Here is a 52,422-nt window from a genome sequence, read left to right as displayed (position 1 = left end):
CATCTTCAGCTTCACTATCACTACAGCTAGCACTAGCTACTCCTTCTTTTCCTGGCAGCCATTCATCCTCACTGTCACTAGCATCATCCTCACTTGACTCAGATGGTATGTGCTCCACTATCTCGTAGGTCTTCCTATCCCGCTCTGCTCTTGACCACTACAAAATGTAATGATATACCAAAAAAACAGCTAATTGCATTCTAATAACATAAACACATTTATTTACATCCAAAAAAGTTACTGCAGATGAAGTATTTTCAGTCACGGTAAAATTATTAATTGTAGTTGAAATATAGCTAGCGATGCATGATGTCCACTGTAGTGGACAGATGATTATCTAGAATCAATTCTTGGAAAATTTAACAATAACATGTTATTTTTACAACATTTTTTCTACCTGCAAGGTTCTCCTAGAATAGAAGGAACTTGGCATTTCTGGCTGACCGTCGGCCATTTTGTTTTGGAGGGACAAAAAATAGCATGCACAATGGCTTTTCACTCAGTGTCAGTGTAAGATGATGCAATAGAGTCCACTATAGTGGCTTATGTGCATCTATGCCATCAAAACCCATGCATATGCAAGAAAATGGCTTTTAAATAGCTGTCCACTGTAGTCACCTCTATGCATGAAAGGGTTAATGACAACTGCTGTTATTACACGGACGAACAATACAATCAGACCCTTAAAACTGACAACAAACTATCCATAATCCATTTCAACAGCAGAAGCATGTATGCAAACTTCAATAACATCAAGGACTACTTAAGTCAGTTTACTAAACCATTCAAAATTATTGCCATATCAGAAACCTGGATTAACGCTGATAAGGGAATGGATTTTGAGATGGATGGATATGAACTCAACTATATAAACAGAAAGAACAAAAGCGGAGGAGGTGTGGCTGTATATGTGGGCAAAAATTTGAATTACAGGGTATTGCAAAATATGTCAACTGCAATTGACAATCTGTTAGAATGTATAACTATTGAAATTTACAAAGAAAGAAACAAAAATGTAATAATTAGCTGTATATATAGGGCGCCAGGTTCTAGTGTTGAATTATTCAGGGATTGGATCGAAGCATCTTTTTCATGTATGAATCAAAAAGTTATTTTCATCTGTGGTGATCTTAACATTGATCTTTTAAATCCAAATAAGCACAAAATGATTGACGAATTCATTAATACAATGTACAGTATGAGTCTTTATCCAAAAATCACTAGACCTAGCAGAATCACACCCCACAGTTCCACATTAATTGACAACATATTTACTAATGACACTGAAAACAATACCGTGAGTGGATTACTAATCATTGACATTAGTGACCACCTACCAGTTTTTACAGTTTATGACAGCAACTTTAAAAGAAATCACCCAGATGTAAGACTAACATACAGACGATTGAGGACAGATGAAACTATGAATGCATTTAAAAATGACTTGCTAGCGCAAAACTGGGATGTTATATACAAGGAAAATAATATTGACAATGCGTATGAAACATTTTTAAGGATATTCACATCACTATATGACAAAAATTGTCCAATAAAACAATATAGTAGAAAACATAAATATACGGATTGACCATGGATCACAAAGGGGTTACAAAATGCCTGTAAAAAGAAAAATACACTTTATAGAGAATTCATAAAACAAAGATCTAAAGAGGCAGAGAATAAATATAAAAAATATAAAAATAAGTTAACCAATATTCTAAGAGTTAGCAGAAAGGAATATTATAGTGAAATATTAAATAATAACAAAAACAATATTAAAGGAATATGGGATATATTAAATAATATAATCAAAAATGGCTCTAGACAATGTTACCCTCAATATTTTATAGATAACAACATTAAAAAAAGACAATATGGATGATATAGTTAATAGTTTTAATCATTTTTTTGTAAGTGTTGGACCAAACCTGGCAGAAAAAATCCCTGATCCATTGTCATCTCAGGATTGGAATGATCTTATAGAGAGAAACCAAAGTTCAATGTTCCTCACAGCAGATGAAGAAAAAAGAAATAATTGATATTGTAAATAATTGTAAAGATAAAATATCTACTGATTGTAATAATATTGATATGAAAATTGTAAAAAGGGTCATTGAGGGGATTTCAAAACCACTAACTTTTATCTGTAACTTATCATTCCAAACCGGTCAATTTCCAAACAAAATGAAAATAGCTAAAGTTGTGCCGCTGTATAAAACTGGGGATAGACACCACTTCACAAATCACAGGCCTGTTTCCTTACTACCACAATTCTCAAAAATTCTAGAAAAAATATTCAACAACAGATTGGACAAATTCTTGGATAAACATAAATTACTCTCTGACAGTCAATATGGATTCAGATCAAACAGTTCAACATCACTGGCATTAATGGAATCAATTGAAGAAATCACCAACGCCATAGATAATAAACAGTATGCAATTGGAATATTCATCAACATCAAGAAAGCTTTCAACACAATCAATCATGACATATTAATCAATAAACTGGAACGGTATGGGATCAGAGGGGTTTTTCTGCTCTGGGTTAAGAGTTATTTAAGGGACAGGAGACAATTTGTGAGGTTGGGAGATTGTGTTTCCTCATGCTTGGACATTACCTGTGGTGTCCCCCAGGGGTCAGTGCTGGGTCCAAAACTGTTTATTCTTTAGATAAATGATATCTGTAAAGTCTCTGAGGTATTAAAATTAGTTTTATTTGCAGATGACACAAATATTTTTTGTTCAGGGGGGAATTTACACGAGCTTCTGGGGATGATTACTGCAGAACTGTGTAAGTTAAAGAAGTGGTTTGACAGAAACAAACTATCATTAAATCTAAACAAAACTAAATTCATGTTATTTGGGAATTGTAAAAGCACTAAAGCACTAATACAGGTAGACGGGGTTGACATTGTAAGGGTTCATGAAAATAAATTTCTTGGTGTAACTGTGGATGAAAAAATAACATGGAAATCTCACATAAAACATGTACAAAACAAACTGTCACGCAGCATCTCAGTACTAAGTAAAGCAAAACACTTTCTGGACCACAAATCACTCCACATTCTTTACAGTTCAATCATACTACCATAGTTAAATTACTGTGCAGAGATTTGGGGCAATACTTACAAATGTACATTACAACCACTGTTTACACTGCAAAAAAGAGCCATAAGGATAATTCACAACACTGGTTACAGACAACACACAAATCCTTTATTCTTAAAATCAAAAACACTGAAACTCACAGATCTGGTTCATTTTCAAACAGCACAAATAATGTACAGAGTAATAAACAACCTACTCCCAGGAAATATTCAAAAATTGTTTTATCAAAGGGAAGGGGGATATAATTTAAGGGGGGAAATGAATTTAAAACACCTTTGTGCTCGCAAAACTTTTTGTATCTCTATATGTAGAGTGAAACTGTGGAACAGATTGTCGGGGGAGCTAAGGCGATGTCCAAGCATGAGCATGTTCAAACAGTGGTACAAACATATGGTATTCACGAGGTACAGGGAAGAAGAAGGGTATGATGATCATTCGGGTTCTCACATATTTACATGTTTATTTATTTTATTTATTTGCTATTGTTGGCATTGCTTATTTATTTTATTTATTTGCTATTGTTGGCATAGGCAAATATGCTTAGTTACTGTATTTGAAGTAGGTGATTAAAAAAAAAAACGGGTTACACAGGAAGTATACGGTATGATCACTAAGTGGAGAAGGGGTAGGATTAAATAAGCTAATGCTTCTTCCTAGTCCTTTTCAACCATGTTATGTTAATATTGTTCCAATGGCTCTCAATTTTTGCTAATTTTTTTGTACTACTCTCACATGTTTGAAATAAAGCCTTCATTCATTTTGCAATGCCATGCCATGCCATGCCATACCCTGTGGACAGCACTTGATTGGAGCCATTTCCTCATTTCCACAGGACAATGACCCAAAGCACACCTCCAAACTATGCAAAAACTATTTAGGAAAGAAGCAGTCAGCTAGTATTCTGTCTGTAATGGAGTGGCCAGCGCAGTCACCAGATCTCAACCCTATTGAGCTGTTGTGGGAGCAGCTTGACTGTGTGGTACATGAGAAGTGGCCATCGAGCCAATCCAACTTGTGGGAAATGCTTCAGGAAGTGTCAGGTGATCCCCTTCAGATCCCCTCAACAAATTGACAGCTAGAATGCCAAAGGTCTGCAAGGCTGTAATTGCTGCAAATGGAAAATTCTTTGACGAAAGCAAAGTTTGAAGGACAACATTATTATTTCAAATAAAAATTATCATTTCTAACCTTGTCAATGTCTTGACTATATTTTCTATTCATTTTGCCACTAATTTGGTGAATAAAAGTGTGAGTTTTTATGGAAAACATGAAATTGTCTGGGTGACCCTGTTATGATCCTGCCTTCCTGTCTCTCCCAGTGTGTCTCCTCTCCCTTTTTCCCTGTGTGTGTGTCTGTCTGTCTACCCCTGGAGTTGTTTTTCTTTCGTTTCAGTGTCTGCCTGCCGCTTCCGTGCGTGCCTTGTGTCATACCCGCTCCGTCAGTGCTCCTTCTGTTCATCCACTCCGTTTGAGTGCGCCTTTTGTTTGTTTGTTCATCTGCTCGTTGAGCGCGTTTTTTGTTCTTCGTTTTGTTAATAAATTCTCCTTGGTTTTACACAATCCCTGCCTCTGGTTTCTGCATCTCTGGGTCCTAATACTCGGTGGCTGCTAAGCCATAACAGAATAATCCAGCCAGTATGGACCCAGCAGATCCAGTGCGCAAAGCAGTTACCATGCAAGGCACTTTGCTGGGCAAGCATGAGAAGCTGCTTCAGGCATTGTGTGAATTCTCGCAGCATATGGCGGCACAGGTTGCTGATTTGTCTCGCCACATGTCCAACCTTTCCAGTTTCTTTTCCGTTCCATCACAGCCCACTGTTAACCCCTCCGAACCTGCGCTCGCAGATTCCCTGGCCACGAACCCCGAACCGTTTGACGGCACTCAGGGTAAGTGTCGAGGGTTTTTGTTGCAGTGCAACATCGTTTTTCGTCAGCGTCCCCGAGCGTTTCCGTCTGATCGCTCGCGAGTTCATTACGCTTTCGGGTTACTGCGAGGCATGGCGTTGACGTGGGCAGAGGCACTGAACTCGTCCGTGGACATTAGCTCGTTGACTTTTCCTGACTTCAAGAGGAGGCTGAGATTAGTCTTCGACCATCCAGACCACGCGGGTAATGCCTCCAGCCGTTTACTTCAGCTTACTCAGGGCTCTCAAGCCGCCGCTGATAATGCCCGTAGATTTCCTCACCATTGCTGCTGACTCCGGGTGCAATGACACCGCTCTTCAGGTTGTGTTTTTTCATCTCTCCGAGTTTTTGCAGGAGGAACTCGCCACCAGGGAGAAACCCGCAGATCTACACGCTCTCATCGACATGGCAGTCCAGATGGACAACCGTAGGAGGGAACAGTCTCGGCGCCGCTCTTCCCGTCCCCCTGCACAGCCGCCACTCTGTTGGCAGAGATCAGCGGCCGTCTCTCCGGAGCCCAGGACAGTCCAACCCCTCGCTTCTCCGCCTCCGCCTGCCGACAGGGAGGAACCCATGCAGCTAGGCAGAGCACGGCTTTCTGCCGCGAATGAGTGTGTGTATTGTGGACAAACTGGCCATATCCTCCCTGCCTGTCCCATTCGGCCAAAAGGCAGGGCTCGTCAGTAGGTTTGGGGGTACTGACGAGCCCAATCAACCCCAACTTTGAACTCCCCAAATCTCGCAAGCTGCAAGCTCGAGCCTCTCTGGGTGTGGGAGAGGAGGTTTTTTCCTGTCTGGCTCTCATAGACTCTGGCGCGGAGGAGAACCTCCTGGACGCGCACTTGGCCGCCGACCTGGGCTACGTTCTGGAGAAGCTGGAGGAGCCGATCAAGGCCTACGCACTCAATGGTGAGGTTATGGCCAAGGTAACGCACCGCACCACACCCATAAGACTAACTATCTCTGGGAATCACCATGAGGAGATTTCCCTTTTTGTTGTCCGCTCACCACACTCACCCCTTGTCCTTGGGCATCCCTGGCTAAAGAAACACAATCCGCAGATTGACTGGAGCCAGGGAAAGATCGTGGGCTGGAGTGCTCTGTGTCATACTAACTGTCTCCGTTCAGCTATTCCTCCCACAGGGGAGAGAATGGAGTCTTCACCACACCTCCTGAGCCACTGGACCTTTCCCTGGTCCCCGCTGCCTACCATCATCTGAGGGAGGTGTTCAGCAAGGAGAGGGCACTGTCTCTTCCTCCTCACCGTCCCTACGATTGCGCCATCAACCTCCTTCCTGGCGCTTCTCTTCCCTCCAGTTGACTCTAGGGAGGCCATGGAAAAGTACATTCAGGAATCCCTAGCCGCGGGGATTATCAGGCCCTCCACTTCCCCACTCGGCGCAGGGTTTTTCTTCGTGGCCAAGAGGGATAAATCCCTCCATCCTTGCATAGACTATCGGGGCCTGAACGAGATCACTGTGCGTAATAAGTATCCCTTACCACTCATTAACTCCGCTTTTGACTCCCTCCAACAGGCCACTGTCTTCTCCAAGCTGGACCTGCGCAATGCATATCACCTGGTGCGCATCAGGGAGGGGGACGAGTGGAAGACTGCATTCAACACACCCTTGGGACACTTTGAATACTTAGTTATGCCATTCGGGCTTACCAACGCCCCTGCAGTTTTCCAGGCCTTGATTAATGATGTTCTCCACGCCTTTCTGAATCGCTTTGTTTTTGTCTATCTGGATGATATTCTGATCTTTTCCCAGTCCCTGGAAGAGCACGAGTCGCACGTGCAACAGGTTCTCTCCCGACTGTTGGAGAATCGTCTTTTTGTGAAGGCCGAGAAGTGTGAGTTTCACGCCGACACTGTCTCCTTTCTCGGCTTCATTATCCAGAAAGGCAACCTGAAGGCTGATCCCAAGAAGATCCGGGCTGTCACAGAGTGACCAGTCCCGGAGACCCGGAAGGAGTTACAGCGCTTCCTTGGCTTCGCTAACTTCTACCGCAGGTTTGTCCGGGACTATAGTAAAATAGCCTTACCCCTGACCAAGTTAACTTCCTCCAAAGTGAAGTTTGACTGGTCAGCAGAGGCTGACAATGCGTTCCTGAGACTTAAAGCACTGTTCACTTCCACTCCCGTGTTAGTCCAACCCGACTCCTCCAGACCATTCGTGGTCGAGGTTGATGCTTCTGACACGGGTGTCGGGGCTGTTCTCTCCCAGTACGCTCAGTCTGACAAAAGTCTACACCCCTGTGCTTTCTTCTCCTGTCGTCTCTCTCCTGCAGAGCGTAACTATGATGTCGGCAACCGCGAGCTATTAGCCGTGAAGCTTGCACTGGAGGAGTGGAGACACTGGCTGGAGGGAGCGGAACAACCATTCGTGGTCTGGACAGATCACAAGAACCTTTCATACATCAAGTCAGCCGAACGCCTGAACTCCCGACAGGCCCGCTGGGCACTGTTTTTCAGTCGGTTCAACTTCACCCTAACCTACAGACCAGGCTCCCGCAACACCAAGCCAGATGCTCTCTCCAGACAGTTTTCCCCCTCCGAGGACTCTGGAGAGCCTGATAGCATTCTCCCTCAGGAACGCATCATCGCTGCCCTCTCCTGGGAGATCGAGGGAGTGGTCAGAGAGGCACAACGTCAGCATCCCGACCCAGGTCATGGCCCTCCCAATAAACTGTTTGTCCCTCAGTCTGTCTGCTCTCAGGTGCTCCAATGGACTAACACTCATCGCCTCTCCTGCCATCCTGGTGCCAACCGCCAATCTCCTTGCTGCATCGCCATTTCTGGTGGCCATCCTTGGAGGCCGACGCTCGGGAGTACGTGGCTGCCTGTTCCACCTGTGCCCACGGCAAAGCCTCTCACAAGGCTCCTGCTGGTCTTCTCCTTCCGCTCCCTGTCCCCAGCAGGCCATGGTCTGACATCGCCGTGGACTTCGTCACCGGACTTCCTCCCTCCCGAGGTAACACCACCATCCTCACGGTCGTTGACTGACTCCAAAGCTGCTCATTTCATCGCTCTCCCTAAGCTTCCCTCCGCTCTAGAGACCGCCCATCTCCTGGTCACACACGTCTTTCGCCTACATGGCATCCCCGCTGACATCGTCTCTGATTGTGGCCCTCAATTCTCCTCTCAAGTATGGAAGGCGTTCGCCAAGGCTCTGGGGGCCACGGTCAGCCTGACGTCCGGATTCCACCCAGAATCAAATGGCCAGACCGAGAGGGCCAACCAGGACCTGGAAACAGCCCTCCGGTGTATCTACACAGACAACCCCACTGACTGGAGCTCCCTTCTTTCCTGGGTGGAGTACGCCCGCAACTCCCTCACCTCTTCGGCCAGCGGTCTTTCCCCTTTTGAGGTCTCCCTGGGCTATCAGCCACCTCTCTTTTCTGCACAGGAGGCCGAGAATGCTGTTCCTTCAGTTGCTGAGCACATGAGGAGGGACAAGAAGATGTGGCAGTTGGCTACCAGAGCCCTCGAACGCAATCAGGAGGTGAAACAGTGCACTGCTGACCACCACAGGGCTCCAGCTCCTGCATATCAACCAGGTCAGTTAGTTTGGCTCTCCACTAAAAACATACCATTAAAAACTGAATCCCGGAAGTTGTCCCCCAGGTTCATCGGCCCATTCCCCATAGTCAAGGTCATCAACCCTCAAGCCGTCCCCCTGAAGCTCCCTGATTCCATGAGGATCCATCCCACCTACCACGTGTATCAGCTTAAGCCGGTCTCCTCTCGCCCTCTGTGGAGTAGGCAGAGTATTTAAGACAAGGACCTTCTCCTCCTCGTTGCCAGATTATTCCTCTGTCCATGGTCGATGTCTGGTTGTTGGTCCGTAAGTACGAGTCTCTTTGTCTTCCCCTCCTTGTTAGGAAAAGTCATTTTTTGTCCTTCGTTTTTCCAGCCTCTTATTGTGCTGTTTTCCTTTCGTTTCAGTGTCTGCCTGCCGCTTCCACGCATGCCTCGTGTCATACCTGCTCTGTCGGTGCTCCTTCTGTTCATCCACTCCATTTGAGTGCGTCTTTTGTTTGTTCCATCTCCCATTCGGCGGCTGCTAAGCCATAACAGACCCCAAACTTTTGAACATTAGTGTAAATCATCCCAAACATTTCCAACAATGTTTAAAACCAGAGCAATCTGTAATTTCATTCAAGGCAACGGTGTGCTTCATTTGTTTGCCTGTTGCTATAACTTCGGTGTAAACACCAGATCTCTGCAAATTTGACTAAACATACAACTTTAAAACATTACCTTTAAACATTACCGCATTGCCACAGTCACATCAGATTGATTCAAGGAGAAATTGAGGTTGTTTCCGATGCTATGCCATTGGTGTGTGAGTGTGTGTGAATGGATAACGCTCATGATGAGCAGGAGTCCTCCAAGCAGTTTTAGTTAATACGGACGCTGTGATTGGGCTGCTAACTTATGACAAAGACATATGATATGAGGAGTTCTTATTTCTGTTTTTCACCTCACCTTGATTGACAGGTCTTCTCCACCAAGAGTGACCATGACTTTGATGGGTGGGAGGGGCCTGCTGGCCTCGTGGGTTTCAATGGCTGTTCCCATGGCGTTCTACAGAGAGGACACAAGGAAGTCTATCAGCCGTTTAAAATTGAACACATTTGGTGCAATATTTAGATCCTTAACACACGGTTTCTTCTCCATACTAACAACTGTTGAGGTTCATAGGTAGTATTTGGGTGGGTGGGGACTGTTTGTTAGAGGAGCATTTTTAGGTTTGGAAATGATTTACTCATTATGGTTAGCACTGCACAGCCTGTGAAGACAGCCGTAAAATCCATCATAATAACATCATGGCGATCTTGACTTAAGAGACTACAAATTTTTAACTGACAGCCTGTGTTACAATCTTTGAAAGATGTGGTTATTTACCAGATTGACACATGGATGTTGTCAAGTTGCAGTGAAGGATCCAGTGGTTTTGGAGTTTGACCAGTGCTCTGTGGTCTGCAGTGGTCTGGCTTCGGGAAACACCACCACCCACAGTGACGAGCCCCAACACGAATGCACAGCACTCCGCTGCATAAAAAAATCCCCTTCAAAATGAAAGCACAGGACTTTTTCTTTTATTGTCCAAGCAAAGGCCCATGACCCACTGAAAACAGGTGCACGACCCACTTTTGGTTTTTGACCCACCAGTTAAGAGTCACTGCTATAGACTAAAAGTCAGCATATCTCTGCCTTTGTTGCCTGAATTTTAACCATTTGGCTTTTAAAAGAATCTGTCAGTCCAGAGTTCACATACTTTATGGAACTGCAAGAGTAAACCACTGGAGTGGCCCTGGAAGTTATCAAGGAGGTACCCATACTATTGTATATAGTATAACATTGTGTTTTTGTTTTGTTGGCAGAGGCAGTATTAATTATTACCTTGAAGAGTTCAAAGAGCATATGATACAGGTGAGATGGGATGTATGAGATATGGATGGGCTCTCTGATGCTGTTACTGAATGTAAAATTAAGGCAACATTCTCTTTTTTTTTCTTTTACAATAACACTTTAAATTCAACATAAATGCTAAAACAAATAGGAAAAAAGGGTGGCAGCAAAACTTGTCTTAACCCCTTTCTGTGGCAGGACAAAGGTTTCAGCTATCAAACAACAGTTAACAAGAGTTAATCCTGTCTAAGCAGGGTGTGCCAGAGGTGTTGATGCCAATGAATGGGCTGTTCTGGGCGGATCTTTGATGTTAAGGGTTTGTGTAATCTCTCTGAGCAGCTGAAAAGAGGTGAGTCAGGGTAAGAAGAACAATGGGGCAATAAGAAAAAACATGTCATTCCAGTAAATTCATAAGCCCCATGGCTTTGGAGTAAATCTTTTCATTGAGATGGATATTCAGGTCTCCATTCAGGATTACTCTGTGATATTTAGTTAAAATTAGTGCAATCAGCTCAGAGAATTCCTGCATAAACACTGATGAATATTTTGGTGGTCGATACAATGTAATGATGGGCACTGATAATTTTGTTTTGAGCACAAGAGCAAGATATTCAAATGATGTAAATCCACCCAGATCAATGTCATTACACACAAACTGTAGAAAAAGCCCTGCAATGCCTCCTCCTTTCCTGTGTTGCCTGACTGGCTAATTAAAAGCAGAAAAATCTTGTAACATTCCTTTTTACAGAGTGGATGCAGCTGTTTGCTGCTGAAGGTGCTGCTTAGGGCCTCCACCGTCTCATGCAGGTGGTGGGATGGGATGTCAATAATTGATTTCAGCTTGGCTAACATCCTCCTCTCACCCACTTCTTTTTCTGTCCCTCTCAGAGTTTTTACAGCCCCAGCAGACCACTGTGTAGAATAAAATGCCACCACAGAGTAACAAGAAGTTTTTAACTGTGTCCTACATACTCCAAGACACATCAGTCTTCTTAGCAGGTGGAGATGACTTTGGTCCTTCCTGTACATGACATCTGTGTTGTTAGTCCAGTCCAGTTTGCTGTTGAGATGAACACCCAGGTATTTATAATTCTCCACAATGTTAATGTCCAAGCCCTGGATGTTTACTGGTGTAGTCTGTGGTAACTTCCTTTGGAAATCAATCACAATCTCCTTTGTCTTGCTAGCATTTATGTGCAGGTGCCAAAGTTGATGTCGAACAATGGCTGTATCGTCAGAGAACATCTGGATGTGACAGCTATCGGTGTTGTGTCTGAAGTCTGATGTGTAAAGGGTAAAGACAAAAGGAGAGAGCACTGTACCCTGCAGAGTCCAATGGCTGCAAACTATCACATTGGACATGCAGTCACGAAGCCTCACATACTGTAGTCTGTTAGAGAGGTAGTTGATGGTCCGCGCAGCAAGTTGGCAGTCCACTCCAGCTCCTTCTAGCTTCTCCCTGAGCAGTGATGGTTGGATTGTGTTGGAAGCACGAGAGAAGTCAAAAAACATGACCCTCACCATGCTCCCAGTGTTTCCCAGGTGAGAAGGAGATCAGTGGAGCAGGTTGATGACTGCATCCTCCACATCAATGCCTGGTTAATTTGCAAAGTGTATAGGGGGTCCAGCTCACTACTCACCAGGTGACAGAATTCATTCATAGCTGTTCTGTGCAGTCCCTGACCAGTCTGGAGCTCATGCCGTCTGGGCCTATAGCCTTTCTCACCTTCATGCTCCTGAGCTCCTTCCTCACCTGATCTGCTGTTACAGAGAGGCTGGGGTGGGGACATGGCGGGTGGCTCCTGTAGAGTGATGTGGGGGGAGTGTAACATTCTGGATTTGTGTCATGTTGTTTCCTGTTTTATTTTGTAGTGTTAACCTCTTGTGTCATTTCAGTTTCCTGTGTTTTCCCGCCTTTCATCATCCACACCTGTAGCCACTCACTCACCTGCCCCTGATTATTGCCTTCCCTGTGTATATATGTCCACCAGCTCCTCATGGCTTTGCCAGATTGTCTTTGTTCTCTGTGACCTAAGATCTAGCATTAGCTGTGCGCTTCCTAGTGTTATCTAACCTTGCCTGTTCATTTTCTTATTTCAAGGATTGGCTTTTTCCCTGTCTGTTTTTGTTAGCCTTTTTTGGATTCACATAAAGACAGTGATTTTTGTTCAACCCCACTCTGTCTCCAGAGTTCTTTTTTTTGTTTCTCTGCATCTGAGTCCCAGTTTCTCCAGTGTTGTTACAGTACAATCTGGCCATGTCAGACTCAGCAGAGAACGATGCCCTCCGTTCTGCTCTACACTCTCAAGAGCAGTGGCTGCAAGACCATGATCAGACGTTGAAGAGGTTGGTCGGAGGTGTTCGAGAGCTTCATGAGCGCCAAGATTCCTTCCAAAATGTCATGAAGGAGCAGCTACATGCTCTTACAGCCCAGACTCAGCGGTGTTTGATGCTCCTTGACAACCAAGCTCCGGTGGTGGCTGCCTCAACCCCTCTTGCCCAGGCAGCAACATCTGATACCCAGCCTGCACTCCGCCACGAGCCGCGTGCACCGCCCATTGAGAGGTATGATGGGGATCCTGAGACTTGCCGTTCTTTTCTGACTCTCTGCACCCTAACCTTTGGCCTCCAGCCATCCTCATTTCTCACAGAACATTCCCGTGTTGCCTTTATCATCACTAACCTCACTGGGAGGGCACGAGAGTGGGCTACAGCTGAGTGGGATAGACAGTCGCCAGTATGCCATTCTGAGAAGGCTTTTTCTGATGCCTTAAGAAAAGTTTTTGGACGTTGTACCCCTAGTCGGGAGGCAGCCCGGGGTTTGTTGGCGCTTAAACAGGGAAACAGCCGTGTGGCTGATCATGCCATTCGTTTTCGGACTCTGGCTGCGGACAGTGAATGGAACCCTCAGTCCCTGTCCGATACATTCCTGCATAGCCTTTCTGATGATATTAAAGATCATCTTGCTCCTCTTGATTTACCCTCTGACTTTGATGCTCTGGTTGCATTAGCTATCAAGGTTGATAATCACCTTTTTGAAAGAAGGAAGGAGAAGAGTCGAGCTGAGAGGAGAACTCCAGCCCACTGGGGGCAGTCTACTTCCTGGTCTCCAACTAAACGTCATCCCAGCTGTCCTGGGGGGCTCCAATGGGGAGATTACAGCACCCCTTGGAGAGAAGGAGGAACCTATGCAGGTGGGCCGAACTCAGCTCTCTCCAGAGGAGCGACAGCGCCGCCTTAGGGAGGGAAGGTGCATCTACTGTGGTCTCCTAGGCCATTTCCTGGGCGCATGCCCAGTAAAAGGCCGTGCTCATCAGTGAATGGAGGGTTACTGGTGAGCAGAACTTGTTCTACAAGACCCTCCCGTGCACTCACCCAGGCTCACATTTCCTCTCCTTTGGCTTCCTTGGACTTGGCTGCTTTTGTGGACTCTGGAGCTGATGAAAACTCTGCTGGAGCAGACGAGCGAGGCCTCACTCGTCTGCTCCAGCTGCAACTCGAGCCTCTCCCTTCTCCTCTGGTGGCCCATGCCTTAGATGGTCGTCTCCTCTGCCATGTGTCTCTCCGGACCCCTGCTCTCACTCTCCTCATGTCAGGTAACCATTCAGAGACTATTTCCTTCTACATTATTGACTCTCCTGAACTTCCTCTCATTCTTGGTTTCCCCTGGCTAACTAAGCATAACCCATATTTTGACTGGGCTACTGGCACTATCTTGGGCTGGAGTAACCAATGTCGTTCATCTTGTCTCCTGTCTGCTGATTCCCCCAAGCCTGTTTACTCCTCCTCAGAGTTCCCTGATCTGTCTGGCATTCCCTCTGCTTACATGGATTTGAAGGAGGTTTTCAACAAGGCCCGTGCTACATCTCTGCCACCTCACAGACCATTTGACTGTGCCATTGATCTCCTCCCTGGGACTTTCCCCCCTAAAGGCCGCCTCTATTTTTTTTTTTGTGGATAAGAAGGACAAGACTCTGCGACCGTGCATCGACTACAGGGGCCTGAACAACATCACCATTAAGAACAGGTACCCCCTCCCTCTTATGTCATCTGCCTTTGAGCTGTTGCAGGGAGCCACCATTTTCACTAAACTGGATCTCAGAAATGCATACCATCTTGTTTGTATTAGGGAGGGGGATGAGTGGAAGACGGCCTTCAACACCCCTAGTGGCCATTATGAGTACCTGGTGATTCCTTTTGGACTTTGTAATGCCCCAGCAGTTTTTCAGTCCCTGGTCAATGAGGTTCTTCGTGATATGCTTAACCACTTTGTCTTTGTCTACCTGGACGATATTCAGATTTTTTCTAAAAGTGAAGATGAGCATGTGCAGCATGTCCGGCAGGTACTTCAGCGGCTGTTGGAGAACCAGATTTTCGTCAAGGCGGAGAAGTGTGAATTTCACCAGCAGTCATTCTCTTTCCTGGGGTTCATTGTGTCACCTGAAAGCATTCAAGTGGATCCTGTCAAGGTTAGTGCAGTTGTTGACTGGCCAATACCCTCTGACTGCAAGCAGTTGCAGAGATTTTTGGGGTTCGCTAACTTTTACAGACGTTTTATCAGGAACTATAGCTCCATAGCAGCCCCCTTACATGCTTCCACTTCTCCTGGTTCTAAGTTTCTGTGGAACACTCAAGCAGAGGAGGCCTTCAGTACCCTGAAGCACCGGTTCACCTCCTCACCCATCCTCTCCATGCCAGACCCCAAACTTCAATTCATCATTGAGGTTGATGCCTCAGATGTGGGGGTGGGGGCAGTGCTTTCTCAACGCTCTCTCAAAGACAATAAGGTTCACCCATGTGCTTTCTTTTCCAGAAAGTTGTCCAAAGCAGAGAGAAACTATGATGTGGGTAACCGGGAGTTGTTGGCTGTTAAGCTGGCTTTGGAGGAGTGGAGACACTGGCTGGAGGGAGCTGAACTGCCATTCCTAGTGTGGACGGACCATAAAAATCTAGAATACATCAGAACAGCCAGGAGGTTGAACTCACGTCAAGCCAGGTGGGCTCTATTTTTTTTTTAACCGTTTCAACTTCACCCTGTCTTATCGTCCTGGCTCCAGGAACACCAAACCAGATGCACTCTCCCACCAGTTTGAACCCGATGACTTTCTGAGAGCCCCCTCAACCATCTTGCCTGCTGCTCGTGTGATTGGAGCTGTGACTTGGGACATTGAGAGTGAGGTGAGACAAGCACTTGGGGGGGCTCAAATTCCCGATGGGTGTCCTCAGAACCTTCTCTTCGTCCCGATCCCGCTTCGTCCACGGGTGCTGCAGTGGGGTCATACCTCCAGGGTGAGCTGCCATCCAGGAGTAAGGCGGACAGTGAGTTTGCTGAAGCAGCGGTTTTGGTGGCCTTCTTTAGCGGAAGATGTGGGGGAATTTGTGTCTGCCTGTCCTGTTTGTGCTCAGAATAAGACATCTCGACAACGACCGCAGGGCCTGCTTCATCCTCTCCCTGTACCACGATGACCCTGGTCCCACATATCTGTGGACTTTGTCACGGGGTTACCCTCTTCTGAAGATAACACTGTTATACTCACCATTATCGACCGCTTTTCTAAGATGGCACACTTTGTTCCTTTGGCCAAACTTCCCTCTGCCAAGGAGACGGCAGAGGCCATGTTGTCTCATGTTTTTCGTCTGCATGGCCTGCCACAGGATGTCGTTTCTGATAGGGGGCCTCAGTTTGTTTCCCGGTTCTGGAAGGAGTTCTGCCGATTGATTGGTGCCTCTGTCAGCCTCTCCTCTGGCTTCCACCCCCAGTCCAACGGCCAGACAGAACGTTATAATCAGGAACTGGAGACAGGTCTAAGGTGCCTAGTCGCCCAGAATCCATCCCGGTGGAATGAACAGTTGGTATGGATTGAATATGCACACAACTCACTTCCCGTCTCTACCACTGGTCTGTCTCCCTTTCATTGTGTTTATGGGTACCAGCCACCACTGTTTCCTGAGGTTGCTGTGCCATCTGCTCAGGCCCTGGTTCGTCGTTGTCGGGTCACCTGGAGTAGGGCTCGGGCAGCCCTTCTTCGGGCCTCCCGACGCTGCAAGAGGGAGGCTGACAAACGACGCACTCCAGCGCCTCGTTACCGTGTGGGACAGAAGGTTTGGCTTTCTACTCAGGATCTGCCTCTCCGTGTGGAGAGTCGGAAGCTGGCTCCCAGGTTTGTTGGACCCTTCCCCATCTCCAAAATCATTAATCCTGTGGCTGTGCAATTACGTCTTCCCAGGACCATGAAGGTTCATCCCACCTTTCACATCTCCAAGATCAAACCGGTGAAGATGAGTCCATTGGTTCCTGCCTCCAAGCCCCCTCCACCCGCCCGGGTCATCGATGGAGGGCCTGCCTTTACTGTGAAGCGCCTGCTGGCTGTCCGATGCAGAGGTAGAGGACGCCAATACCTGGTGGATTGGGAGGGATATGGTCCTGAGGAGAGGTCCTGGGTTCCCTCAAGGGACATCCTGGATAAATCCCTCATAAGGGATTTTCATCAGTGTCTTACAGACCAGTCTGGGACGTCTGGAGCCTGGGGGGGGGGGGGGGATTGTCTTTGTTCTCTGTGACCTAAGATCTAGCATTAGCTGTGCGCTTCCTAGTGTTATCTAACCTTGCCTGTTCATTTTCTTATTTCAAGGATTGGCTTTTTCCCTGTCTGTTTTTGTTAGCCTTTTTTGGATTCACATAAAGACAGTGATTTTTGTTTAACCCCACTCTGTCTCCAGAGTTCTTGTTTTTTGTTTCTCTGTATCTGAGTCCCAGTTTCTCCAGTGTTGTTACAGGGAGGTGAATACAGTCTGTGAGAGATGTCTGTGGAGACGTAACACTGACAGGTTTAAACTCTGGGGGGTGGGGCAAGGAATGGGGGTAGAACTAAATCTTTTAACAAACAGATTCAGTTCATGTGCCCCATTTCAGCTCTCTCTGCACCATCCTCAGCTCATCTTTGTCCCCTGATATAAATACCCTCTTCTTCTCATTCAATAGGGCTTTCAGTTCTGGGGACACTCAGCGTTTGTTGTTGTACATCTACGTCACAGAAGTTGATGTAGTCCATGATGCAGATTGTTAAACTGTCAATGTCCTCCCCATATGGACTGCACAACACTTCCCAGTCAGTGGTTTCAAAGCAGTCCCTCAGTACCATACTGAACCCCTCTGTCCATCTTCTCACATACCTGATGGTTGGTGGTTGTTTATTCACCAATGGTATGTATGCAGGAAGCAGATGAACCAGAGTGTGATCAGAAAGGCCCAGTGGGAAGAGGGGTGATCCTTAGTATTTAGACACAGCAAATCCAGTGTTGTCTGTGGTGTGGTATTTAACATACTGAGTGAGGGTGGATAGAGTGGAGGACAGGGAAGCATGATTAAAGTCATCAGAGATGAGGAGGAGGGCCTGGGGGTGTAATGTCTGTGAGACCACAGTGTGCAGCAGCTCGCATGCTGCTGCTGTTGCTGCTGCATCAGTCAGCTGACAACCCCAGCCACTTCCACCTCGTGCTGAGGGATCCTGAGATGTTCCCAGGCTTGCCAAGAGACATGCCCGAACCACCTCAACTGGCTCCTCTCAATGCAGAGGAGCAGTGGCTTTACTCCGAGCCCCTCCCAGATGTCCGGGCTCCTCACTCTATCTAGGCAGAGCCAAGACACCCTGCAGAGGTCATTACCCATAGTTCATGACCATAGGTGAGGATTGGAATGTAGATCGAATGGTAAATTGAGAGTTTTGCCTTCCGGCTTAACTCCCTCTTCACCACGACAGACTGTTAGAGTGCCTGTATCACTGCAACTGCCACCCCAATCCACCTATCGACCTCCCGTTCCTTCCTACCCACCCAAGATACTTAAAGGTCCCATATTATGAGGCTTTTTCAATGAGTTACATAGGTCTATGACCATAAAACATGTTTTTGAAGCTGTTTGCTGGAAATAGCTTTTATGGAAAGATTATAGCCTCCCTCTATTTCCCTATTTCAGTCCCTCTCAGAATGCGCTGTTTCTGGTGTCTGTCGCTTTAAATGCAAAAGAGCTGCTGCTCATGCCTACGCCCCACCCATAAACTGTTACCATGGTAACGGGAGAGCCTAGACTCACGTAGCACTACCTGTGTGTAAGTAGCGGACATGGCAGCAATGAACAGAATGCTTCCATAGTTCAAATGCACATGTTCGAACCTGAAACGGATCATGAAGTAGGCGAGGCACCGACAGAACCTCAGACTCAGAGAATTCAGCAGGACAATTGGACAATTGGAGTGGTTAGTCAAAAAATGTGACCAGCCACGAGAAAACAAGCAACAAGTCGGCCCGGCACAAGTTGTGTAATCAAAGAAAAAACTATTTTTTTTCTAATTAGTGATTTTCCCTTTTTTGCAGAATATGTAAGTTGAAATTATGAAGAAGCCACTCCATGTTTCAAATAACAGTATTGGGGGCCTTAAAACCATAAACTTTGTATTTGAATTTGGGTTCTTTTAGGGGAAATTCCAGCTGGTAGCTTGGTCCTAGTTGGGGGTGTGGCAATTCAACAGTAAATTAGCATACTGGCTTTCTTTGGCTATTCATGTGCTTCTGTTCTTTTTTCGGCCAATCAGCTGCACGATAAAAGCTAACCACATGGCTACTTATGCAGCCGCTCCTGCATATAAAGTAGGAAGCTGCATGTGTTTTCATCATTGAATGAAGATGGACATGGAAAAACTCATTGCAGAAGAGCTAAATTGTTGCAGCGCAAATCTTTTGCAGTACTTCTTCAACAAGACAGATGCTTCTGGTTGTGCCGATGCCGATCTCACTTCTGATTCTGAACCCGAACTAGAAGATGAAATTGAAGAAATCGACAAGAGCGACTGCATTACACTGGAGAACATCCCTAATCTACAGTTGACCTTAGCTGAAGACGAAGATGACGAAGAATCCCTCGGCCTCACAGAGGGGGAGCTGGAGCATAAGCTATCAGAAGCTATATCTACTGTAACATTTGAAGGTGATACAGACAGAGAAATGGAGAAGATCCGTGACTTTGACTGCAAATGCTACAGAAGAAGAAAGGAGAATTCTCTCCTTGGGACACAGTTGTGTTGCCACAAACTTTCTCCAGAGCTTATGTACAAAATGCGGATGGATTCTTTAGCTGCCGGAAGAGAGTGGCAGGACATGAGAATAATTGGACACTTTAAGGCGAACAGACGTACAGTAGTTACTTCTGAGATGACTACATCCACCAAGAAGCCCCCGATGGAAAAAAAAAAAAGCACCCCCAAACCTTTTATTTGATTGGTGCCAATGAAGTCTGCAGGAATACTTTTCAGTTTCTTATGGGGTGAGTTTTCATTAACGTCCAAGTCATTTACATTACGTTAGTGTTCATTCCAAGTCACATACAGGGATTACAAACTGTTTTTTCTTGCTAGATGCTATGGCTATACCTTACATTGTTTTTAGCTAGCTCAGTATTGTCCTTTTAAAATGCAAATGATATGCACATCGAAACTTATGTTAGATTAGATGATCATATTGTAAGATGTAATGAGAGGTTTAGATATGGTAATGTGAGCATCTGCTATTAATTTTAATAACACACCAGCCTAAAGATGTGCTTGAATAATGTCTGAATAAAACACCTGTTGGTGAATAACACACCTTTGGGTGCATGAATAAAGTACTGATGCACCCAACTGTGATGCTAATGTGCCTGTTAGCATGACCCATGATCTGAAACAAGGGTTTTCTTTGTTTTCCTTTTTCAGAATTGGCAAAGACGCTCTGACTGACATAATCAAACACTTTGATGAAAATGGGGCAAGACCATGGTTAAGGAAGAGGGGCTCACAGCCACGGCCAGCCATGTTCATCAGCCATGAACAAATCGACAGAGCTGTGGAATTTATAAAAAAAAAACTACGCAGAAGACAATGCCGTCATGCTGCCTGGCTGACATCCTGGGCATAGGGATTGGCATGTGAAGTTGCTGCCAACCCATGTGTCTAAGGCCTCATTGTGGCATCTCTACATGAAGTCTGCTAAGGAGCTTGGTATGTGTAAAAATTGATTTCCATATAAGAGTCGAATGTTTCTAATGACCACTAATGTGAAGCACTATTAGCAATTAAAGTACACTTAAACATGAGTAATATCTGTTTTTTCAGGGGGATGTGCAGTTTGTAAATCAGGCTTCAAAGCACTGTGGAACCAGCTTCTCCCACACATCAGAAGCTGCAGGCCACGTACAGATCTCTGCTGGCAGTGCTAACAGAATAACAAGCAGCTGTTGCGAAGAGCAAACCTCCCAGAGGATAGAAAGTCTGAAGCGGTCAAGAAGCAACAAAATCATCTTGCCCTTGTAAGATAAGATAAAGAGATAAGATAAATCTTTATTGTCTCCCTTGGGAGAAATTCATCCTGGACAAACAAGAGACTCAAGGCGCCACAGCCACACAGCCAACCCAGATCCATGCCCCACATGTACAATGAAATCACAATTGTTATACAACACACAGCCCTCTCTTGTGCAAAAAGAGAGGGCTATATACAAAAACAACAGACAATGGGATGCCCTATGGAACAGGTGGAGGAGGTGGGGGAAAGGAGGATGACAGCCAAGCTGTCCTCCATGACAGACAATGACTCCCACCCCTTTCAACACACACTCACTGCACTGAGGAGCTCCATCAGTGACAGGATGCTACATCCAAAGTGTGTGAAGGAGCGGTATCGCAGGTCTTTCCTTCCTGCAGCCATCAGACTTTACAATAGAAACTGCTCCAAGTAGGCAGTACAATAATCTGCATAACATTCTGTGCAATAACTGAACTGAACAATTTTTGGGAAAAAATCTGTGCAATAACCTGGGCAATAATCTGTGCAATATTTCAGTACATAAAAGCCTGTAATCTGTGCAATATTTCTCTGTAAACTGTGCAATATTTTAGGACATAAAAGTCTGTAAATACTATTCCCGGTACACCCTTATACCTATATACTTTGTGTTAACTGCATGCACTTTGTCTTTTAATATTCTATTCTGTTATTGATGCTGCTGTGAAATTCAGAATTTCCCCTTGCGGGACGAATAAAGAAATATTGAATTGAATTGAATTGAACAACAGCAACAGCAGACTGTTGGTTTCTAGAAATCTAATGTCATGCCAATTACAAATATTGGGGCTGGGTAGATTTTCATGACACTAGATTACGCAAACAGAATTCCGAATGAATCAGTGTAGCTGATTACAAGATATGAACTTTTTGCATTCATGGTACCCTCTAGTTGCTGACTGGTACCATATTTTACCTGAGTCACTTCCTGTTTTGACTGTAACAGGAAGTTGTTCTTTTATAACGTAGAAACTATGCGCAAAGTTTTGTGCAGCTCACTCTCAGAGCCCAGCAGGAGTTTGAAAAAGTAGGTTTATCATATTTCACAATTTCGAGGGGGAAAAAATAATAATATTAGTGGACATGGTCATGACCCATGTATATCAGAAGATTCAGATAAATTCAAGGAAGGCATGCATGTAAAGTTTTCGAATGTGTGATGTACAGTTACTGGCCAAAATGCACTTACCTTGATATAGTGCCAGCTGCTGGTGGATGTGTGAAATTTTTGGTGTTTGCTGTATGTGTACAATCCTATACCACTCCTGAAATGTGAACTTACTTGACTTTTACAGTGTATGCTGTAGTACCACTTTCATTAAGGGAAGAAAAATCTCATTGATTACAGTAGAGGCCCAAGCCCGAGGGTGCTGGGGGCCATGTATTCAAAGCAGCAGCACCCCTAATACTTGGACCCTGAATGAAAACCAAAAATTTAAAGTAACACAGTATCAATAGAAATAAACGCCAACACAGGACAAATCTAAAAATCAGGAAATAAGCAGCAATAACTAAAAAGAACGTGATGCACACCAATTATTTATTTATTTATTTATTTATTTATTTATTTATTTATTTATTATTTGTAACTCTCTGAAGGACAATCTACTCTTGATGTTGGTGGGGAGCATATTCCATGCAGAAGACTCTATAAAGAACGGATTGCGTTATGTATTTGTGGACATCACCCCCAGATGACCAGTGCTCACTTGACATGTATTATACCTCTAACAACAGGTTATGGCAGTTTTTCACAAAATATTCATGCTGTATTATCCCAAATTACATTTGCATGAATAATAGAAGACTAGATTTTTAGTCTACGCAGTTATCCAAAATATCCATTTATATAACTCAGACACTTTAGTATGGAGAGAACAATGAAATAATCTGGCTGCTCTGTTATATATAGAGGTAAATGCATAATGTAAGTACATTTCTGAAAAAATGCACCCCATAAATAGTATCACAAACTGGGTCTGATAAAAATCTTGAGGATTAAAACTTTAACAGGTTGTAACTAACATTTTACATAGCTTCTTAAATCCATGAAAAAGCAGAGGAGCTTTAGAGGAAGGACCACTTTCACAGAAGTGTGCAAAGCAGTTGGGGGTGGGAGCTTCAGCATCCTGTTCACTGACTGCGCCTCATTTTTAATGTAACAAGAAGAGACAGTGGGGACTTTCAGCATTTGTAAGAGAATTCAGCTCCTGCTACAGCTCCAGCTGAGATAAGTTGACACTAAGCAAACTAAGTATAAAGAAGAATCCACCAGAGAATCGGAAAGCAAATGATACACACTGCATTCCAGCATAGATGGAGATCTCTGATGTCCATCTGGAGCTGTGGCTGAGAGGGGGTGTGTGTCCAGAAAAAGTTTGAATGTATGGAGAGTACAAGGCCAGGATCAAGGTCTAAACAACGATTTATAAAGCCTAAGTGGGAACAATGTGTGTGTCTTTGTGTGGAGGAGAGCCTTCCTGAATGTGTGTTAATTTGAACAAGATGTGCAAGATCCATGGGTCCATACAAGTGTGTAACAACTGCGTGTTCTATGTGTGTATGTGTTTACAACTAGAGCAGAGCAGTTATCCACCCAGCAGTCAGTTAACATTCCCAAATGTGTGTGTGTGTGTGTGTGTGTGTGTGTGTGTGTGTGTGTGTGTGTGTGTGTGTACGTGCTGAACAGAGAGTTTACAGCCCTCTTAATAAAAAACATGAATCACATTCTAACAGAGTGGAATGAAATAACAAGGGAGTGCCGAAGCGCAGGTCGAGGCAAAGCACAAACACGTATGAGACAGGAAGGCACTAAAACAAAAAGTATGGTGTTAGATAGCTGTCAAAAAGATGTGTCCATATTTTAATGTTCATATTTGTAAAGTTGTATGTCATAAAAGTTGTTTTACACAAAATTCTGCTGTCACATAGGTGAGTCTGTGAAATTGGGTTCGGGTTATGATTGTTTTTATATGAGTATGAGTCTAAAAGTTGTGAGTGCAAAGTCTTATGAATGCAACTAATTTTTCTACGACTACAAAGTCTTCACTGTGAATTCGAATTCAAGTTTATGGGTACAAGTCGAAAAGTGCTGAAATTACGTCACTGAGGTCACAGTCAAGTCGCAGGGGAAAGTAATCGATCCGCGATTCCTCCAACTGCACATGCGCATGCCCCAGATGCAAACATGCAAGGCAACGCCGCAAGCCCCGGAGAGACTTCACAGGTAACGTCAATAATAATGTGCATAGCTATTATTGATTTCATAAAATAGAACCATTTTATACAATGTACATTTCTTGGACTCACATACTTATTGCTTTAGCTTGCAAGTAAAGAACATTAAAATATGGATGTCATGTTCTTTGTGTGTTTTCTCTCCCTTGTGGTCATTTGGGAGCAATTCATTATTCTCCTCTTTAGGTTCTGCTAATGTTTCATTGGTTGTTTTAGTCATGTGACACAGCCAGGTCAAAGGCTGTGTCCCAATTCAGGGGCTGCATCCTTCGGAGGACACAGCCTACACAGCCCACGGAGGCCACGGCCTCGGAGGCTCCTCCGTCGGCCGCATCAATTATCGGTAAATGGGACAGTCTAGCCTTCAGAGCATTTCCTGATTGCGTCACAACGTCATAAGTTCTTCCCTCCTAACCCGGGAAAAACACACGTACAGAGACAAAAATTTAACAGACAACGGAAACATAACAGACAGATGACAGACGACAATGGAGCCAGAGGTTTTGTGACACCGGCAGCTGGTTTATCTCTGGCTGGGAGAGCGCCGTGGGGAGGTAACATTAACCAGCTATTTTAACCCATATTAATGTTCATACATAGCTACCATAGTCTGTGGTAATTAATATACCCGTTAATAAATGATACCGTTTAGTGACAAACGCTTGCCATATAAACTATGGACTGACATATATGTCATTTAACCATGAGTCTTGATACTTCTGTATGCTGTAATTTTAATGCTATGTTTTCAAGATCTGAAAGTGCTTGAATTGAATAGTTAAATGTGTATGAACCCTGTAAATAACCCTGACTTAATTCAATAGCCTATTAAAATGTTGTGTTATTAAACATCAGAACCATATTGAGGAGCCAAAGTGTAACAGATGGAGAAATGAAGCATTATTGGTCTAAGCTTTAACATTCACTAGAGTTGTCGTATCAACTAAAATTCAGTTGCTTGGTCTTTTTAATCCTCCTGTTCTTACCCTCCTTTCTCCATCCAGGCAAGGACGATGTACTGCTGCATAAACATCAGTGTTCCTGTTCTGCCATTATTTTTCAGCGATCATTACGCCAGACGAGATTTTAGGCTGAGCAGAGAGTCCCTGGCGGTGCTGCTGGAGCTTCTCCACCAGGAAAGGCGACACGGATGGGGTGCCACAATAGAGACCTTGGTCTGTCTCTTCTGGCTGGCGAGTGGGACATCCTCCAGTTGTGGTGGCAAGGGTGTTTGGGATGCCTCGCTCGCTCCACTGTTCACCGCATCGTCCATTGAGTTACTGAGGAGGTGGTGGCCATTCGCCACAGGGTCATCTACCTCCCCAAGACCACAGAAGACCTGGCAGCAGTAACTCAGGGGTTTGCAGAGCTGGCAAGACACAGAGTTTTTCGAAAAGCTGCTGGAGCAATCGACGGCTGCCATGTGAGGATCAAGCCTCCAAGCGGTCCTGATGGTCACTGTTATCGGAACAGGAAACTGTTTGCTTCAATAATCTTGCAGCACCACCAGGGACTCCTGCCTCAACTGTATATATGTTCTCTGTAAATCTGCAAATCTCTGTAAATAGTCATTTCTGCTGATCTTTTGTAAATAGTTGTACATTTTAAGAATGCCCACTTGTAAATAGAAATATTTATATTGTATCTTTGTAAATATCTGTAAATATCACAGAAAAAAATAAAAAAGAAATGGAATAGATAATGTAACAAGGTTATAAGAATTCAATTTAGAACACAATATTTTTAATTAACAATTTAAATCTAACAACACAGAACATAATCAAACAGAAAAAAAACATAAAAAAAATCAGCACCTGTCAATCATTTTTTGTCAATCCCATTTTTTGCAGAATTGTTCTAAACATGAGTGAAGCATGACAAAAGGTAAACACACAAGATCACATTATCACAGATATGTACAGATTCATAAAAAGTGACATCAGGACAGAAATAAAATTCCCACCCCCATCCAAAAACAACATTCATTTGATGTGATCCAAAGATTATATTTATACTTTGGTCTTTGTACAGGATTTGGGTTCCTTTATGTAACTTTCACATACAAATACAGTATGTATAGAGAACAAATGGGCTATTCATTTATGCTTCAACAGTTACCTCCATCCGAGTGTGGCCGTGTTTTTGGCGCCTGTAAACAGGTGGTCATTTTGACCACGGAGTTTAATAAATTCCTCCGTCTGCTCCTTTCTCACAAAATGACATCCATCCATTTTCTACAAAATGACATGTAAAGCATATTTTCTGTTATGTCAACAGGACCTTTCAAATTGGGACGAATTGGGACAGCCTTCGCACAGCGCTATGACATAATCGGCCTTCAAATGCATCCTCCGAAGGATGCAGCCCCTGAATTGGGACACAGCCATAGTTCAGGGATTCTAATCAGGAAGTTGTTACATGTGGTCAGCTTACAGCTGCAGCTTCTTTATCTTTTCGTTCCTCTGTTTGTGCCTTGGAAAGCATCGCTTGTAAGTTGTGCTTGCATTTACAGTTGATAATAGTATACAAGTGTCATGTAATTCATCCAGTTATATTACATTTAAAAGTTTGATTTACTTGCATGTGAACACAGTGTTGCAGTGTTGGGCTAGCTATGAGTGTTTCCTATTGTAATTGATGGATTTCCTGCTGCAAGTATGCCAGTGCTGTTTCTAGTGATATTTTGAGCTGGTGAACTTTATGTACATCGTTTGCAAGTTGTTTACAAGTTATGTACAACTATTTACAGGCCACTTGAATGTGGTGTTTTGTGCTGTAGCTTTGTAGCTGTTTAGATAATTTACATATGTCTATGTCTGTGGACTTATAATTGTTTAATTAATAATAACTGTTTATATAGCATCCAGTAATTGGTGCTCCTTCTGTATCATTTCAGTTTTACAAAATCCTTTCATGAGAATGACGACAACAGTAAAGAGCATTCAGCTTTACTCCAGCCTCTGACTTTCTCTTGAAGCCTGTTAGCTATCTGTGTATTTGTGTACAGACACACACACTGTGGACAGAATAACGGACACATCTTTTTGACAGCTATCTTACACCATAAAAAAGCACATAGTAAGTGGCAGACCATAAAAAGGAAATCCAACATTTACTTCTGAAGAAGGCTAACAAAAGCACACGAGAAAGGAAGATGCCAGAACACTACTTCTCACACTGGAAACGACCTTGGAAGCCACAAAGGAATCAGTACAATCTGGCAACAGGTATCACTGAGAACCTTAAACTGCGTCTTAATCAGGCTTATGTGTGCCAGGTGGAAAGCTCATTTATTACACCTATCTTGCTATAAGGACGTTAAATATGGGTCCATTTTTCACTGTTTGACTTTATCAGTCCCAGAAGAGTCAGTAAGTAATTTAAAAGGGATTTGGAAGTCTCCATCAGGAATGCTTATTGGAAAAGGCTGGGAGATTTTAGCTCTGTGTAAGTAGATACGATTAACAGAAAATGTAGCTGAACAGTTATTATATAGTGAAATTTGAAAGTGAAATTTTGTCATTTCTTAATTGTTTACAAAATCAAACAATTCATTTGACAGCATCTCTGCTTGGGTAGTTTGGACCCCTGGCTATGATCACAGAAAGTGTATTTAGTGTAGAAAATGATATATGTGGAGCTTCTGACATGTATGACTTTGGACAGTCGGGTTGATAAACTCAATATTAACATAACACCAAAATCCCCCCACACATCAATGGCCTCCTCCTGTTTATACTACAACACTTAGTTTGGGAATAAGTGCTTTTACATATTTTTGGGGAATTTTTATTGGGAATAATATTCAATAACTTCATGTTAATAATGTGTAGTGCCACCAAAATCCCCTCACACATCAATGGCCTCCTGGTTACTACAACACTTCGAAATATTATTCCCTTGAAAAATTCCCCAAAATTATGTAGAAGCACCTTTTCCCAAACTAAGTGTTGTAGTACAACCAAGAAGAGGCCATTGATGTGTAGGCCAATTTTTGTGGCACTACACATCATAGAAGTGAAATTATTTAATATTATTCCCTTGAAAAATTCCCCCAAATTATGCAAAAGCACAATTCTTCAAACTAAGTATTGTAGTATAAACAGGAGGAGGCCATTGATATGTGAGGGGATTTTGGTGGCACTACACATTATTAACATGAAGTTATTGAATATTTTTCCCTTGACAAATTCCCCAAAATTATGTTAAAGCACATTTTCCCAAACTAAGTGTTGTAGTATAACCAGGAGGAGGCCATTGATGTGAAGGGTGATTTTGGGGTCACTACAATTCACAGAAGCAAAGTTATTGAATATTATTCCCTTTAAAAATTCCCAAAAAGTATGAAATAGCACATTTCTCCAAACTATATGTTGTCGTATAACCAGCAGGAGGTCATTGATGTGTGAGGGGATTTTGGTGGCACTACATGTTATTAACATGAAGTTATTGAATATTATTCCCAATAAAAATTCCCCAAAATTATGTAAAAGCACCTTTTCCCAAACTAAGTGTTGTAGTATCAACAGGAGGTGGCCATTGATTTATGTGGGGATTTTGGTGCCACTACACTTGACAGAAGTAAAGTTATTGAATAATCTTTTATTGTTTCTTATCGGTATAGACATTTGTAGACGGTCCCTGCGCTCCGGTCTCGCTTCTGGCCGCTCGTAGAGACCAATGTAATTCATACTGCACGGAGGACGGCTTATTTTGATTAAAAAATAAGTAGGTCGTAGCTCGTTGTCTGTGTTACCACGGTTGGAAAGAGATATCGTTTGCTGTCTAACAAATTTTCGCGTGGGAGTTATTGATCCCGGAAGTTCGAATCTGTGAATATATTTCTAACTTTACCTACTTTTAAAAAAAAAAAAAAAATCCATGTGGAGAGGGTTGGGAAACAGCAGAATTTAGGGCACGCCCGTCCTTAACAAAACGGTCAGACAGCCTTGGTCAGACTAGAACTTATTCCTCTCCGCCTTTTCTCCAAAAGCCGTGCGCAATGGCAGAGAGGAGAATGAACCCTCTAGTGAAATGGGCGCTGATCCTCCTTGTCATCGTCTCCATCATCCTCAACATCGTCCTGATCGGTATCTACTCCAGCAGGACGCCCAAATGTACCACTCAGCGTGTCCACCCGCTGCGGGGCAAACATGAGGAGCGCAGCCTCGTGTTCGCTGACCTCACCCGGGAGGAGTACCTGCGCGTCCAGCAGTACATGATTAAGCAGAAGGGCTTGGACATATCCACCAACCAGATCACCAAGCCATCGGAAAATTTCTTGTTTTTAATAGACCTATCTCTGCCCAAGAAAGCGGACGTGCTGGCTTACTTGGACGCGAAAGGTGCCAAGCCGGTCAGAGAGGCGACAGTGGTGGTCTTCTACGGCGCGCAAGGCTACATTAAGGAATACATAGTGGGGCCGCTTCCCAACCCAACATACCACAGAGATGTCACAAAGGAGAGGTATAATATGGATCTGCCTATCAATGCGCGCACTGTCACCATCGGGGAATACGTCTTGCTTCACCATTTTTTTGAGGTTGAAATCTTCTCCAAACTGAAGAAGCTCATGAAAGAGAGCTTCGACATGGGTGAGGACAAGAAGCTGCATGGTTTCGAGCAGATGCCCCGCGGATTCCGATCCGGGGACAGGAAGACCTGGGTGTCTTTCTTGAGGAATATGGATGGCATTTATATCCACCCCGTGGGCTTTGAGGTGCTGGTTAACCATGAGAGCGTAAACGCGGCCGACTGGAGAGTGGAGCGGCTGTTTTATAACGGCCAATACTTCGACACCGCAGAAGAACTTAAACAGAAATATGACGCGGGATCTGTCAAGAAGATAGTTTACAAAGAGTCGCCTGACTACGGTTCACTGAAACCCAGACAGAAGCCTCTGCAGATCGGCCCGCAGCTGTTTAACGCCGAGGGAAAGCGCTTTAGCGTCAGCAACAACCACGTCCTGTACCTGGACTGGAGCTTCGCCTTCGGACTCAGCTCTCTCACGGGCATGAGGGTTTTTGATGTGCGTTTCAAGGGCGAGAGGATAGTCTACGAGCTGAGCGTGCAGGAGGCCATAGCGGTGTACGGTTCAGTCACTCCAGGGATGATGCTGACCAAGTTTGTGGAATCAGGCGTCGGGGTGGGGCGCTTCGCGAACGAACTGGCCCGTGGCGTGGATTGTCCCTACGAAGCCACCTACGTGGATACATACCGCTACATTGATGCCCCAGCCCCGGCCAGATTTAGGAACTCGATATGTCTCTTTGAGCACAACATGGGTCAGCCCCTGCGGAGGCACTTCGATGACTTTTACCACCATAATTACGGCGGGATGGTGAACAGCGCCCTGGTGCTCAGGACCATCACAGCTATAGGAAACTATGACTACGTGTGGGATTTCATCTTCTACCAGAGCGGATCAGTGGAGGCCAAGGTGCACGCCACCGGCTACATCAGCTCTTCTTACATGGTGGACGGTAGCCTGAAATACGGACACCAGGTGGCGGATAAGGTGCTGGGGAACATCCACACTCACTTCATCAACTTTAAAGTGGACCTGGATGTGTTGGGTGAGTGGCAGCGCACAGAACACTAAAGAGCAGAGCAATACTGGGAAAAAACGTTGTCAAGAGTTAAAAGCCCTATTAGCACAAAGAGAAGAATCTGATTTCATATTCATTGTCGTAAATTTGGTTTTATATTAGACATTCGCTTGTTTTTCTGTTTCTAACTTTAATAGCGTCATGAAAATCGCACCAATTTCGTCCAGGTCGGTATTATTTTGTAGAGATAACTAAGCCAGACATTTCACAGGTCTCATCAACTCACCAACCTCAGTGGTTGTGGCGAAAACTCAAACGAACGACGATGAATATCCTTCCGAGTACCAATCTACTTGGTCTCATCTGTTTGGAAGGTCGGTATTTATCTTTCACAACCATTTTTCTCCCAGAAAATCATGTAAAAATATCTTACAAACAGTTAGTACTACTTGAGAATTTTTCATTGATATTTCTCCGTTTTATTTTGAAATAGCTCTCTGGAATTTCAACCTATCAACACCAATCTACTTCTCATCTGTTTGGATCTGTTGATCTGTGACTTAAGTACACCATATGCAACTCTGTCCATGGATACTGGACAAAAAATAAAAGTGAGTGTCTGCCTTAACACTGTACTGTGATTTCATTTCCATTTCAGAGAGCTGTTTCAAAATAAAACCGAGAAATATTCATAAAATATGCTCAATGAATACTAATAGTTTCTGGGATATATTTAATTGTTTTTCAGGAGAATATGGTCGTGAAAGATCAGTACCGACCTTCCAAACAGATGAGAAGTAGATTGGTGTTGGTAGGTGGGAAAATAGAGAGCTATTTCAAAATAAAACCCTGAAAAATTCATAAATAATGTTCAATGAATAATAACGTTTTCTGGGACATCTTTTTAATGTTTTTCTGGGAGAAGATGGTTGTGAAAGATCAGTACCAACCTTCCAAACAGATGAGAAGTAGATTGGTGTTGGTAGGTTGAAATTTCAGAGAGCTATTTCAAAATAAAACCGAGAAATATTCCTAAAATATGCTCAATGCATACTAATAGTTTCTGGGATATATTTAATTGTTTTCCTGGGAGAATATGGTTGTGCAAGATCAGTACCGACCTTCCAAACAGATGAGAAGTAGATTGGTGTTGGTAGGTTGAAATTCCAGAGAGCTATTTCAAAATAAAACGGAGAAATATCAATGAATAATTCTCAATTAGTACTAACTGTTTGTAAGATATTTTTACATGATTTTCTGGGAGAAAAATGGTTGTGAAAGATAAATACCGACCTTCCAAACAGATGAGACCAAGTAGATTGGTACTCGGAAGGATATTCAGCGTCGTTCGTTTGGATTTTCGCCACAACCACTGAGGTTGGTGAGTTGATGAGACCTGTGAAATGTCTGGCTTAGTTATCTCTACAAAATAATACCGACCTGGACGAAATTGGTGCGATTTTCATGACGCTATTAAAGTTAGAAACAGAAAAACAAGTGAATGTCTAATATAAAACCAAATTTACCACAATTTCATATTAAACGTTTAGTTATGAAAAAACCATTGATGCATCCATGTCCAAGGGACTTCATGACTACAACCATACCCAGGATGAATTCAAGGTCCCCACATCACCCACAGAAATTTTGAGCTGACACTATGGTAAGAATTTGTGGGGTGCCAGTAGCAGCTCAACAGCAAAGTTTTACCTTGGGCCCTGCAGCAGGTTTAACCAATGGCGATGGTAGTGTTGCAGCAGTGCACACATATTGTGGACTATAAAGCATATGTCATAATTAGTGAAACAAGGCAACTTTGATTTAACTAAGGGACATTCGTCATAGAATAAATTTTGACATTGGCTTCTGACCAGTGATGAGAAATTCGTCAAAAGGATTTTTTGTCCCTGCTTGTCCAAAATAAGCACCCAAAGTACAGCGGATTGCCAGAGAGCTGATTCTATCCATTTGATTTCCCATGCAGGTCCGAAGCTCTTTGGACGCTATAGAGTCAAAACTATATGTTTCTTTGCTTGTTATCGGCTGCTGTGACCTCATGGACCACAAATAGATGTGAAAAAGTAATGCCTTTGATGTCCAGGCTTTACAAAGGAACAGGGATGAACCATTATTAATCACAGAACTTGGTTGTGTGTCTGTTGTGGATTGAGCTAAATTCAATGTGGGAATAAATATGCAAAAATATGAATGGATAAGCAGTATCTAATTTTCAGGCTATACAATCTGAACATTAAAGCTGTAAAACCAAAACAATGAGCTGAATGACTGTAAAACACTTTGTAAAGCTGAGGGGAACTTCAGATTTGGTGATAATTCACTATGAGTTCATCAGAACAAGAACCCTTTTTCACATTACACATGGCCATTACTGTAGGTCCACTGTTTACTAAAAATATTGATTAGTACAATTTTAAATGTATTCATAAAAAAAATAAAGAACCACCTGACATGGAGCTATAGGAGCATGCAGGTCCAATGCAGCTGCCTTATTGCTTGGAAACTACAGAACAGAAAACAATAATTATTGCCAACATTTTTGCATAATTTCCTCTGCAGGGGTGAGGAATGTTTTCCAGACCAAAGACATGGAGTATGTCAATGTGTCACTGCCATGGATGCCTGATCACTACGCTATGGTCCCTCAGCTAGTGGAGAAGCAACTCAAAACAGAACAGGTCTGGCTTCGTCTTCTTTCACTTCTTTGAAATGTTCGTTTACATTTAGGTTTCATTTAACCACATTTAAAGGACAGTAAGGACTCCTTAAGGATAATAAGGAGTCACAGTCATGAGAAGTTCTTTCAGGCATTTTTGAGTGTGGAGAAAGCATGAACAGTTCTGCAAAGGCACAGTGTTATTTATTTTTGTAAAGACTGCATGTCTGTGAACAGTGTTATTGGATAGTAACTGATTTGTTCCAGTTTTCCAATTTTCTGAGTATGTGTTTAATTATCCAGATATTGTAAAAGTAGCAAGCTGTTATTATAAATTATCATTTGTGGTTACTTTGTCCACATGAGCAGACTCATATTCCCAACGCATGGGAACACACGTTGAATTTTAGTAGATTTGGATGCACCTGTTGCTTGTATTTGCATATTCATGAATCCACCGTACATGAGCTGCCCAGCAGCAGCTCTGACAGACAGGCATAGACTAACTAATGTACAAAGTGGAACATTTAGCAGCTAACGGGAGATAAGATGGACTTACATTGGACTTACATTCAAACATGATTCCAAATGAATGCTAATGTTGCTCCATGTCTGCTGGATGTGTAAATACAACCAAAAACTTTATACAATGATAATATACAAGTATTGTGTTCACAGGTTGTTCCTCTGCCCTCAAATATCCAAAATGCTGCTGTATGCAGCAAATTATATTAGTTCTCCTGCTTATTTCTCTTTCCTATGTAACATACAAACAGGAGCATATCTTGCCTCACATCTTAGCTTGTGGAGGTGAGTGACCAAACACATTTCTACCAGGGAAAACTTTACTGCTGACGCCAGTTTGCAGGATGAATAGTTCATTAGGCAGTCAAATGCAGCACATTAAAAACCATGAAAACACAGCTGGCTGCATGTTTTCTCCGCCAGTTTTGATGCTGGTGTCACGCTGTCTGCCTGTGGCCTGTAAGCTACAGCACAAACATGTTTACTTCGCCCCTGCACTTCCTGTTGGGGTTCCCTATTGGCTCTGCTGTCAATTAAGCACAGACATCAACATACTCCCTCAGAGGCTGAAAGAAAAAGGAACTTTTCTCATATTTACTCAAAGAACTTTACACCTTGCTTAAAAATGATAATAAAAAACATTTTGCCATTGTTTTTTTATTGCAAAAGATATCTGTTGTAATTTCAGTTGGACTGAAATTAAGCAGTAATTTAAGATGCACAACTGGTTATGTTCTATTATTGTGGTAATATTGCAGGATATCAGGTACCACAGCATGTGGTACCAGTAGAGTGAGATCAGCATAGCCTACAATGTCACATGACGCTATCACGACTTTTTCAGCAGCTGCCACGGCTCTAAGGCATATAGGGAGCCCTGCAGCAACTGAGGCAAGTTTTGATGAGAAATAGGCTACAGGTTTCTGTCGTCCCCCATGGTCTTGTGTCAGTATCATAGCCATGTACCCACCCCGTTCGTCAACAGGTAGCATAAGGTGAAGGTCTCTCTCTTTCCACTCTCGGGTGAGGTATTGGTTTCTCAGGCAGTGATTACGCTGTGACTGTAGTTGTTTCTGGAGCACTGGCTGCTCCTCCTCGGTCTGCATCTGGTGCTGGCTGTTTTCTGGGCGGAGCTGAGTCCACATCAGGATCTAGTTTGAGGCACTGAGATGCAGAGGTTAGTGTAGCTTTCCCTGCCTTTTGTTTTCTGTCAGTGAGCCAACATGCATAAGCTTCCCAGTTTGCTTTAAACAGTTTCTTTTTTCTTTTGCTTTGCCTGACTGATTGCTGTTAGTTGGATTTTCAAGTGTCCTAATTGTTTTAAGCTCTAACTGCCAGTACATGGGAACCCACACTCCTGAACCCAGATTTTAATTTGGTCAGTACTTTGTTCACCATATTTTGTCATCATAAACCGAATATTGGGAGAACACTTTAGAGGTGCATTTTCAGGTGCTTTATCTTTACTGCTGTTCGAACTCATTGTTGAAAAGAAAAAGGACAAGAAGAAGAGAAGAAAAATGTTTTAGATTGTTAGTTTCTTCTTCTCTTTAGGAGGAATTGTAAGGACCTTGGATTTTTTTTTTCTTACCACCTCAACTAATCAAGTGTTGATATTTACTGTTAGTTTTTTTCTATAGTTTTTTTTCTTTTTCATTATTTTTACCAAACTCCCCACTTTTTTTGCTAGTGAGTGTAATGTAAAAATATTCTATCCCCCTGCGTTGTTAGAACTGCAAACCTAAAACTAAACAATTGTTGATGGTAACATTCAAAGCTTTATCAATGTGCACAAGGGCTGCCCTCTATGAGTCCCAAACCTGCCCTGTTAATACATCAATTACAACACACCCCAGGTGGTTTCCCCAGGTACTGTTTCTGAATTCACTCACCAGAAAGACAAGGTTGTGTGCCAGAAAAGTTCTTTGGATCACACCAGTGAGTGGGCGTCGGTCCCCACTTGTTAGGTTCCCCGCTTCTCTACCAACTTTGATAGGGAGGTTCGAGGTTTTGGAGTCCCAGACTCCAGCTGATCACACTTAAAACCTGCAGCACTGACTTCACTCACCTCACGGGTGATCTTGCTGACAACACCAAGTTTGTTATGGCAGTTTTGTTTAAAAAGCACGAAGTCATTCGTTGTCTTTCTGAGAGTTTATTCTGACATCTGCAGACAGACTCCCTCCTTGCTGTCTTAAGTGTGAAATGGCAAAAAAAGAGCTTGGAGCAGGAGAAGTTGTTAGATTACATACAATACATTATCTTGTAGACTGGATGACTTTGTTCTATCATCAGAGCAATGTCAGCACAATAGGCACGTTATAATGCGTGTACAGTCATTTAATCAGTAAATAGCATTCATGGTGTCGTGGTCAGCAGATTATGACACATGCACACACCTAATCATATGACATGGTTATTCATTTGGCTTTTAGACAGTGAATGCTTGTGATTGAGTAAAAGGAGATGAATAATAAGAATTCCCATTACAACAGTCAACAGAGTATCTCTTGAATCTTGTGGCACTAATTACTACTGTGACACCTCTGCAGGAGGCTGCTCTGCGTTATGACACCAAGAGTCCTCGCTACCTCCACATTGCTAGCCAAAAAACCAACCGCTGGGGTCACCAGCGCTCCTACAGGCTGCAGGTGTTCTCCTATGCTGGAGATCACCTCCCAGAGAGCCAGGTAGAAGAGAGGGCCATGTCCTGGGCAAGGTGAGACCTGACAGTTAAAAAGTCATACCCAGAAGTTGATGATTGCGAACACTCAAGATGTTTGTTTTTTTTTCTACAAATACTGACAGGAGTACCTCAGAATATGACCTCCAACAGGTTAAGTTTTATCTGAAGGCAAACATTTCTGGACGTAATTCCTGTGAAAATCACAGTCAGTACCTGTTATGCAGCATGGCTGGAAAGTAACAATGAGAAGATGAGACTCCCTGTGGACCGGGAATCCTGGACCCAGACTGTTTTTTCTGCAGTTAATGTGCTGTGCAGGCAAGAAGACACGTGCGCTCCAAGAATGCATTTCCCAAGTTTCCTAAAGATCCTTAAAAAAACTAACACATTTTATCCTCAGGACAAAACGTGCCACCTTCTCAAAAACTGCTGTAAAAATATTATATATTCATATTTTTTTCCACTTTAAACGATTCTTTAAATGCCAGTATGTTTACATATTTCCTCTGTTTTTTTACCGAAGGAAAAAAAAAAACTAAAATAATTTCCATAAAATACATTTCAAGGAGTATTTGATTATTATTATGATTAGGCCCTGAGATGGGTCAATGATTGGCAGCAACATTGATTTTGATGCATCATTACTTTTTCTGCAGTGGCAGATTAAAGTTGATAATCTTAGCCTATAATGATATATGATGATTTTCAGTAGGCCTTCTTCTACCTCATGTAAAAGGGTTTTTTTTTGCCACTAAATGCTTATTACCCTGTCTGTGTACAAGATCAGTTTGAACCAGAAAGAAATTTATTTGAGAAAGATGAACATTGAATGATGAACACTGAAAGATGAATGTTGAAAGAGAAACGTGGAACATTTAGGTATGTTGTTGGGGATGGGGAGAGGGCAAAAGAGAGAGGGGGTGAGAGAGAGAGGTCAAGAGAGCGACAGAGAGAAAGAGAGAGTGAGAGAAAAAGACAGAAAGAGAAAGAGAGAGCGTATGTGTCTGGTGGTGGAGGTGGAGCAGAGGCTGCAAATGGACAGACTGTGGTCCTTGCATGTGAACTTCCCACATTTGCAGCAGGTGCTGCCAACTCGTCTGTTTTTGTCTGTGCAAAAGTCGGACTGCCTCCTGCCCTCACATTTACTCAAGGGACAGGGGCCTGCAGCAGCACCCTGCAGATTTGAGACTTCAGCAGCTGATAAGCGGGGAAGGCGCCCTCTCTTCTTGATGTGTGGGTTCACCCAGTGGCATTGCTAGGGTCTCTTGCAGCTCCAAGCAAGAAATCCCTGGGGCCCCCACCCCACCTGTGCACGTTGCAAAAATGTGTTTTTTGCACACATAAATGCACAATTTCTGGGACATTTGAAATGAATGAACACATTAGTGGTCCTCAAAGTGAGATCCAGGGACCAACAGAGGACCCTGAGAGCACAGGCCTATCAATAATCTTTGTTGTAAATAAGTGGCATCTTTGTTATAAATGACTGGCAGGGGCCCCCCTAGTGGCTGGGGCCCCCCTAGTGGCCGGGAGCTCCAAGTAACTGCCTGGCTTGCCTGTCCACAAGCCCTGCCCCTGGGGTCACCAGCATTTCTCCCACCTCTTCAATGAAGAGCCTCCTCCTGTATGGTTTCTGCTGCTGCTGCTGCCAGGATGGCTCGATTGACGTCCACAGGAAATAGGAATTGTAATGTGAAATGTGGTGAAACTTCTTGTGGGACATCGGAGCCCGGAAAATGCTCCGTCCTGATTTCTCACTCCAGAGGCTGAGGGTTGATTCATTTTTTGAACTGTAAACACCAGCCAAAATGAGCAGCCCCTCATAAGCCTGCAGTTCTTCTGTCTCCACATCTCACCAGTCTGCGATTGAGCGTCTCCCATGCAGATTTGTCATGGCTACAATATGCTGCAGGATTTCATCCATCAACAGCAGTGCAAAGCTGGACGTCGGGTCACTGATTCGGGTGACGGAATAGTGTGTAGGTCCCAGGATCAAACCTGTGGTGGCTGGGACGTAGCAGAGCGTTTCAGTGTTTGTGGGAGACCAAAACATTTTTCAATTTTTTGAAGTCCATCCCGCTACTGCTTCATCCATCTCCCCTCCGCTCTCATCTTCAGATGAGTCGGAGTTGGACTCCAGCTGGTCTGTTTCTACCTCTGAGGCCTCCTCTTCAGATGAGTCAGACGTGGACTCGAGCTGTACTGTTTCTACCTCTGAGGCCTCCTCCGTGTCAGCCTCAGAATCCTTGGAGGTGGATGAGGAGCCATCCTCGCACTCAGAGTAAATGATAACTTCCAGAGCCTCCTGTGTGCTGTGATGTCTTGCCATCTCCAAAATGACTACTCCCGCACTACTGTTCATACTTTTAACCATGACTGCAGTGCTCCTGCATAAACAACCTGAGTGAGAACCAAAGCAAGGTAGTCATTGTTTTTATTGTTGAATTCGTTTAGAACGCAAAGTGTGGCCTTCTAAGAGAAAAGACTTTTGAAGTTTTGCACACACACGTGCGCACTCACTTTTTTTACACACACACACACACACACACACACACACACACACACACACACACACACACACACACACACACACACACACACACACATCAAAGCGACACAGACTTATCATTTCAGTGGCAAAGCACCCTCGCAGAAAACAGTAAAAAGTGTGAAATTTTGCTGCATGCTTTGAAGGGGTTAAAAGTAGCAACACCTGGTGGACAAATATAAAAATTTAAAATTTAAAGATAGTAGTCCAAAATGAAATCTTAACATATAGGAATGCATTAATTTATATAATAAGATAAATGTGGGATCAAAAAAGGCATTTTCAATGGTTTTCAATGGGACATTTTTTGTCCCTAGTATAAAATGTGTCGGTTTTTGTGTAGCTTAGCCATTTTAGACTAATTTAAGAAACTGAGATGAAAATTCTAAAATATTTTAAAAATGAATATCCTTTGGCATATTCATGGCTATGTTTATTCAACACAGCCAAAATGGCTTGAAAGTAAAAAACCAAACATGCACAAAATGTCCCCAGTATCTTTGAAGGGTTAATTTTCTGACTAATCTGTCTCTGTATGCTGTCACTGTGCCACATATGATGCAAATAATGACATCATGTTTCACCAATATGCAGACGACACACTGCTATATGTCACCTTATGACCGGGTGACACCACTAATATATCTTGCATGTGACGTGATACTTATTATTTGAAAAGTGATGAGGGTGGCACAGTCACAGTCATATTGCTTTAACAAAGAAGTTGGAAAGTTGATGTTATATTCAATAAAGCACATCCTTCATTAATTCAGTACAGTCAGTGGTTTGTTGCTATGGCCTTACTTTGTCTGGAAAGGAAAGTAGCTTATGGTGGGTAACATAAAGCTAATGTTAGCAAACTTTAGACAGGTATGGCTGTGTAACTGGCATCACTGAGTCAATTTTCTGATGTTATGACTCTATTCTACTTGTGCTACTAATCAGAGCTGCAACAATAAGTTAATTGATCATTTAGTTTATCGGCAGGGGTGGCTGTGGTTCAGGAGGCAGAGTGGTCTTCCACTGATCAGAAGGTCAGTACAGTCTGCAGAGTACATGTCAAAGTGTCCTTGGGCAAGACAGTGAATCTCAAATTGCTCCTGATGCTGTGTCATCAGTGTGTGAATGAATTCCTGATGAGCAGATTGCACCTTGCATGGTAGCCTCTGCCATCGGTGTATGCCTGTGTATGTGAATGCGTGAGTGCTGACTTGAGTTGCTAAGTGCTTTGAGTGATTGGTAAGACTAGGAAAGCACTTTATAAAGGCAGTCCATGCAACAGAAGTCTGTAGAGTACATCAGACTTTCATGCAGGAGACCAGCATTAATGTCTCATCCAATCCAATGCCATCTCTCTCTCTTCTGTCTGGCTGCAGGTATAAGGTTGCTATCACCAAGCATAAGGACTTAGAGCAGACCAGCAGCAGTCTGTATAGTCAAAACAACATTTGGACTCCAGCTGTTGACTTCAGCAAGTACATTGAAGACAACGAAAGCATCGAAGATGAGGTGTGTTGAGATCTTCATGTAAAAATGATAAGATAATGCAAACACATATGAATCTGAAAGTGGATAACTTAGCTGAAAGAATTTCCCTGATGTGTATGAATATGTGCCTGCAGGACTTGGTTGCCTGGGTGACCACCGGGTTCCTCCACATCCCTCACTCTGAAGACATCCCCAACACATTAACAGTGGGCAATGGGGGTGGGGTACTCCTGCGGCCCCACAATTACTTTGATGAGGACCCGTCCATCCACTCTGCTGATGCAATGTACATTAACATGGGCAGTGAGCACAGCTGTGACAACAACAGGATGGCCTGCCTTGCTCAAGAGTCCTGCAGCCCCGCACTCGAAACCTTCACTTTCCAAGGCTTGAATGGAGCCTTGAGGTTTGAGGATTGATGGAGCACTACTTAGTTTAAAAGCCCTGGTGAACAGAGAGGTAAGCTTGGGGTCATTTACTGGTCTATCAAGAAACTGTCAATTTTAGAATGTGTATGGAGGCAGCGTGGGACAACATTTTTTGTGCCATAATTATGTGTTATAAAGCTGCACCAGGCAAAAAATTGAGTAAAGGGCTGTTGCATTGTTTTGGAACATATGCTCATTCACTTTCTATGAGAGAGTGAGAGATGAAAAGATTGTCCTGGAGTCAGGATGTGGCTCCTAGTTTATCATAGGAACTGGAAGTAGTGGGGAAGCAGCTAATCTGTATCCTAATCATGTTGGTATGGACACTGGAGGGACGTCTTCTCAGTGATTTCTGCCTTTGAGGGAGGCATGTGCAGCTTTAGAGGTCCATTCTTTTGGCTGGCATGGTTTAGCTCATCAACCACAAATCATGCATAACTGCTGACCATTTTGCAAAGCATGTAAGCTTTTATAGTGATTTCCTATTTTCCAGGTCGCCCTTGGTTTCTGATTATTTCACTACTAAGTTGAAAAATCAACTCAGAGTACAGACTTGAAACATGCTTGACATGAATAATTCATGTCCTATTATGTGGCCTTATGTTCTGTCAGTTACTTTGTGTTAAATGATGCTCTGATATGTGAGACTGTGCTGGCAAATAGTAATATTTAAATGCAAGGCCAAATATTTCCTAGCTGTTTGTGTTTGCCTCCTGTCTATCTTCTGGGTTTGGTTTCCTGACAGCACATTTTTATATTTGGTGTCTGAAATTTCAGACGGTCTTGTCAGGAAGGAGATTATTCATAACAGTCCTGCATCTTCATTCCAATAGAACAGTAACTTTGTTTTAACAAAAATAAACAGTTTACTGACATGAATTGGTTATCTCTGCATGTTTTAAATCTCTGCATGGTTACTTTTATACTGTACTAAAGAGAATGGAAACCATGGCTGGATTAACCTGTAAGGGGGTCCTCGGCAAAACCAAGCTATGGGCCTCCGTAGACTCCCCGCTCAGCTCTATAATTCTATTAAATGCAAATTTACTTGAGAATATGTACCATGTAAATATAATATCACTGCAAGACTAGGTAACAATGCGGTTTCCAACTCATGGGACTTATTTCTTTGTTGCTTTTCTTTATATAGTGTATTAGTGGTATATATTACCAAACAAGTTGATAAAAATCATCACAGCATGACAAATAAACCCGGGTGCCTTTGGGCTCCTAGGCTAGTTTTTGTTGCTGGTCGTTAGTCCAGCCTTGGCACAGTTCACAGTTAGATATGTAGGGCAACATGTGGGGATTGAATCAGTTTTAAAAGATTGATAATTATAGTGATAGAATTCTAATCTTGAAATCCACATTAAAAACAAAACATCTGATAATGTCACAGTTATACTTAAAAACAAAAATCTGGCCTTTTGTTTTCACTGTACTATTCATACAGTGAGAGAATCCTTACTATCAGCAGTCGAAGCACATAGAGACAAAAGCCACACTGCCTTGCCTAATGACATTTCATTTTCTTTACAAATAACCTTGCTATCTATTTACTGCTGCTGTTCAACTTGGATCAGTGAGAAATCATCATTCATAAGGCTCCTGTTATGCTGTTTTTCCTATTGTCAACAAATCCCATGAAATATTCATCGCTCAATATGTTCTCCTTACTCTCACTCCCAAGACAATCTATTCCTACTCAAGACGAAAGTCTTAAAAAAAGTCTCCCAAATATATAATTAATTTTTTTTTTCTCAAAGTCGAAATCAGCCCAGTGACTTCCTAAACTGGCTAAACAGGAGGAAATAATTTGTTGGGCACTTTTTTCTGCAGCAGAGTAATCCACATTTGGGCTGTAGTAAGTATTTGGGTAAGCAGGACTTAGTATGTGGAATCCCATGTGCATCTTTTTCAAGGAATAAAAACCTGTATAAACAGATACAGTAGTGGCATATGAATGCAGAATCTGTAGGCAAGAGACAGGATTTTGGTATTAAGAGTAGTACTGACCAGTCACGTTTGTGTGGGCTTTGGTTACATGCATGTAAACAGTCTCTGTAGAGAGCAAAAGAGGTGGATTACATTCGTCAAAGTATAATCTGGGGATTTGCTCAATCATTATCCAGAATATACCACTCTGGTTGCCACAAATCCAGGTCTGACATTGCTTTTATGCAAGAGTTGTGCTATGATGGTCTTGGATGAATCATTGCAATTTAAATGAAGAAATAATGTTACACCTGGCCTCTGCCACCTTATTTCCTAAACTATCACATGTTGCTAAGCAACAGTAAACAAAACCAGGAGCATGCTATCGCTATAATCTATACAACTGATAGTAGGCTGGTCCTCTGAATAATGTTTTAATGAGAAGAAGAAGAAGAAGTTTTGATCTCCACATCATTTTTTGCATTGGTTCTTGCATACATTATATCCCACAGGACCACCTAAATTAATATTTTTGGCTGTGCTGATCTGCTGGCTTCAAAAATTGGCCATTGCCCCCAAAGACTAAACTGTTGTCAGATGATAGTCAATGGGTTCCAAGATCAAGGAATAAGAGCATGGAATTTGTTGCCAATAAGAAAAATAGAATTAACACTAGACTAACAAAATGTTCAAGAATCTCCTCTGCATGCCATAAAGAATACAGTACAGAATAAAGTAATACAGTACAGCAACTGTTTAAATATAAATGATACAAATGAACATGCTTCTCTGTTAACACAGTAATTATTACATGACTGAGGTCAGTCGCTCAGTCAATCTGTCTCTTTAGTCCAGACTGAAATATCTGAATAATTATTGAATGAATTGAGTCATGGACATTCAAGGTTCCCAGAGGATTTATGACAATTATGACTAATTCATCAGATTCAGCTGTGTTCAGTCCTATTACGTAATGTTACTATGTTAACATACTAAGCTAAGACAGTTAACACAGAAAACGTTAAACCTGCTTTGCATCATGCTAGTGTTACGATCCCAGCTTCCTGTCTCTCCCTGTGTGTCTCCTCTCCCTTTTCCCTGTGTATGTGTCTGTCTGTCTACCCCTGGATCCATGGCTGGGCAGCCCCTCACCTGCTGCCAGCTCCTCCCACTGCTACTCACCTGCAGTCACTCTCCCTGATCAGGGAGAGTATTTAAGGCATGGACCTGCTCCTCTCCTTTGCCGGATTATTCCTCATTCTCGAGTTCTGGTTGTTGGTCCGTAAGTACGAGTCTCCTTGTCTTTTTCTCTGGTTATCAAAAGTCATTATTTAGTCCTTCGTTTTTTCCAGCCTCTTACGTGCTGTGTTTTTCTTTTTCAGTGCCTGTCTGCTGCTTCCACACGTGCCTCGTGCCATACCCGCTTCGTCGGTGCTCCCTTAGTTCATCCACTCCGTTTGAGTGCGTCTTTTGTTTTCTTCGTCCTCCACTCCGTTTGAGTGCGCCTTTGTTTGTTTATCATTCCGCTCGTTGAGCGTGTTTTCTGTTCTTCGTTTTGTTAATAAATTGATTACTTGGTTTTACACAATCCCTGCCTCTGGTTCTGCATCTCTGGGTCCTAATACTCGGCGGCTGTATAGCCTTAACAGCTAGTGTAGTAGAACAGGTCTCTAATTGACCTTCTCTTACCCTATCTGACTTCTCATGAGAAACGGAGTTGTAAACCAGTCTAACTGATTGAATTATAGACCATCTGGTTTGCTTATAAGGAGATGTGATTTCGGAGAGAGACAGGATGTCCGGTTCAGTGAACACTCCTCGACACTCTTTCAGAGGGGAGAGCAGAAAGGTCAACGCCTTTACCTCATGGGCTATCTCCTACCCGGGATGTCCCATGTCAATGCTAATTCTTCCCCGATAGCCCCTAAGGGCTCAAGACAATTAAACTGTCTGGAGGGACAAATGCCATGCCTCATAGGAATCCACAAACTGGATGGGGCTGATGAGTTGTAAATTGGACATTCCTGAAGCAACTTGTGCTGTATGTTGTGCGCTTTTCCTACTACACCAGGATAACCAAATCTCCATGTTAAACTTAACTTCTGATGTTTTCACCTTGCAGGACTCATTGTACGCATAATGTTGATGTTTTCCAGTTCCTCCAACTTGAAGAATGACGAAATTGCGATTTGAACTGTTTTATAAAATTTGTCTGAATTTCTACCATGGAACCACACTGCCATTTAGAGGTTCATATACGCTTGATATGATGCATTTATTAATAAGTAACCGTAATAGTGATAATCATTTTGGGCAAATATAGTCTGCCTCTTTTTACTTCTTTATTTTGTGTTAGTTATACCGTGAGTCATCATACATATTAGGATGAAATTGTTACCATGATTATCTTTAATGTTGTCATACAATCATAGGAATTGCCTAATGCACGTTGTGAACAATGTTGAAATGTCATCGAAAATCGTCCATTCAACATATATGTGATTGACCATAGTGAGAAGCAAGAGGGGCCCCTCGTATGAATCATTAATTAATTCCAGCTCCATGAGGCGAGATTACATTGCGCGTCACAAACCATCCTACGTGAGCGACGGCCTGCCCATTAGACACGCCCTGGAGCGAGATTTAAATGTCTGCAGCCGCAGCATGAATTCAGTGCGCGTTACTCAGTCTTGTCTTAAGTTACGTTACGTTATATTTTAGTTTTGTTTGTTACTTCTTAGTTGTCTTAGTCTTGGACAGTTTTGCTCAGTCCTTTTTCCCGTCTTCGAGCTACTCAAAAGCCATACCGAGTAGCGTGATTTACTTTTCAGAAGACGTGTTTCCATAGTTTTGCCGTAAACTTTCATTTTTCTAAGTCACACGTTTTTGTTTTAGTATCTGTAAATTTTAGTCAAATAATAATAATTTTGTAGACCCTTTTCGACCGGCCATCGAAGAGACTATCAATTTTGTTACTATCAGTCTAAAATAATCCTTCACGGACTCAACCGAACCAAAACCCTGCAGCCAGCTGTTGATCCTTGGTCTGGGTTACCAACCATCCGGAGCCATCCCTCATCTGTAACCGACACCGTAGAACCCAGTTCGAGAGACATCACCGTCCAACATCACCTCTTCACCTTGGTGTGCCTGGGCCTTCCACCGGACCACCGAGCAGATTGAGCCACGGACGAACACCTGGGCATCTTCGAGTTAGTTTGGAGCAGAATTTACCGGGACGCCATCAATCCAGTAGGCATGCTCAGCGGGTTTGAATAAGAGTTGGTCCGTGAGGTTAAGATACTGCTAATTTATCCAAATTCTCTCAACTACTCGTTTAATCCCTTAACTTTACGTTCGCATCCCTATTATCCCTTACAACTACTTCTCACTATTGCCAAACTTGTTTTACCATTGTATTGCCATAAGTTTCTTTTGTGTTCTGTCATATCACCTCATATCTTCTGTCGTACCATTCATGATATATCATTCGTTATCCATAATTCTGCTTAATAAATGAGATTTTGATTTAAGTCCTGATTAGACGGTGTCCTTTTGAGCTGAATATATACAATCCCTGTATCCAGAGTTTACGCTTCAGATTATCAGACTGGTTTACTGTTAGTTCATTCATTAGTATTTTATCAGCGTTATAGCAGTTAATTTCTGCTGTCCTTCTTAGCCGAGGAAGGTGGTGCCCCGTCATTTTATCAACGAATGCAACATCAAATTAAGGTAGTTCCCCTACACTAGCATTGACATTGCGCACATGTTAGCATGCTGATGTTAGCATCTAGTTCCATAGTGCATGAGCACAGCCTCATGGAGGTGCTAGCATGGCTGTAGGGCATGTTTTTTTTTTTTGCCTTTTTAACATGTTGTAAACTAACACTGTGTTGTCAGCTGTGTGTAAATGTGTGCACTGACAAATATGAACCATTCCGCCCAAAGCAGGGTCACTCTCAATTAAGTGTGTTATAAAAGGGGACCTTTCTGTGTGAAGTTTGCATGTTCTTCCCGTGCATGCGTGGGTTCTCTCCGGGTACTCCGGCTTCCTCCCACAGACCAAAAACATGCTCATTAGGTTAATTGATGACTCTAAATTGTCCGTAGGTGTGAGTGTGAGTGTGAATGTTTGTCTGTCTTTGCATGTGGCCCTGCAATCGGCTGGCGACCGGTTCAGGGTGTACCCCGCCTCTCGCCCATTGTAGCTGGGATAGGCTCCAGCCCCCCGCAACCCCGAAAGGGATAGGCGGTATAGATAATGGATGGATAAAAGGGGACAGATTGCATTACTTTGAGATCTAACTTTTTTTAACCTCTTCCTGTTTACATCTAACCACAGTATGGTGTCCTCATAGGACATGCCTATCCCATTACCACGATGTTAGCCAATGCCAGGTCCACTGGTCCAGTCCAACAGATAGTGGCAATATGACAAAAATAGAGCAGTCAATGACAAGAAGGCTGGTAGGCTAAACTGTATGCTGTTTCCACTTTTTTTTTCGGCACGGTGGCGCAAGCAGGTATTGCGTGTGCCTCACAGCAAGAAGGTTGCCGGTTCTGTGTGATTGCATGTTCTTCCCGTGCATGCATGGGTTCTCCCCGGGTACTCCGGCTTCCTCCCACAGACCAAAAACATGCTCATTAGGTTGACTGGTGACTCTAAAACACCCCTAGGTGTGAGTGTGGGTGTGAATGGTTGTCTGTCTTTGCATGTTGCCCTGCAATCGGCTGGCGACCGGTTCAGGGTGTACCCTGCCTCTCGCCCGCTGAAGCTGGGATAGGCACCAGCCCCTCCGCAACCCCGAAAGGGATAGGCGGTATAGAAAATGGATGGATGGAAATTTGCATTGCTGTAACAATCACAGAAACAGAAAGAAACCTAGTGTGTTGTCATCAGTAGTGTGTATAAAGTAAATTCCTGGATATCTGCAATTGTTGTGGTCCCAGTAATATTTAATATTTAAGTATACAGTAGTAGCATATCACATGACTTAGTTAAGCTATGATGGAGTCAAAAAAAATTGAAATGCAGTTGAGAACAATACTTTCTATTCCTCCTAGGTTTGACTTGAAAGAGAGCTTCTTATAATTTTTACTGTTCTAATTTTTACTATCTATTAACCCCCTTGTACTTTTATTTGGTTCTTTCCACAGGATATCTTCTTTTTCTATGATGCACTCTGGCTCTGTATTGACTGTTTTGTCAGATTGATTAGCAGCATCCAGGGTTTCAACATTGAGATTGTGGATGTGTACAAATACTTGGGTGTTCACCTTAACCGCAAACTGGACTGGACAAACAACACAGATGTCCTTTACAGGAGGAGCCAAAGTTGACACCATCTGCTAAGAAGACTGAGGTCCTTTGGAGTATGTAGGACACTGTTAAAAATATTTTATGACTGTCACAAAGTGGGTTTTCGGGCCCAAGTGCAGAACCATCACAACACGGGTAAAACTTTTACCACTGAACCGTTTAATCTTATCTTGGCAGAACCAGATTAGCAACAAAAAAGTACAGTCTCTGGTATTGTGCAGGGAATAGAATATCCAGCAGTCACAGGCAGGCAAAGACTTTGGATGTGCAGAATATGAAGTCTTACCCTAACCCTTTGTAAGTGTTTGGTGTTTGCCACAAAAATCAGGCAAACAACATCCAGGAAACAACAAGCAAGGCTTGTAGTCAGGGACAAAAGGCTAAGGTCGTTACTGGGGAACAGGAGATCAGGTGTGGTCGGAAACAGGCCGGGTTGGCAACAGGAGATCAGTCCATGAAAACTATAGCTGGAGTGTCTTGCAGGAGAACAATGACTGTCTGGCAAACAGTGAGTGTGGCAGAGCAGTTTATATACTGCACTGATTGCAATGACTCGCAAGTGTGTGATCAGGTGAGCAGGCAGGTGGGTGTGGCTGAGAGTGGAAAACTACTGAGGGCACCAGTGAGCAGATGAAGAAACAAGAAGCAGGTAAGAACTGAATATACTGACGACTTCTGTGGTGGCATCTGCAGTTTTCTATGCAGTGGTCTGCTGGGGCTGTGGAGGCTCTGAAAGGGAAAGGAAACAGCTGAACAAACTGGTCAGGGAGAGCTCACTCTGTCCAGGACTGCCCTCTGAACAACATGGAGGAGGTGGGTGAGAGGAGGATGTTAGACAAGCTGACATCAATCATGGACAACCCATCCCACCCCCTGCATGAAACAGGGGAGCTTAAGCAGCTCCTTCAATAACAGACTGCTTCATCCAATATGTAAGAAAGACTTTATCCATTACATCTGGTGCAATTTTTAATTTGTAGTAAAAAAGTAAAATAAATAAATAAAATATACTAATTATGGGCTACAACAGCAAAAACGAGTAGAGAATGAAAGGGATCATTCTGCTGCATCTCAGTTCGATGAACATAGGCAATGATATATGTATCTGCCTATGGGTAAAGCCTTTTTTTTCCCATAGCTTCCCCATTCCTTCTGCCCTAGCGCTACCTATGGCTGTAGGATGAGTTACAGAAGTAAAGACTATAGTTTGGCACATTTCTTTGAAAGTTGTGACATTTTTTGGGATTGACCATGGAGCTAACTGCTCTTAGCAACTCCTACCCTACTCCCACCCCACTGACACAAAAGGCTAGATGATGAAAGGGGTTGCCTGCCACTGACACTGACATAGATGCTGCAAGTTGTTGTTTCAGTAAAATATACTGAGATGCTGGCTTTGCAGAAGCTAAAGGCAGAGGCCAAGGGGAACGACTTGTTCACTTGTTCCATTTGTTTGAGCAACCCTTACAAAAAAAGAATTTTTTTAAAGTATACTATTAGTATACTTTTTTAAACTAAAAACAAGAGAGTATACTTTGTTTACTTTTGATGTACTTAACAGAGATATCCTGAACAAAGTTATACTTAAGTATACTTGGCTTATACTGAAAAGTAAACAGAAAAGTCTCAGTATATTTGGTTTATACTTGAACTTTTGATCGAAGTATACTTAGGAAAAGTATAATAATGTTCAAGTATATTTGAATTGCAGTTGTGCTTATTCTTTTGATAGTAGCCTAATATTTTTTCCCACACATATTGGCTTCTTTGAAGTACACTGCAGTATGTTTTACATACTATCTCATGTACTTACTTATTCCACTAGTAAATTTGCACTAACAAGTCAGCTTTGGGGTGGAATAGCTTAGAGTAAATGGTACATGGGTGGAACTGAACTTCATCTTTAATGTAGTCTTATTAACCCACACAGAAACAGATAAACATTTGTCTGATTTTATTTGAGAAAAAAATTAACATTTCTTCCAAGGTCTCAGTATTGTGACAGACTTGATACATACTGGCTGCTATTATGAGCCATTACACATTAAGTATACCTAAATAGTAATCTAGTAGTATTTAAAGTGTTAAAATAATATAGAAATAGTAAACTATGAGTATGATGTGAACTTCACTTAAAGAAAACTTTAAAGTATACTTGCAGTATAAAAACTATTAAACCAGTAGTTTACTGAACGTGAGTACACTTAAAAGTGTCCTTTTATAGACTAAAAAGTGGATTAGAAAGTCACCTCTATAGCTCAGTTGGTAAGGTGTGTGCCCCATGTACCGAAGCTGCCAGTCCTCTGCACTGGCCGCAGGCTCAACTCCCTCCTGCAGCTCATTTGTCCTCGCCTCTCACTGCCCTCCTTCCTCTAATGTCTTCAGCTGTCTCTGTCACAATAAAGGCAAAAAAAAAAAAAAAAAAAAAAGTGGGCTGGAAGTATATAAGTAGTAATTTAGCAGTATACCTATAAGTTTACTTGTGGTATAGTTTTAGTACAAAATCAAACTTAAATGTACTACTAAGTTTCCTACTCTTAACCTAAAAAATACTTAAAGTATACTTTTATAAACAAAAAGTGTGCTAGAAGTATATAACTGTACTAACCTGTAAGTTTACTTGTAGTATACTTGCAGTACAAAGTAAAACTTAGATGTAAACTAATTGTGAACTCAAAGTTTACTTCTCTTAAAATTCAAGTATACTTTTTATAAACTAAAATTGGGCCAATTTAGTCCCAAGAAGTATTGAAAAAGTACACTTGGAAGTATACTACTAGTAGATTACTGCATAAAGTATAGGCCTACTTAGGTATACTTAATAAAATGAACTTGAAGTACACTTCTTTTTCGTAAGGGTAACCATGTGACTGTCAGAAGTCGTAATCTGTCCAAGTTTGCTTTGCTGTAGCTCAGAGGGGCTTGAGCTGTTGACATAAGCCCCCCAGCCCTATTAGCTGTTGCTAGAATAAAATGTTAGAATTGGCTGCAAATTACCTCACGCTTTGTCGTCCTCTCTAAATTGTTGACCGGCTGTAAAGTGGCACTTTATACTCTACGTTGCAAAAATGTCAATAAAACTGCCTTAATTGTCCATCCAATCTGTAAAAGCACCTGCTTGTGGAAACATAACATGCCCCTGCCGTCTATCTCTGCAGCTGCAATGTTTCTGTTGCGTAGAACATGTTGTTGAACACTCTGATACACGAAAACATCTTGTCACTTTGATCGAATCCTTGCATGTCTTGAAGAACTTGACTCTTAGCCTTGAGTCATAAATATTAGGTCCCCAGAGACAATCAGTGCTGATAACAAGATACTCATGGCACCTCTCCTCCTTATTTATGGCGTTAGTAATATTATCCTCACGCCTGATGACAACACACATACACACACATACAGATTGCTTATCACATGTTCAGAACAAGATATGTTGTGCCCAGTACTTGGAAACTGTCCAGTTACGTTCTGTAATGCATATCTGATTAATGTACAAACCCAACTCCATAAATATGAACTATTGTCTGACAACTGTGCCCATTCTGGCTGAGATCCTGAGGGAGCTCTGTCAGTCTGAGACCAGCGCTGCATCGCTTTACATGTGACCTCCAATCAATGCTTTGACTGTGAACTGAAGACTTCTCTGGACCGTTAATAAAGAACCAAGCTTCAAAGCTAACATTCCTTGTAGTTTTGAAACACGGCTCAAAACACATACGCATTTGGACAGGTGCACTTTCTTGTCAGGTCTGTAGACCACTTAAACAATATCATTCAAACGCCAAGGCACAGAGGACAAACACAGGAGTTTAACATGAGTTTTATTCGTAAAACTTAAAAAAAAGGCAAATAAGAAAAACTCTCCCACAGGAGATAATCAAAAACATTAAACGCAAAACACAACATAAGTGTCCCACTTATGTAACAAAACTAAGGAGGCAGGCAGGCAGGAATCTAAATAACAGTCTCAGGAAACAAGCAGAAGCTGTGTAGCAGCGAAACCTACTACCTACCACATACAGAATACAAGGTACCAAAATGATCTGACAACCAAACGATACGCTGAGCTTAAGCCTCAGTTTACACGTAGCAAGGTATTTTGGAAAATGGATATTTTGGCCCCTCCATTTTCGAAAATAACATCGTGCACACAGCATCATTTTCAAAAATGTTGTCGTTTACATGAACCCGGATAAATACGCCGGCAAGCGCATCATAACT

General features: G+C 42.8%; 1 protein-coding gene across 1 annotated transcript; it reads left to right on the top strand.

Annotated features, from left to right (window-relative positions):
• The first annotated feature begins 29,041 nt into the window (after positions 1 to 29,041).
• On the top strand, positions 29,042 to 41,239 carry LOC139342864 (primary amine oxidase, liver isozyme-like). Its single transcript, XM_070980127.1, has 5 exons — positions 29,042 to 30,621; positions 33,172 to 33,290; positions 36,346 to 36,512; positions 40,404 to 40,536; positions 40,650 to 41,239. Exons 1-5 carry the CDS (start codon positions 29,049 to 29,051, stop codon positions 40,932 to 40,934), a joined length of 2,277 nt encoding a protein of 758 aa, XP_070836228.1. The 5' UTR covers positions 29,042 to 29,048; the 3' UTR covers positions 40,935 to 41,239.
• The last annotated feature ends 11,183 nt before the right edge of the window (positions 41,240 to 52,422 follow it).

The sequence above is a fragment of the Chaetodon trifascialis genome, chromosome 15 (genome assembly GCF_039877785.1).
Source record: "Chaetodon trifascialis isolate fChaTrf1 chromosome 15, fChaTrf1.hap1, whole genome shotgun sequence".
In the NCBI taxonomy this organism is placed as follows: domain Eukaryota; kingdom Metazoa; phylum Chordata; class Actinopteri; order Chaetodontiformes; family Chaetodontidae; genus Chaetodon; species Chaetodon trifascialis.
Note: the sequence above shows the minus strand (reverse complement) of the source record. Positions and strands in the feature narration are given on the sequence as shown.

What these genes read in the sequence shown, in the direction of transcription:
- LOC139342864 (XM_070980127.1), top strand. Translation starts at nt 29,049, where the DNA reads ATGGCAGAGAGGAGAATGAACCCTCTAGTGAAATGGGCGCTGATCCTC. An exon ending in AGCAACTCAAAACAGAACAG is followed by an intron (nt 33,291 to 36,345) that starts GTCTGGCTTCGT and finishes ACACCTCTGCAG; the next exon opens with GAGGCTGCTCTGCGTTATGA. An exon ending in AGGGCCATGTCCTGGGCAAG is followed by an intron (nt 36,513 to 40,403) that starts GTGAGACCTGAC and finishes GTCTGGCTGCAG; the next exon opens with GTATAAGGTTGCTATCACCA.